We start from the raw sequence: 72,089 nt of genomic DNA, 5'->3' as shown, positions 1-72,089 counted from the left end.
TTCACTAGTTCCCCACCACTGGTACATCAAAGGCCGTGGTATGTACTGCCCTGTCTGTGACAAAATGCACATAAAAGATACCTTGCTGGTCTATAGGTTAGAGTAGCATATATGACGGGGCACTATATCGATCAAACGCGTGGAGGGCTTAGCTATCTCCATCCACATAATTTTAAAAAATAAACTCGAAACGGCAGCTTTAATGTCAAACTATGGCAACAAGATTTTGGACTGACGGTGCATTGAGAAGATCAAATCAGTAAGTTACATGACATTTTGCAAATAGACTGATGGTCTTATGTGTCTTCTGTAAACAGATTTATGAAATCTTCAGGGGTCGAAATACTGCCATGCCCACCGGGTTTTGCCGGTCAACATCACCTCGGGTCGGAAAATGTTCTTGTATTGTCCTGTCGGACCGGCAATTGTCTTACGCTTATATATACTCACACATTAGTCTAAATGAATGAATGGATGAATGAATGTTGAACGACATCCCAGAACAAAAATACACCACACTAGTCTTAAGTCAATCACGTTTCTTGCGGCAGGTTTGGGTTCGGGCCGGCAACATTTATAGCTTTCCGGACCAAATGTCCTGCTTAAAAGTCTGCCAGTTTCAACCCCTGACAAGACTCGGATATTCGTGACAAAGAGTAGTATCAGCAGAGCATTACTATAGGTAGTAATACACCAAGTAGCATCTCTCCGATTCATAGTTCGAAGTGCACCCAACTTTTAATAACACGGTTAGTACTAGCAGGCCTGCAATTGGTTATAAATGTAACACGGTTTGCTGTCATAAAATTGTATTTCATCTGGCCGGTAAGTTCCTGTAATTTAACGTGGCCTAGTATCTGTGTACCAACTACTGTTGTGCTTGAACAATGTACATAAGAAGTTTGTTTTGTTTAAAGGCATATTGTCACAGACCACTGACCTATTAAATGGCCTAACAAATAATTACCTGAACAAAAATATATTTGATTTCCCTTTAAATGTACTTCATTCAGACACTTATGTAACCACCATACTCTACATATTAATGATATTGTGTGAAAATAATTGAATTATGGCAATGGTCCATAATTCAAAAACTAAAATTGCCAAGAGGAATGACATGGATTTCACTCCATCATGGTTCGATTAAAATGATGCGATAGCTAGATTTTTTTATTTTTTTTTTAAATGTAATTTTCATTTATTATCCATTTTTAGAGAAATAAGGTCCTTAAATCTGTAACTGTATGCCTTTAATGACACCACTAAAGCACATTGATTAATTAATAATCGGCTATTGGATGTCAAATGTTTGGTAATTCTGACTCGTAGTCATTTTCCACATGCAGAAAGGGATCTTTTATATGCACTTTCCCACAGACAGAAAAGCAAATACCACAGCCTTTGACCAGTTGTGATGCACAGGTTGGAACGAGAAAAACCCCAACCAGGTGAATGGATTCACGGAGGTGGTTCGATCCTGCGACGCAAGCACTTCAGGCGAGCACTCAACCGACTGAGCTAAAACCCGCCTCGAACAATGTACATGGTCCTACAAAAAATAGGACAGAACTTTTTGTGCGGAACTAGGGTAGTTAATAACGGTTCTGTTTCTGGCTGAAACTAGCAGCTTATTCTCCATTTTATTTTACTCAATCCATTCCAGAACGACTTTAGTGGAATATACATAATAAACTCAATAAATATATGTAATTAAGAAAAAGAAAAGGAAAAGAAAAAAAGGTCGCTAGGTACGCCCTCCCTTTAAATAATAATAACGAGCTGTAATTGGTTAAACTCTATTTGTTACCTTTCTCCATTGCATAATTCCTAAACAGCACGTTGATTGGTAAATATTCTTTTGAGTCTCGATTGTCTCAACCCTTTAGCTGAGGGTAACGTTCGTTTAACGAGATTACAAGCAGGACGTGAATTCCGCAATTATACGGAAGCCATCATGTCGCTTTCCTCGAGTCCTAATCTCATATGGGAAACAAAATACTTTATTGTTCACCTTCATTACGGCGTGACGTAAAGTGGAACGATAGTCGTAATTCCGCGAATCCGTTTAAGAAGGAGAATGCAATTATTAACAATAATGAATCGACCGAAGTTATACGGGCCATTTCGAAGGTACTTCAGGCAGCTAACCGCGGTTAGTATTTTACAGTAAGGTATTAAATGTTCTGCACGATATGCAGGCACGCTTTTTTTAATATTCATTTATTTTCGTTTTTATTCACTGAAGTTTGAAGCACGGTGGGTGTCAAAGGTCAATGGTTAGTTGTCAGTAGAAAGGGTTCACAACCACACAATTTCTGTTACGGATACCGATAGCCGTTCATAATGGGCAGAATTTACAAAGCCTGTTTTTGTCTTACTTGTATGTAACTACATAGGTCTTACTACACAGTTGACTTCCGGGTGAGAGTTCATTCATCATGGTCCACTAAAGTTCCTAATTGTGACACATGTTATGGTTCACATATTTACTTCTAGGAAATGGTGAAGAATTAAAACAATATGTACGTTTAATGGTAAGCCTTCTGGCTGTATTTTGCCCATGTTATTTTGTAATATTGTGCATTGACCTTTTGGGACATGGGTATATAGCGCAAGTGACAGCCGGAGTGAATCAGTTAATGAACCACCTGTTCGGACCGGTACTACAGCCAGATGCGGTTATATAGCAAAAAACTGAGACGGAAATGTTCTCAATTTTGGAGTGAAAATAAATGCTTATATAATGCATGTTCGTCATGGTGTATGTTGTTAGTGGCAACGAGAACCCGTTATATTGGCAATCTTCATTTCAAGTTGGGCAATTTAACACGTGTTTCAATGGCAGACGACATCTGTATAGTGAGACCATACATTTACAATGCTTAAACACCTGCGTTTAAAAAAAAACAGGCTTCGTAAATTCGGCCCGATATGATTTGGTAACAGTACTAATCGTTTAGCAGATCGGAACGGTTTGTGACTTAAAGATGGCGCCTTCTCATATATATTTATTATTATTTGTTTAAGTTATATATTTGTGAAATTTATTACTAGTAGCAGGCCTTTTAATCCTAAGGTCTCATTACACAGTTCACGTCCGGCAAAACAAAATTGAGACGTAAATGTTATCAATTTTGGAGTTAATGCTTAACAAAATATATGTTCGCAATGTGCTGTTAGTACTAAATAGAACCCGTTGTATTAGCAATCGTTGGGCAATTTAACATAGATTTAAATGACAGGTGGCATCAGTGTAGTGAATCCTAAAGAAAGGTTGGCAAATTGCAGTGACGTCACCAACTATACGTAAAGTGGTGACCTATCACTATCCGTAACAATAACCATGAGGTTGCGAAATCTTTCTATTGACAGAGAAGTGACAGATCCTAGGTTTTATACACTACCAGGGGCGTAGCGTGATCTGGACCTGGGGAGTGGGGGTCGAATATGGACCAAGTGGACCCTTTTTCCATTTTGTTTTTACACCATCAGAAATTCCATATGTATAAACCTGTTTTCGTTCTGAAAGTGGACCATTTGCTTCAGCGGGGGGTGGGTGGGGGGGGGGGGGGCATATGAACCCCCCGACTCCCCTCAGCCTACTCCCCTGACTACGGTGTGTTTTTCACTATTAATACCGTTTTTGATAACTGAAATCAGGCATTACTTCAATTTTAGTGTTTAAAATGCCCATTTCCGTGTTTTTGGTCATCATGGTGTTTGTAATGTCAAAAAATGCATTTTACATAGTTCCAAAACTCCACGTACCCCCGAGAAGTAATGGCTATGGCTATGAGCTCTAGTCTATATTTAGAGAGTATTTTTCTCGTTTCAGCGTCACAAACTCTTGTTTCACTGTATTGTAACTTTTATCCAAATGTGTTACAGGTTTGTAAATTAATCAAATCAAGGTCTCACTACACAGATGTCATCTACCATTGAAAACCATATTAAATTGCCCAACTTCAAATGAAGATTGCCAATAGAACGGGTTCTCGCTGGCACTAGTAATATGCACCATTGCGAACATACACTATATAAGCATTTATTTTCACTCCTAAATTGAGAACATTTCGGTCTTAGTTTTTTTGCTATATAACCGCAGTTTGGCTGTAGTACCGGTCCGAACAGGTGGTTCAGGAACCCATTCACACAGGCCGGCTCTTCCGCTATACACCCATGTCCCAAAAAGTCAATGCACAATATTACAAAATAACATTGGCAAAATCCAGTCAGAAGACTTACTATTGAAAAATACAAATTGTTTTAAAGGGACATTCCTGAGTTTGCTGCAATTTTTAAGATGTTATTGATTAACAGAGATTTTTTGACGACTGTAATTACATATCAAATATATTTTTCTACATAAAATATTAGTAGCTGTATATTAAACGTGTTTCTGATCGTTCTAATATTTGTATTAGGTTAAATTTCATTTTATTTCCTAAAAATGATTTTTTTCGTAACGAAATTATTTCAAGACAAAATCCAGTTTGGGCTTCTTACAAATATTAAGACGATCAGAAACACATCGAATATACAGACACTGATATTCTAAACAAGAAAATATATTTAATATGTACGTTTAATCGTAGAACTATTTTATTTGTCGGAAACATCTTACAATGCTTGACTTGACTTGACTTGAAGATTTTTACATGCTCATATACCACGAAGGTTTCGAGCATGCCTATCCCGAGTCCTGTCTCTGGATGTCAGTGGCCTGACTCGGGGCAGAAAACTTAAGGGACAATTTTGATGTTTAATGCAGCAAACTCAAGAATGTCCCTTTAATTCTTCCCCAATTATTAGAAATGAATATGTGCACCACAACATCAGCTCTCACCCGGAAGTGAACTGTATAGTGAGACCTTAAAACTACGGTCTGCGACTTTAACAGGTTTGAAATGTTACTGGCATACGGACATTCCATATATGTATTTATTATACTTGGTGATTTCAGCTAACGTTTTGTAAAACAAAATGCGCCAATTCGCCGACTAGATTAGTGCCTCAGTACATCGTGTCTGCCTCTGTTCCATTAAACGTTATATGCAATAGTAATATATGGATGTTTTATTCCAAGAAGAACTTCAACCCTAACCCTTCCCTTTTCGTCACACTTTAGCCGTGTTTTTCGTGCATTCTCTGTAACACAAATTTAAAAATAACTGGGTCTCATACTTCGGAGCATAAAACGAAGACAACTATAAATGAATGAATGAATGAATGAATTAATTAATTAATTAATTCCATTCAGATCGGTGCTGCAGGTTTGAATACTCCTAACGTTTTTATATTTATATATAGGAAGCACTAACCTTAAACAATTTATTAAATTTCGTGAATTTTCGGATGTTTTCGCTAGCAAACGTGAAGGTGAGAAGAGCAAACAGTTCACGTTGTACAGATAACAGTAATATATACTAATGTAGCATATCGCCGGTTCAAGGTTCGAGAGGTACCTAACTTTTAATAGCACAGTTAATACTACCAGCACTTGGAAGGAAAGAAGGGAATGTTTTATTTAACACGCACTCAGCACATTTTATTTACGGTTATATGGCGTCGGACATATGGTTAAGGACCAACACAGATATTGAGAGAGGAAACCCGCTGTCGCCACTTCATGGGCTACTCTTTTCGATTAGCAGCAAGGGATCTTTTATATGCACCATCCCATAGACAGGATAGCACATACCACGACATTTGATGTACCAGTCGTGGTGCACTGGCTGAAGCGAGAAATAGCCCAATGGGCCCGCCGACGGGGATCGATCCCAGACCGACCGCACACCAAGCGAATTCTGTACAACTGGGCTACGTCCCACCCCTACCAGCACTGCGCCATTCGTTAAAACTACGACAGAACTTTTCATATATTGCTGTTTCATATGGCCACTACATTCTTGTAATTTAATTCCAACTGGTATCAGTGCACCAGCTACTATAGAAATCTCTCTCTCTCTCTCTCTCTCTCTCTCTCTCTCTCTCTCTCTCTCTCTCTCTCTCTCTCTCTCTCTCTCTCTCTCTCTCTCTCTCTCTCTCTCTCTATATATATATATATATATATACACAGTTGAAAATCCCGTTGGCTCGAACCCCGTCGGTGCTCGAGAAAGTGTTCGACCCATCGGGTAGTTCGACCGAACCATTCGGTCAACATCGGACATTTCCGTAACATCAGTTAGAAAGTTGAATTAGATACAAATTGTGTAATACATGTAAATGCACTGAAATCAAATAAATAAATGGCAAATTCTTAATCTGTACTTACATGAATTTATTACTAAACAATTTGAATATTTCAACAATAAAAAACGCAGCACTGTCCACTTTCCAGAAATGTAGTCGTTTTCAAATAACGCTTTATGCGTATGCCCGTTTGTGCACTAATCGTTTGATTGGTATCATGGTTCATCTAACAGTTGCAGTGACACTAGCTGTACTTGAAAGATCATTGCCGATAGTCGCTTAACAACCAACATGACAAGTGTGGTGACAAAAGGATTGCATGGCTAGTGTTGCGATTACCCGATTCATCTATGTCTGCGTCGTTAAATAAAACATTTCTTTCTTTCTTTCTATAGTTCGTTCCGCCTAAATAATTAATCCGAAGGTTATAATAACCTACTGCGCAAGCGCAGCAATTGTTAGTCCTGTTTAGTGGTTTACCAAATTGATATTTGATGGATCACCAGTTCGAGGGAAATATAGCTATTAACATAGATGGGACCGATAATTTAGTTCGAGCGAAGGCTTATAGTCGACCCTGGACGTGTTCGACCCTTCAGCAGTTAATATAAGGGTTTACCGAACAAAAAATTCAGGACTTCGTTTTTGGTTCGAGCGTTGCGGTGTTTTCGACCCTTCCGAGGTCGAGCCAACGAGATTCTACTAAAAATAAAATAGGATGACATGACACTTTTTTCGTGAAACTAGTGTAAATGAAAAACGCTTCTGATTATGTGTGAAACTAGAAGCTTAACCCCCTATTTTCTTATTTATTTTAAGGGTGAGGGGTTCTTGTATTTATGTTCATGGTGTATATGTTGAATAAAGCGTTGCATGTAGAAGGTTTAGCAAATATACTAGTATGTTGCTGATGTCGTCTATGGGATTTGAATTAGTGGTATACACCCCACAAGCTGACATTGCTAAACGAAATGCTTCGCTATCGGCAGTTTTGTATAGCCGGAAAGAAAAAGAAAAAAGAACACATTTAATCTAAAATGGACTGGGTTTTTGTTATTTGTTTTTCTTAAGAGGGGCGGGGCAATGCCGCTTTGTTCTTGTCACTCCTTTCTCCCTCATATATTAAAAACCATATAAAATGTTATTTTTCGCGAAGTAAATGCACATGCATTGATTTATACACGAGGGCGAAGCGAAAGGAAATAGAGGAGTGCATATGTGCCAGATTCAGTTTGACAATCATTGACATCATGACGTCTTGCTGTCATAACGCAACGTCATCCGTGAATGTTGTCCCACCTCCAGATGTGCGCTCCACACAAAATATTCACAGATAATCAGATGAAATAGTGTAAACTGGTTCTATATGCATGGCTTGGAATATCACATATGACTATGTTTATGGTTTCCGTGTTTTTGCAAAATATCTCCCTTAGTTTCGGCCAAGATTTATAAACTTTTTTTTTCTTTTTCTTTCTTTAAAAAATTCTTTGTCAGATTACTTCGTGGTTTTTGTGTGTTATTTTTGTTCGTTAAATAAAACATTTCCTTCCTTCGTTTTCTTTCTTTATTAGGATACAATTGCTGGCTATCTTTCTGAGATGACGTGGATTTTCGTCATATTTTGTCTGTAAAGCTCGGCGTACGCCTAACAGATTCGTCATAACAGAAGCAAAAACAAACTTGTAAAAAAATACAAAACAACAATAATTGACAGGGAACGCTTGGCCTGCCAAAATGATCTCATTTTGCGTTCAGCGACATGAAGAAACGCTAAGGTTCGGCAGCAATATGACTGGTTCTGGATGTGGTCATTCTGTTTAACGTGAATCTCAAACATCAGTCTAGCGAGCGTTTGAAATACTTTATTTTACTGAACTCACAGCTACAGGTTCAACCACGCTGTCCTGGGTACACACCTCAGCTATCTGTGCTGTCGGTGCACTGATAGGGCAGGATATGCTCATCTTTCGCGAACATCTGTTATCATTACAGTTATGACAGTGATTCATGAGTGCATGCCATCACGATTATATTTATCCTAAGTAGCTCTGTCTTGTATTGTGCTAGTTTTGATTTAGTAAACTAATCTGAGAGTGGCAGTCCTCTTTATGGCGGTGCAAGAGGGATGAACTCCCCAGTAAAGGATCTCCTTGGGAGTGGCTGTCCTCATATAGATGAGGCACTAAATAGAGATTCATGGAATCAAGCACTATTTTGCCAAATACTGTACCCATTCGACACTGCAGTTTGCACATATAAGGCCCTTATCATGTATTACGGTTTGTCAATGAGTCCATAAAAACGTCAACTCTGAGTGGCAGCCGTTAACAGGATGCGAACCCGGTATCCACCGATCTTTAAAAAACGTTTCACACCATTACCTGTGGATGCCCACTAGATCTGTTTTGAAAGAGCGCGCTCACACCAAACTTCTATTCCGTACAGCTTTCTTATGTTTTCGCCAGACCCTTTGTTCACCGTAACGAAATATTGGTACTTGATCTCAACCGTTGGCAATTAGAACCATATTCAAAGCAATAGAGAGAAAAAAGACGACAGATCATAACTTGCTATCGATTAATTGATTTGGCGGCGAATTACGACTAGTTCTCGTAGGTAAACACTTAATATAACCATAGCGTGGGTATGGCGCGCAGTGGCCAGTGAAAAGCCAGTCTAATAGAAATCAGTCTAACAAACGAAGTAGTTCCAGTCAATTCAGAAAATTATTGCCGCTAATTTCGTCTTTGTGTTTGCAAGTCTCAAGAGATGGAGATAAGCGAAAGAGCTGAGAGTGTCGCAAGCTGGTCTACGATAGTTCGCAAATAGTTACGATAGTTCGCAAATAGTTACGAATGTCGTGAAACAATAGGGAAAACCTGCAGTGGTCAAGTAGCGAGTTCAAAACAAACGTATAACTTTTATAAAATGTATAATAAAGTGGGTAAAGTGGGCCGAGTTCAGCCAGACAGAGCAGAAAAAACGTCCGCTAGACTGGTTTGTGCACTTTACGGTAAAGCAAATGGCCACGTCGGGAGCCAGTCAAATAGTTCGCGCACGTTAGCGAAACGTTCGCTGACTGAACTTGTGGGTGATTTTGAATCTGGCACGATCGTGAGTCTGGCAACTTTGAAGATGTATTTCAAGCGTTTTACACTATAACCGTAATTAAAGAATAAATAAATTACAAAGATTAGTTGTAAAACTTCTGTGAGTTGTTGCTAGCTTCAACATTACGTGATTGTCGTCTTTTCATTGAACACTAGACGAAAATAACAACAGTGGCAGTTTTGAATACAAGAAAAGGAAGGAAGGAAATCTTTTATTTAACGACGCACTCAACACATTTTTTATTTACGGTTATATGACGTCAGACATATGGTTAAGGACCACACATATATTGAGAGAGGAAACCCACCGTCGCCAGTTCGATTAGAAGCAAGGGATCTTTTATATGCACCATCCCACAGGCAGGATAGCATATACCAGTCTTGGAACGAGAAATAGCCCATGTGCCCACCGATGGGAATCGATGCTAGACCGACCGCGCATCAGGCGAGCGCTTAACCACTGGGCTACGTCCCGCCCCGAATACAAGACAATATAATTTCTTAACGTTTGTGTCTCTTTCTCCATTGATGATCAGTGTCCTGAAAATCTAAGTAGGTAAATAATAACAATAAATAATATTTTGGATGAAAATGGTGTTTTTTTTAAAAATATATATGTACACACATATAACTCCTTTGATTTTGTTTTGAAACTTGAACGACGTCTACGATTTTAAGTCGGACAGTTCAAATTTATCTTTGATTATAATGTAATAATGTCAGAGCTGTATTAATTCACAGGCCGACTAGATCCAGACCTGGTAATAAGCCGAAAACACGCCAGAATCACTATGAAGGGGGTTAATATTTTTAAATTGTCCTTATGGGGTTTTGGTGCTTCGCGCCTGCGGCGCTCGCGGTTTCGCACAACAAATTTTATACAACCATAAAAATGAGCCCCCCCCCCCCCCCCCCCCCACACACACACACTTTGAAAATCCGTCCTACGGGCCTGAATCATTGGCTATTGGATGTCAAACATTTAGTAATCTTTACATATAGTCTTAGAGAGGAAACCCGCTACATTTTTCCATTAGTAGCAAGGGATCTTTTATATGTACCATCCCACAGACATGATATCACATACCACGTCAAATTTTAGGTGGCCGTAAAATCTTTCAAATAATTTTTATTATTTTAAAATTATTTTATTGTAAGTAAAATGTAGCGAGTTTTCTCTGAAGACTATGTGTCAGAATCAGTGCACTTCAGTGGTGTCGTTAAACAAAACGAGTGTGAGTGCAAAGGGGTTAGGATTCTGGGGCTTGCCAGCCCCCTTCCTGCTCCCAGCGAATTTTAATTTTATTAAACATGTTTTCCAAGGGAGCATGACTCGAACCCCGTAGAAATGTCACTCGTCATACTCTAGAACACCCATCCCCACCCCCAGCACAACTTTTAGTTTTTATTAATTTAAAACCCGTATCTACTCGTTTAACATTAAGTTGTGGGGACGGGACGTTACCTAGTGTTAAAAGCGATCGCCTGGTGTGCAGTCGGTCCGGAATCGATCCCCGTCGGTGGACCTATTGGGCTATTTAAGGTTCCAACCAGTGCACGACGACTGGTATATATCAAAGGTCATGGTATGTGCCATCCTCTCTGTGGGATGGTGCATATAAAATATCCCTTGCTACTAATTAGCCATTCTTTATGACTCTCTATGTATGTTTGTCTGTCTGTCTGTCTGTCTGTCTGTGTGTCTATCAGCAGGTATTTTTACAGTTTCCATGTGCATGGGTGGATGGATTGGAGGCTGCATGTATGGACGATTCTGTGGATGAATGGATGAATGGATGGATGGATGGATGAATGAATGGATGAAAAGATAGATTAGTATATAGATTTATAGATGGATGGAAGGGTGGGATTATACATAGATGGACGGGCGGGTGGGTGGGTATATAAGTTGATGAAATAATGATTGAATGTGGATGAATACATGGGTGGATGAATGGGAACTGGTCAACACGTACTCAACCAAAATGTACCCAATGATGGTCAAAACGTATCCATGCCAAGATGTACCTACGTACTAAGCGAAACGTACCCGAATTTTTTTCAAAATATACTATATTTATATACGCTAAAACTCATAAAAATTACTTTACAATTCATCTTCAATGGATGGAAAGATATATATATATATATATATATATATATGAATGGATAAATAAATATGCGTGAATAAATGTATTGGAATATGAATGGATTGATGAATGGATGAACGAATGGATGGATGAATGGATGGATAGATGATTGGATGGATGCTGGTGTGTTTGTATGGATGTACGTAGCTCGCCTCTGTCTAGCTGTGTGTAACTGGATGTAACCATTTAGAACCAATCTCTTTTCAACAGATACTTGCCAATTACACCCAATTAACCACCCTACTAATTACAATATGACGCGCGTCAGTAACCAACAGACTAATAAATCATTTGTAAATAGAGATATACAATTTGCGCAATTGTCTTTCACCTCAGTTAAACATAAATATTTAATCTGTTAAGTACACACACACACCCCCTCCCTTCCCTCGCCACGACGAGTGTGTGTATATCACATTGTCAACCACCCAGTCGTTAGGTACGGGTTTGCTGTAGCGTGGCCGCCCAACCCGGGTGCAGATCAATCAGGGGTTTATTAGCTAAATTTGACATTTTCTCAGACTAAACAAGACATGTGAAGTATTGTATTTCTCACAGTGTAAAGAACATAGTGGCCGTTACTGTTGTTTCTCCACGGAAATACGTCACGATGTTGAAGTCGTCAAAGTCTTCTCCTTTGTTTTTTTTTTATTACAATGAGCCAATCCCACACATACGTTAAATATATACCAATCTTTGCGTTCAACGAATGAGAGCGATGCTAACACTTGACAATGATTTCACTGATTTTTAGCTAGGCAGTGCGACCCCAACAGTAAACAAACAAACAAACAAACAAAAAAAGAAAAGAAAAGAAAAAAGAAACATAAAACACCCACACCCCAAACCATGAAAAACCCCCACAAAAAACCCACAAAAAACAACAACAGACAAACAAACAACCCACAAAACGCGAAACACCCCACCTCACTCTCCCCCCCCCAACCCCCCACCTCCAAACAAACAAAATACACACACACACACACACACACACACACACACACACACACACATGCGCGCGCGCGCGCGCGCACACACAAAAAAAAAACCCACGTTAGCTAGACTGGTTGAAGCGTTTCACGTTTAAGCAAATGACTGGGAACCAATCAAATAGTTTCGGGACAAAATCCTTGTACGTAGCAACAGAATGCATACAAACTTTGTATTTTACAAATGGTAAACGAAAGATTACATCTGTGTGTGTACTGTTTTGTGATGTTTATCATAGCCATGTACTGTAACGAATTATTTGATTGGATACAACCATTTAGGTTGTATCCAATCAAATAATTCGTTACAGTCAAAATCACAAGTTTCTTGAATATTAATAACAACATTGTGGGTTTTTTAATCAGAGGTGATACTCAATTAATCGATTATTTTCGTTTCGCAATCTAATTAAAAGTAGCCCCACTCGTCAATTACTATTACATGTGGATCTAACAGCACCCCGTTGGAGTTCATGTCCAGTTGACCTTTCATTCTACCAATCAAAACCTTACTAGCAAAATCATGCCAGTGATTTGAAAAGAATTTGAAAACATTCAGGATTATGCCGAGGGTATACGAAATGATTCGGGTGAATTACGAAGTATGCCGGAAACTAATTTCAATATAAAATTTTATATTAAATTCGTTTTAAGACGAAAACAAAACCCGTGATGGTATAGTCATAAAATCTGTTTATACTAGTATACAATCCAGAGTTTATTACTGCACTTTTCCCCGTTTTTAATGTTGAATGAGACCAACACGTTCGCCTATAGCATAAATAGTCTCGCCCAATATTTTTAGAATTTGTATGCTCCCGAATAACGCTATAAAAAGCGAAGTGTAATTGATCGATATTTAAATTGTTATTTATAAATGAAATGTCACCTGGACATGGGAGTCTACGCAATGCTGTTAGATCTACTCGTAGACCAGTAGAGCTAATTTTATTCAGATTGTTTGTTTCGATTCCGATCATGGTTTATAAGTCTCAAACTACACGATTGATGATAAGTGCTTGGTCTAGTGGTTTGAGTGGCAGCATTGTAACAAGCAACTGTACATTATGTCAAATGATGCGGATTCGATTCTCAACCTAGACATTACCTCTTTGTTGTTTAAAAAATCCATTTGCAATGACGTAATGCAAACGTCCACTTCTGATTGGATCTAATGATTTATGGTTCAGGAATCTTTCGTTAACTAGAATGTTATTTCGTTGAACAAACTCCGACTTACTGTCGTCACATTTATCGATCTGAATAACGAAATCATAGGGTGATACATGACACACACTAATATCAGTTCATTCTTTGTTTGACAGCACGGTTTCGTGGACTCAATGATAAGACATGGCGAATTTATGGAAATCTCGTGAAAAGATAGGGAGGAAATACCATCTTGAGTAAAACTGTGACCCGTCTGTTGTTCTTGTCATACTAATTGAAATACTAACTGAGGTCAAGGTCAGGGTATGAAATGTTATTGGTCTGAGATACAAGAGAGGCGATCAATGAGTGGAACCGTGGCCGTGGGTCACTCTCATCGGAGGACCCATCAGTCGTCTTCCTGCCAACCACCCCTGCGCGTGCTGTAACCTCACCGTGGTGCAGGGGTGTAACATTCTCTTTGAGAATGGCCAATACAGCACAAATTGAAGTTTAGAGTAAAATTCGGTGTCCGTAAAATTCTGTGATATTTGTATTTGTATTTTTGCACAGTTCTTTACACTGTTTTTGTTTAAACCTTGAATTTTTATATTGATGTTGATCATCACTTTATTTATTTGCATTACCATAGTTTGACACCCAATAGCCGATGTATTTTTCGTGCTGGGGTGTCGTTAAACATTCATTCATTCATTCATTCATTCCTGCCAACCAGTGTAACGTAACTGGCCGTGGTATGTGTTGTCCTGTCTGTGGGAAAGCACACACACACACACACATACACACACCCACACGCGCGCAGGCACACACACACACACGTACGCACGCACACACACGCACACGCACGTACGCACACACACACACACACACAAACACACACTTCTCGTTGACTGTGTTCAACCTGTATACGACCTACTCCATTGCCCATCTCAACATTAGTCAAAACACGACGCATTTTCAACTGAAGTGTGCGTGAATATGTGGATGGCAATCATGCACACTTTTATACCCATGGTGAGAACGCATTGCACGGGCACAACATACAGAATTTTAGACATGGGTGCGTTGAAAGAACCCATTTGGTGGGGGCGATAGTAGGTACATGTGTTTGCATAACTTTTACCATTTTATTGTGGCCTCTAACCGGAAGTACCATTACTTAAATTGAAATCCAAATGCTACTTAGGAAACCTCACACTGGGCCTAATCCACGAAGGCCATACATTCCTTCTTTCATAATTAGTGTGTTGGACGGGCATCATTAGCATGTGCAGTACTAACAATATGAGTGACCCTTCAATAGTGACACTGAGTATATATAAAAATCCTTTCCTACTAATGGAAATGTGTACCGGGTTTCCTCTGAATTATCAAATGTTTGACACCCAACAACCGATGACTGATTAATCATTGTTCTAGTGGTGTCGTTAAACAAAGCAAACTTTAACTTTAACTTTGGTCTACAATATGAGTTTGTTTGTTTTGTTTAACGCCACCACTAGAGCACATTGATTTATATGCATTTTCCCACAGACAGAATAGCACATACCACGGCCTTTGATACACCGCTATGAGAGGCGAGATGTTGATCAGTGAGTCGCCTTGTATCGCACTCTCCTCGGGGGAGCCATTAGACGTTCCGATCCAACCACCGCCATGCAACTGGTATGTCAAAGGCTATGGTGTGTGTTGTCCTGTATGTGGGAAAATGGGTGAAATGTAGCGGGTTTCCACTCTAAGTCGCACTCTCCTCGGGGGAGCCATTAAACGTCGTTCCGACCCAACCAGTGCCATGCAACTGGTATGTGAAAGGCTATGGTATGTGTTGTCCTGTATGTGGGAAAATGGGTGAAATGTAGCGGGTTTCCACTCTAGGTCGCACTCTCCTCGGAGGAGCCATTAAACGTTCCGATCCAACCACCGCCATGCAACTGGTATGTCAAAGGCTATGGTATGTGTTGTCCTGTATGTGGGAAAATGGGTGAAATGTAGCGGGTTTCCACTCTAGGTCGCACTCTCCTCGGAGGAGCCATTAAACGTTCCGATCCAACCACCGCCATGCAACTGGTATGTCAAAGGCTGCAACTGGTATGTCAGGCTATGGTATGTGTTTGTCGCAATGGGTGAAATTGTAGCGGGTTTCCACTCTAGGTCGCAGGAGGAGCCATTAACGTTCCGATCCAACCACCGCCATGCAACTGGTATGTCAAAGGCTATGGTATGTGTTGTCCTGTATGTGGGAAAATGGGTGAAATGTAGCGGGTTTCCACTCTAGGTCGCACTCTCCTCGGAGGAGCCATTAAACGTTCCGATCCAACCACCGCTGCAACTGGTATGTCAAAGGCTATGGTATGTGTTGTCCTGTATGTGGGAAAATGGGTGAAATGTAGCGGGTTTCCACTCTAGGTCGCACTCTCCTCGGAAGCCATTAAACGTTCCGATCCAACCACCGCCATGCAACTGGTATGTCAAAGGCTATGGTATGTATGGGAAAATGGGTGAAATGTAGCGGGTTTCCACTCTAGTCGCACTCTCCTCGGAGGAGCCATTAAACGTTCCGATCCAACCACCGCCATGCAACTGGTATGTCAAAGGCTATGGTATGTGTTGTCCTGTATGTGGGAAAATGGGTGAAATGTAGCGGGTTTCCACTCTAGGTCGCACTCTCCTCGGAGGAGCCATTAAACGTTCCGATCCAACCACCGCCATGCAACTGGTATGTCAAAGGCTATGGTATGTGTTGTCCTGTATGTGGGAAAATGGGTGAAATGTAGCGGGTTTCCACTCTAAGTCGCACTCTCCTTGGGGGAGCCATTAAACGTCGTTCCGACCCAACCACTGTCATGCAACTTGTATGTCAAAGGCTATGGTATGTGTTGTCCTGTATGTGGGAAAATGGGTGAAATGTAGCGGGTTTCCACTCTAGGTCGCACTCTCCTCGGAGGAGCCATTAAACGTTCCGACCCAACCATTGCCATGCAACTGGTATGTCAAAGGCTATGGTATGTGTTGTCCTGTATGTGGGAAAATGGGGAAAATGTAGCGGGTTTCCACTCTAAGGATATATGTCAGAATCAACAAATCTTTGACATCCAATATCCGTTAATAAATAAATCAATGTACTGTAGTGGTGTCGTTAACCAAAAACATGTGTATACGTGTATTTACAAAACAAAACAAACTTTCCAATAGCCGATGATTAATGCATTGATGTGCTGTAGTTGAGTCGTTAAACAAAACAAAACAAACTTTAACTTAAACTTTAACTATCTTTCAGAATTATCACATATTTGAAATCCTGTATTAGAAATGGCCGGTGATAAATAAATCGATGTTCTCTAGTGGTGCCGTTAAACCAAACAAACTTCAACTTTCTACAGTTATTGTAGGGGAACCAATTTAAAAACACCACCGGGGGTACGAAAAAGAAGAAGTTTGTTTTGTTTAACGATGCCATTAAAGCACATTGATTTTTTTATAATCGGCTATTGAATGTCAAACATATGGTCATTTTTGACACAGTCATAGAGAGGAAACCTGCTACATTTTTTTTAATTAGTAGCAAGGGATCTTTTACAAGCACCATCCTACAGACAGGATAGTACATACCATGGCCTTTGATATACAAGTCGTGATGCACTGGCTGGAACGATAAATAGCCCAATGGGCTCACCGACGGGGATCGATCCAAAACTGACCGCGTATCAAGTGAGCGCTTTACCACTGGGCTACGTGTTCCTTTAAGAAGCAAATTGCAGTTTCCAGTGGCTTTCCATTGACGTGGAATTTTTTTTATATAGAGATACACATTTTAAAAGACTGTTCTAAGTTCACTATCGAAGCCAGGATTTTATATTAGGTGGGGTCGTGGGTAATTCGGGAGGGGGAAGTGTTATTGACCCCTATGCGGCCCCTTCGGCTACGCTAAATCACAGTTTTAACATCGTAAACTAACCGATTAACAGAGCTATTTTAAGAACTAAACTTCCACATTAATAGAGTTTGGTTTGTTTAACGACACCACTAGAGCACATTGTTTATTAATTATCGGTTATTGAATGTCAAACATTTGGTAATCTCGACATAATCTGAGGAAACCCGCTACATTTTTTTCTAATGCAGCAAAGGATCTTTTAAATGAATTTTCTCACAGACAGGTTAGCACACACCACGCCCTTTGATATACCAGTCGTGGTGCACTGGCTGGAACGATAAATAGCCCAGTGGTCCGCATTAAATACATTAAAGAAAAAACCATTAGTATAGGTATATCGAACGTGTTTTAGGTCATCTCTGTAATAATCCAAACTTGATTTTTACCTCCTCCCCAATTATTATTATTATTATTACGAAAAGATAGATTACTAGGACGACCAAAAGCACTTAGCATATACAGACGCTGATATTCTAAAAAAAAAGAAAATGTATTTAATATGTAACTGGGGGCGGAGTTTAACTCAGTCGATTAAGTACTCGCTTAAGCTGCTTGCGTCGCAGGATCGAGCCACCTCGGTGGATCCATTCAACTCATTAGGTTTTGTTTTCTCCTTACAACCAGTGATTACAACTGGACAAAGACCGTGGTATGTGATTTCTTGTCTATGGGAAAGTGCATAGCCTATAAAAGATCCCTTGCTACTAATGTAAAAATGTAGCGGGTTTCCTCTGATGACTACGTGTCAGAATTACCAAATGTTTGACATCCAATACCCGATGATTAATTAATCAATGTGCTCTAGTGGTGTCATTAAACACAACTAACTTTTAATATGTAATTGTAGTCGTTAAGAATGCTCTGTTAGTCAAAAATGTCTTAACATCGGAAGCAAACTCATGGACAGTGTCTTGTATGACAGCCTTACACGTTTTAAAATTTACTGATGATTCGGTCACTAAGTCTTCGATAGCGCATTTTATTGTGAATGAGATACTTCATACATGATGATTAAGACATATCCGTACCAACCGGTCAATAATATTCCATACTACTACATGCGTTTACACACGACGGCTTCCACGCCAAGCATTCCAGTCTCCACCCACACGTTGACGTAACGACGCTAGCTCCGCCCACAGGCTCACACGTAAATACCCGAGCCCCGCCCTGTTATTTCGCCGGTTGTCGAGGAAAACGTAAACGTATTTAAGCGAATATTTCACTACTCCGAAGCCTTTAACGGTAAACTCGGTGAAATTCCATAACGCAATACACAAACTGTCAGAAGAGGTTCCCAACAGCTGAGGGACGAAATTAGAAAAGAAGAAGAACAATAATGACACCGCACAGTCGGGTGCTAAAGACTTTAATATGCTTCACATTGTTTCTGTGTGGCATGTGCTCGTCGGAAAAGGAAATAACCAAAAAGGTGAGAAAATTCTAAAATTATTATTGTTATTATTATTATTATTATTATTATTAAAAAAAATTGAAATTCTAAACAGCATTAAAAATGTATGACACGCATTGTTTGGTGGTTGGGGTTTTAGACCCAATATTTCTTTCCGTATTTCAGTTTTTCAAAGACCATTTTTTCATCATTTAAATTCATATTAAAATATATATATATTTACTAGTATATTTCTCTGTGAACTACTGATATATTAAAAACTGAAGATTCAATATAAAATGTGATTTAAACACAGATATATTCTTATTAGAAGTAAAAAAGCAATATTATTAAAAAAAATAACCCCATCTCTTTATATCCAAGCATGCCCACGAAGTATAAAATGACAATGCGATAGTGAGAGATTGAAATATAATTTATGGCGTATATTATATTACAAAATAAGAACTGAAAAAGATATCCAACTTATCCATCTTGCAGTGAAAGATATAGCTGGCAAAACCCCCTTTCTATTATTTAAGGGTAATTTCTAACATGCAGATTCGCAAATTTTTGGAGAGGCTGTTGAGATTAAATTATCATCTGCCTCATAATCATAACCATCTGACTGAAAATTACATAGTTGAATAATGGTCTGTAGTAAGAAGAAAGTGTATACATGTATTTACAAACATTAAACAAAATAATGCTTTTTTGTGTAATATTGTTTTTGTTCATTTCGGTAGATGCATTTTAACATATCTAAACGTACGAGGAAAGGTCTAATGCACTGCATTTCTTGTCGAAATATTATGAAATTATCTCCTTTTTCACAATTATATCGTTGTTTTTCGATGAATTGATCATCGTTATTTTGTGGTAAGCTTGGGTCTCATTCGGGTACTTCTTATACTCGGAAGGGTGAAGATGCATTCAAATAAACACTGGACCTGCAACTGCCGAGAGATATAGTGAGAGAGAAAGAGAAGTGAGAGAGAGAGAGAGAGAGAGAGAGAGAGAGAGAGAGAGAGAGAGAGAGAGAGAGAGAGAGGAGAGAGAGAGGATAGAGAGAGAGAGAGAGAGAGAGAGAGAGAGAGAGAGAGAGAGAGAGAGAGAGAGAGAGAGAGAGAGAGAGAGAGAGAGAGACAGAGAGAGAGAGAGAGAGAGAGAGAGAGAGAGAGAGAGAGAGAGAGAGAGAGAGAGAGAGAGAGAGAGAGAGAGAGAGGAATTTATCAGACTACTATGAATGAAATTCCCAAAGTTGATGGAGTATTAAATTTAACCATCGTACTGGTATCTCCTACTTCCTCACATGCATTGTCCTCTACAACACAGTACGGTTTCGGATGAATACCGACAATTCCTTGCTTGTAAATGTCGTAGCATTTACTATAATACTTTCCTACAGACAGAACCTTTACTTGTGTCCAGTCTTGGATGAAGGAACTGGCCGTGGCCCGTGCCAGAACTTGTGCCCAAGACAGACAGAGCTAGTTTAAGCATCCGCGGGGCCTGTAACACGAATAACAGCGGGCCCCCTTCCCAGAATATATATTTTGCAACCCCCTCGGGGAGAGGGAAAAAATTACCTGGGGAAAATAAATGTACACATCACCGCGGGGCCCCTGAAGCGCGGGCTCGTAGAACGTGCTACGTGTACTACTAGGATAAACCGGCTCTGAAGACAGGCGTCCGCCACAACAGCTTGCTCTTAACGTGCTCGTTCAATTATGTCCAGTCCAATCCAAGAAAACCTTGTGATACTTTCTTTATTAGATCAGTCGGTAAAGCGCTAGACATCCATAACAAGGGTGCGTGGTTCTACTCCCGTCTGTGGAAGTTGAATTATTGTTCATTTCAGGCATTTCTGTACATGTTGTGTTCTTGCAAGTTGTTTGTCTAATGTTTAAAAAGCAATGTGTTAAAAGCGCAGACCCTAGTTTCAGCCCGTAAAAATAGACACTAAGTTTGGTTAATTTACAAAACTGTATCACAGTTGGATAACGTTACAACAGAGTGAAACAAAAGTCTGTGACGTTGACACGGTGGAATACCCTTAAAAACAGACTAGAACTCGACTCTATAACCGTTTCTTCTCATGCGCACGTGCGGTTTTTTTTTTAATTTGAAAAAAGAATTTTATGGTATTTAGAAACACCAGGGTGACCAGAAACACTTCCTATGTACGGGAATGGATTATCTAAATAATAAAATATAAGTAATGTTTGATTTCAGCGATCATAAACGGCTCTAATAGTGAAACATATGTCATAGTGCTTGAAAACTAGGGTGTGTACCTTTAAAAAACAGTGTGTTGATGTTATAGTTTGGCCTTGTTTATAGATATAATGATACTGTAAAAAAAGAAAAATTATATTTAATATGTAATTTCAGTAATGGCAAAAAACTCCGGACAGTCTCGGAAATCGGCTTTATCCTGCTTAGGTCAAATGGCGAATGCCGCTCGTTCAGTCTAAATGACATTCGCCATTCTAATATTTGCAGGATTTTTAAAGCCGCCATCTTAATACAGTAACCGGTTTACTGTTATTCTATATAGTAGCCTACGTGTCCTGAATCGCCGGTGAGTGTGGTCATTGAGAACCCTTCAACGGTCCGCGAACATAAATATTCACTCATTTTGTGTTGAGGAATGCCGGGTGTATTTATAGGTGATTATACTGGGTTGGGGGGGGGGGGGGGGGGGGGGGGGGGGGGGGGGGGGGACGTAGCTCGGTGGTAAAGCTTGATGCGCGGTCGGTCTGGGATTTATCCCCGCCTGTAGACCCATTGGGCTATTTCTCTTTCCAGCCAGTACTCCACAATTAGTGTAACATAGGCCGTGGTATGTACTATCCTGTCCAAGCAGTAATCCCTGGTTGTCGCTAATGTTTACATCGTTTGCCAGAGAATTCCAAGATGGCTGTTCTTCAGATATTACCAGATAAAATATTTAAAAAAAACTCTCGACCCCCCCCCCCCCCCCCCCCCCCCCCCCCCCCCCCCCCCGAAAACAAGAAAGTAAGCAAAAAGAAGAAGAACGTCATCATTGGCAAAAGTTATGTTTTGAAACGTAATCCACCACCTACTAGCTTAGACAAATCAGCCAAAAGCTTGAATCATGGGGAATACTTCACTTAGATCTTGAATTGCGTTAAATGTTTACAACTTATCAGCATTATAACAACGAAAAACATCAATATATACAATGGTGGTGGAGAGAGTGACTTGCGATGTCGCATTGCAATGCCAAAATACTGGTAAGGGCGATTAGATGTTTCTTAAGAAAGCTTAAAAGAGCTTTGCGAATACGTCTTCTGGTTAGTGTCAAGCGTCAACGACCAGTAGTGACAACAGGTAATACATCTACAATGACTAACCAAAAGTATAGTCCATGACGCCTAACCCAAACCCAGTGTATGCGTACGCTTTGTACGGTGCACGCAGATGACTTCAAACCACGAAAATACACATGATTACAGTAAGAGACACCTTTAAAAGTCAATAAGTGAAACATGACAAACTGGTCACACGTAGAGGGCAAATAAAAACATGATTTCCACTTTGTAATGTGAAATGTGTAATGAAATAGACGCTGTTGTGTTCATTTCCCGCGGTCAAAACAAGTCATGAGTATTTCGAATGTATCGGTTAGCTAAATACACGACGCTACCACGAAACGTTGTATTACTAACACTAACAGTGTAGCATACTGTTATTAACACTAACAGTGTACATACTATTATTAACACTAACAGTGTAGAATACTATTACTAACACTAACAGTGTAGCATACTGTTATTAACACTAACAGTGTACATACTATTATTAACACTAACAGTGTACATACTATTATTAACACTAACAGTGTAGAATACTATTACTAACACTAACAGTGTACATACTATTATTAACACTAACAGTGTACATACTATTATTAACACTAACAGTGTACATACTATTATTAACACTAACAGTGTAGAATACTATTATTAACACTAACAGTATACATACTATTATTAACACTAACAGTGTACATACTATTATTAACACTAACAGTGTACATACTATTATTGACACTAACAGTGTACATACTATTATTAACACTAACAGTGTAGATACTATTATTAGCACTAACAGTGTACATACTATTATTAACACTAACACTGTACATACTATTATTAACACTAACAGTATACATACTATTATTAACACTAACAGTGTAGAATACTATTATTAACACTAACAGTATACATACTATTATTAACACTAACAGTGTACATACTATTATTAACACTAACAGTATACATACTATCATTAACACTAACAGTATACATACTATTATTAACACTAACAGTGTACATACTATTATTAACACTAACAGTGTAGAATACTATTATTAACACTAACAGTATACATACTATTATTAACACTAACAGTGTACATACTATTATTAGCACTAACAGTGTACATACTATTATTAACACTAACAGTGTACATACTATTATTAACACTAACAGTGTAGAATACTATTATTAACACCAACAGTGTACATACTATTATTAACACTAACAGTGTACATACTATTATTAACACTAACAGTGTACATACTATTATTAACACTAACAGTGTAGAATACTATTATTAACACTAACAGTGTACATACTATTATTAACACTAACAGTGTACATACTATTATTAACACTAACAGTGTAGAATACTATTATTAACACTAACAGTGTACATACTATTATTAACACTAACAGTGCTGTATACTGTGGGTTTTTTTAATTAATAATAACAGTGCAGTATACTGATATTAACACTAAAAGTGCTGTGTACTGTAATAACACTAACAGTGCAGTGTACTGTTATTAACTCTGACAGTTAAGTATACTGGTATTAACACTAACAGTGCCGTGTACTGGTATTAACACTAACAGCGCAGTGTACTGATATTAACACTAACAGTGCAGTGTACTGTTATTAACACTAACAGTGCAGTGTACTGTTATTAACACTGACAGTTAAGTATACTGGTATTAACACTAACAGTGCCGTGTACTGTTATTAACACTAACAGTGCAATGTTCTGTTATTAACAATAACTGCAGTATACTGTTATTAACACTAACAGCGCAGTGTACTGATATTAACACTAACAGTGCAGTATACTGTTATTAACACTAACCGTGCCGTGTACTGTTATTAACACTAACAGTGCAATGTTCTGTTATTAATAATAACTGCAGTATACCGTCATTAACACTAACAGCGCACTGTACTGATATTAACACTAACAGTACAGTATACTGTCATTAACACAAACAGTGCCATGTACTGATATTAACACTAACAGTGCAGTATACTGTTATTAACACTAACGGTGCAATATTCTGTTATAATCAGTTAGCATTGCAATATACTGTTATTTACGCTAACAGTGCAGTATACTGTTATTAACACTAACAGTGCAGTATACTGTTATTAACACTAACAGTACCGTATACTGTTATTAACACTAACAATGCAGTATACTGTTATTAACACTAACAGTACAGTACACTGTTGTTAACACTAACAATACAATACCACATATTCAAGTCTGGAAATTCGTTTTGTTCAGTGGCAGGCAATCTTTGCTTCCCAACGTCTTAAGCTGGAAGCAAATGTTAAAAAGTGAGAAGCATTTCTTGAAATTAGTCTCAAAATTTTTACCTCTAATTAAACGTGTAGTTTAACTTTCCTAACAATAGTGCAAATGACTTGAGACAAGTGTGGGTACATTTTATGATTTATATTATGATAATTCTTGGAAATAATCGAAGAATTCTTTATATATTATTTAAATATCTATCGATCTATCTATCTATCTATCTATATATATCTATATATCAGGCAGATTCAATTCTCTCTCCGCTAACAGGCAGACCATATAGTATGTACTATCATGTCTGTAGGAAAGGGCATATATAATTGGTTTAGCCAGCTAAGCAAAAAACGTTAACTAACTTAAGGGCCCCGTTTTACTAAGCGATCTTAGCGCTAAGATCACCTTAAGCGCCCAACCACCTAATACACTTAACTAGCGATCCTAAGACCCTGATTTCAGCGAAATTGATAATTTGCTCAACGAAACTACTACAGCTTCGCCCCCTCTGTAAAATAGATGCGTCATCTACTACTATATGATGTATATTCTATTTCACGGTTCATTTTAAGAGCCCCAGACACGTGCTACCGGGTATAAAATGTAAGGAATGTAGCTAATTGTACGACCATAGCGCACGAGTTTGTTCGAGTTTAGTCTATTGTTGTCCACCGACCGGGAGCGTCTTCTGAAACACCCGACCTGTAATTAAAGTGACAGTATCCGAGTTCTTAATAATAGATGACTTAAAAACGTATATATGCTGACGACGTAGTTCAGGGGATAGGCATAACTATGTTGTATTTGTCCATTTGCGTAGGTTAATGCTGGGTTTTTCAGTCGCAAATTGAGTTTAAATGCATTTTCTTTTTAAAAATTGTTTAAATAATCCCCTGTCGGTGGGCCCATTGGGCTATTACTCGTTCCAGCCAGTGCTCCACAATTGGTGTAACAAAGGCCGTGATATATACTGTGCTGTCTGTAGGATGGTGCATATAAAAGATCCCTTGCTGCTAATCCAAAAGAGTATCCCATAAAGTGGCGACTGCGGGTTTCCTCTCTCAATATCTGTGTAGTCCTTAACCATATGTCCGACGCCATATAACCGTAAATAAAATGTGTTGAGTGCGTCGTTAAATAAAACATTTCCTTCCTTCCGCTTAAATAATAATTTTTCAAAATGAAGGCAGCAGTAACAAAAACCTGGCCACTACTATCGTGTCATCCGCCTTATAAAATAATTGTAGCGCAAACAGATTAAAAATACGTTTTTACAAATAATGCAGCTGTTGCTCCTAATATCGTTTTTGTATTTTATTGTTTTATTTACGACAATACCAACCATTATTACCGATTTCACTTATTCCGAATACTCATCATGACAATTGGTGCTCGATAACGAAGATTCATAATTCGGCATAGTTGCCTTTACATTCCTGTCAGCGTCACACACGTTTATAAACAACATTTACGTCATAAAATTTAGAGGAGCACTCATTTTGCTCCAGAAAAAGATTCAACGCTGGTATTTTGAAAGAAAGTACATCCAACTAAACAGCGAGAGGTAGCATATGAATATGTAAATAGGCTCTTAGGGAATCCCCCATATCTCCGACACGTTAATGCTCATATTACTGACGTAAATGGATTTGATTAGCCAATCAAATTTTGCGTTATAAATATGCAGAGTGAATTAGAATTCTGGTTTTTCTGCCAGAAATGGATTTGATTAGCCAATCAATTTTCGCGTTATATGCAGAGTGAATTAGAATCAATCTTTATGTATTCAGTGTTGTTATCGTACTTCCGTATGGCGCCACCTAGCGGTGGCACTAACGGTATTTCATCACTTTTCGAAAGACTAAAACGTATATAGCCTTAGTGCATTCAAATGATGTGACTTGTAGTCACGATCTGTAATAGGCAATATGATTGGTCCAGAGGCTTCTATTATGTGTCAAATAGTTAAAATTACTTGTTAAAATTCTACAATAAACAGAACGTCTAGAAATGACAAGGTATATGACTGAAATGCCCACTCTCTTTTCTCTCTCGCTCTTTGGTCCTTCCTCCGATCTCTCTCTCTCTCTCTCTCTCTCTCTCTCTCTCTCTCTCTCTCTCTCTCTCTCTCTCTCTCTCTCTCTCTCTCTCTCTCTCTCTCTCCCCCTCCCTCTCTCCCCTCTCTCTCCCCCTCCCTCTCTCTCTCCCCCTCTCTCTCCCTCCCTCCCTCTCTCTCTCCCGACTTTCTTACTCTGTCTCTTTCTGTCGCCTCTTCTACCTATACGTCTGTCTCTCGTTGTCTCTGTCTGTCTGTCTGTATTTATTTATGGCAGCGTTAATTATAACCCGCACGGGCGGTCCTGGTGATCAACGTCAGTGAAATACACCACGTAACAAAGCTTCTATTACTGAAAGGTTCTATAAAAGTCTTTTAGTACAGGGATCGAGTAATAAACAAGAAGGTAATAAACAAGGTGTGTTTGATGTCCGCGCAGAACCATCTGTTTCATATTGGACTTTAGCGCACTGACTATGAGAAGTAGTGTAAAAACACAACTGATTTATATTAGAAACCCATCCATCCATTCATCCATCGTTTTAATGTGTGTGTGTGTGTGTGTGTGTGTGTGTGTGTGTGTGTGTGTGTGTGTGTGTGTGTGTGTGAGAGAGGGAGAGGGAGAGAGAGAGAGAGAGAGAGAGAGAGAGAGAGAGAGAGAGAGAGAGAGAGAGGAGAGAGAGAGAGAGAGAGAGAGAGAGGAGAGGGAGGGAGGGAGAGGAGAGAGAGAGAGAGGAGAGAGAGAGAGAGAGAGAGAGAGAGAGAGAGAGAGAGAGAGAGAGAGAGACAGAGAGAGAGAGAGAGAGAGAGAGAGAGAGAGAGAGAGAGAGAGAGAGAGAGAGAGAGAGAGAGAGAGAGAGACACACAGACAGACAGACAGACAGAGGGGGGGGGAGAGATATATATATAAGAATATGGAGACAGAGAATGGTGAGAGAAAGAGATGGAGAGAGAAAGAGAGAGTGAAACAGTTAGTTTGTTTTGTTTAACGACACCACTAGAGCACAGTGACCGGCTATTGTTTGAAAGAGAGAGAGAGAGAGAGAGAGATTGGGTAACGGGAACAGATAGAGAAACACGTAGAAGACCAAAGTAACATTTCAATAATAAAAAAAATATGGTGGGTTTGGCAGACATAAAATTATGGATCCTATTTCACGACAGTGCCTTATTACTATAGGACCTAAGTACTATACGCTCTGGTATGTAACCGGAAGTCCTTGAACACCTACCCGGATTATTATTACCCGGTTCCTCATTCGCCAGCGTCGTGCACCAGTCAACATTCCAGCAATATCCGGTGTGGGATCGGGTAGCCGGGGCGGGCCGGAGTTTCGGAAATGTGTAGTGCGTCACCCCTAAACAGATTTGTCAACGTCAAAGAAACAAGTGGCAAACCGGCACTATTTGCGAGAGGTGTTTAATTATCGCATCGATCGCTATCGGCGGACTGATAAGGTGTCGGTAATGACTCCGTGAACACGTTTAGGCGGACGGGTCGGATAGCCGAGGTAGCAACACAGGGCCGAGTTCGCAATTCAGGTTCCATAAGACCAAATCAGTTGCCATTGCCGATAATGTTAATGGTTTTCTAATAAAGTTAATCTTTCATTTTCTAATAAACATGACAAAAGCAGTGTATCAAGACAGCCACACAGTATTAAATATATAAATATGTATAATAATAATAAGAAAAAGAAAAGAAAAAACAAGAAGAAGAGAGTGACACCTTGCATGTAATCTACCTCGAAACAGGTGTGTACCATAGCATTTAAGAGAGTTAATGACTATTTATATGTCCAACCCTCAATTTGGCAGAAAATGAAAGTTCCATTTTCAATGTACCATGTACTAATTATAATATATAGACTTTACAATCTGATTAAAATTAGCTCTACTGGTCTACCAGTAGATCTAACAGCATTGCATGGACTCCCATGTACAGGTGACATTTCATCTATAAATAACAATTTAAATATCGACCAATTACACTTCGCCTTTTATAACGTTATTCGGGAGCATACGAATTCTAAAACTATCTGGCGAGACTATTTGTGCAATAGGCGAACTTGTTGGTCTATTTCAACATTAAAAAAACAGCAGGAAAAGTGCAGTAATAAACTCTGGATTGTATACTAGTATAAACAGATTTTATGGCTATACCTTCACGCTTTTTTGTTTTCGTCTTGAAACGAATTTTATATAAAATTTTATATTGAAATTAGTTTCCGGCATACTTCTTAATTCACCCGAATCATTTCATATACCCTCGGCATAATCCTGAATGTTTCAAATTCTTTTCAAATCACTGGCATGATTTTGCAAGTAAAGTTTTGATTGATCGAATGAAAGGTCAACTGGACTAATTTTAATTAGATTGTAGACTTTACTGCATAACAACTGTATATTAATAAAAGTATATTAATTTATTGGGCATAGATAATATTATTTGTACAAATATATATATTTTTTAATAACCAGTATCACTTATTTCTACCAATCAGAGATGCAGCAGCTTTTATTCCGTAAATATTTCCTCCACGAACTTTGACACGGAAGTATCTGATTTGGTACAACGCAGCCCTAAGCTCCAGTAACAGACGGCGAGGTTTGATTATTAAATTTGTCGGCTATAATGATTACATACGAAACGAGGCCCACAAACATTCGGAAACTGTCGGACCGTGTGAAAAGTCTGATTTTACTACTTAGTGCCAGCGTTATAAAATCAACTGCGCAAAGATGTTAGCATAATGCCCCCCCCCCCCCCCACCCCCTCCAGAAAAAGGAACCAAAGCCCCCATAAAGGCCCCACCCCACCCCCAAGAAAAAACAAAACAAAAACTATTCCCCATCCACCCCACCCCCCAAAAAATAAAAGCAACTTTACAAAAAACCCAACCCCCAAACCCCAAAACCAAAACAAAAACAAACAGTGTTTTAACATACAGTTTTGTACATGAAATTAACAGGCCAACAATTTTACGATTAGCAAAAAAATCGTATCTTCAAAAATAATTACCAGCCCACATAAAAAGAAGTAAAAAACGCACAAAAACAAATATGCAATTAAAATAATGACGTCTATACGAAGTACTAATAATTAGAAATAACTTAGATAAAAGCGAAATTGTCAGAAAATAATTCTGTGATAATTTCGTTCGATCCAGAAAGAGACGTAAAGTGCTAAAACACGCTATGAACTTATTATGCGGGCTTTCAGTTAATATTTGATTGTACACGCAGCACGCGAACCTATAATAAGCTTTTTTTTTGTTTTCCTTTAATCGTTAATAACTGCTGTTCAATAAAATTTATTTTTATGATATAATTCTACCTATACAACCCCCTCCAAAAAAAACACAAAAAAAAAACACACACACAAAAAACACACCCAAACAACCCCCAACCCTCACCCCCTATGAAAAGAATAACAAACAAAAAACAACCAATCAACCCTCAAATACCCCCACCGCCCTCTAGGGGGCGGGACGTAGCCCAGTGGTAAAGAGCTCGCTTGATGCGCGGTCGGTTTGGGATCAATCCCCGTCAGTGCTCCACAATTGGTAAAACAAAGACCGTGGTATGTGCTATCCTGTCTGTGGGATGGTGCATATCAAAGATCCCTTGCAGCTAATCGAACAGAGCATTCCATGAAGTAGCGACAACAGGTTTCCCTTCTATATATCTGTGGTCCTTAACCATATGTCTGACGCCATATAACTGTAAATAAAATGTGTTGAATGCGTCGTTAAATAAAACATTTCCTTCAAATACCCCCGTCAACCAGCCCTCGCCCCCTCCCCCCAAAAAACAACCCACTTAACAAAAACTACACAGAAAAAAACCCCAGCCTCCCACCAAACAACCCCACCACCCACAACACACACACACGCACGCACACACACACACACACACACCACCCACACACACACCACACACACACACCACACACCACACACACCACACACACACACACACACACACACAGACACACACACACACACACACGTAAGCATACACACACACACACAAAAGAAGCAAACAATAAAAAAGAAAATAATAATAAGACACGGAAAACAAAAATGTTGTGGAGTAGTGACGTAGCAATCGAAGTCTTCAAGACGATCACGTGACAGCCATGTGTTAAGGATAATTGGATAGGATATTTGCAGTTAGGAGAACGTGTTATGAACTATAAACACATTGTTTTTAAGGACATTATTTCTCCTTTCTATAATTCACCATCTATTATTGAAGGCACTGTGCCATATATCCATAATGTAAGGTCCTTTGACACATGCCGTCGTCACATTCAGAAATTATTGTCGCCATTTTAATGTTTACTTTATATGAAATAGTTTCACATAAAAAGCGTTACATACAAAATAATGCAATAATTATTATGCCCCCTATTTCCATAATTTATCAGCTATTACAAAAGGGTACTGTGTAACCTTTCCTTAATAAAAAATATATATATGATTAATGCAACAAACAAACAAAAATGCAGACATCATTTGCGTCAGTTCTCGTCGCCTTTTCAGAAAAAAAGCCAGTCGTCGCCATTTTAAGATAAAATGTCTGAAAAGTATTATCATAAAAAGTTGCATAAAAATAACAAAAAGTCATTGTCGTTGGCTAGGTAAATCTTTGACCTTAACACAGCAGTTAATTACGCAAAGATTCTGCATGGAATTGAATAATCGTCTCCTTTTTTTCTACGTCTCCTTTTTTTTCTATCGTCTCCTTTTTTTCCTGTTTCCTTTATTCTTTCTTTTTTCAATAATATATATATCTGTTCATATATAAATTGCAAAAATATATTACTGTCGTAATATGTATGTATTTTGGAGAAGGCCTAGTAAGTTGTGTAACTTGTACCTAATCCATTTGTTCTTTAAAAAAAACAATAAAATATATTTCAATCAATAATCTGAAGTCATTTATGGCAAACAAATGTAAACACAATAGCGGAAAATGTCACTGTTAGCTATGATAAACCATCTTTAATTCCATGTGACTTAACTGCATACCTATGTGTCCACTCATCTATGTTTCAATCCTTCCTTAATCCCCCTTCCTTCTTAATCCCCCTCCCCCTCTCAGCATCTCGTGAACCTCTTGGCACCAAGCAAGACAAAACCAAACGATCCTAGCTCTACATGCGTTCGTTTCGTGGATAAACTAGAGCTTAGTTACGCTTCTGCTCCATAGTACTATCGGGTATTTTTTTCAAAAATCTCGTTCGTTAAACGACTCAGTCGAAACTTCATTTTTTGTTCTAGTGTTATTATCAACTCGCCTGCGACTAACTACTTCATATTATCTTTTCTCACCAGTGTTTGTAAATTTGTTATTGTTACGCTAAGAAATCGATGTCATGACCCGCGGTTCGTTAGGCGTTATTTTGTTTCCAACTCATGTGTGATGGTATTAGTACTTATCTATATGCTACTTCCTGGCGGGATCATTTCTGAGATTCTTCACAAATTTATCCGACAACTTGAGTGTTCGCTCGAATGGAGTCGAAGAAAAACAAAATGATGTATTTCCGTTGCCAGCCGACGATGAAATGTATTTTAAATGTTTTTTTCTTTCTTTCTCTGATTTCTTTTTACAATAAATCGGTTACATACTTACTGTTGTTTGTTTTACATAATATTCTGTGCACATCCGTTAGCGCACGCACAAGTGTCATTGTTTACGGACGCTGTAGAATGAATGAATGGATGCAGAATGAATTGTTAACGACACCCTTGCACACAAAATAATACACATCGGCTATTGGGTGTTGAACAAAGGTAAGCTTTATATAGGATTAAATTAAAAATAAAAACTTATATAATTATGTAAAAAAACAAAAAACCCCACCCCAAAACCAGTGTAAAAGCACAATACACTATGAATATGAAGGTAAGTTCATTTTAAAACTATAAAAATAAAAATGGATAGAATTTAAAAGGAAGGAAATAGTTTATTTAACGACTCACTCGGCACATTTTATTTACGGTTATATGGCGTCAGATATATGGTTAAGGACCACATAGATATTGAGAGAGGAAACCCGCTGTCACCACTTCATGGGCTACTCTTTCCGATTAACAGCAAGGGATCTTTTATATGCCACAGATAGGATAGTACATAGTTGTGGAGCACTGGCTGGAACGAGAAATAGCCCAATGGGACCACCGACGGGGATCGATCCTAGACCGATCGCGCATCAAGCGAACGCTTTACCATTGGGCTACGTCCCGCCCCGAATTTAAAAGATTCCAATCGTTTCTCGTCGGCTTCAAACGATTACACTCCACCAAAATGTGGCGTACAATCTGTGTACACTAGCAATATTCACACTGAGGAGGAGACGTAACAAAAAGGTTTCTACAGCCAGTAATGGTGCGGTATAAAAGTGGTAGTCATCCTACAGTTGGAGTGGGAACCATATACAGACACATCACTTGACTGAGTCATGGTTGCATATCTTCACGACTGTTATAACGAACTCAAAGACCCATGTGTTTAAACATCACGACGTGTTTTTCACTATTTAACCTGTTTTCCATAACTGAAATTAGATAGTACTTGTACTATATTGTTTCGAATATACATTCCCATACGTCCTGATATTTGTAAAACGCGAAAATGCTTTCTTTTTTTCTTCTAAAAAAAATCATGTACCTCTGAGAAGTAACGGTTATGAAGACGTGCACCAAGTAGTATCTCAGTGAGTCAGAGTTCGAAGCGCGCCCAACTTTTCATTCCACAGTTAGGGCGAGACTTAGCCCAGTGGTAAAGCGATCGCTTGATGCGCGGTCGGGTTGGGATCGATCCCGGTCGGTGGGCCCATTGGGCTATTTCTCGTTCCAGCCAGTGCACCACGACTGATACATCAAAGGCCGTGGTATGTGCTATCCTGTCTATGGGATGGTGCATATAAAAGATCCTTTGCTGCCAATCGAAAAGAGTAGCCCATGAAGTGGCGACAGCGGGTTTCCTCCTTCAATATCTGTGTGGTCCTTAATCATATGTCCGATGCCATATAATCGTAAATTAAATGTGTTGAGTGCGTCGTTAAATAAAACATTTCCTTTCTTCCTTCATTCCACAGTTAATACCACCAGTCCTACTATTGGTGATAAATGTGACAGTGTTTGTTAGTCATAAGATGTTTTTCCATCTGGCAACTAAATTCCTGTAGGAAGGAAAGAAATGTTTTATTTAACGACGCACTCAACACATTTTATTTAAGGTTATATGGCGTCCCAATTTCCTGTAATTTAATTTGAACTAGTGTCAATGTACCAACTACCATTGTGCTTGAAACATGTGCGAGCTCCTATTAAAAATAGCATGACAATTTTTGTATGGAACTAGGGTAGTCATGTACACGCTTTTCTACACCCCTTCCTCCTGGGTACACCATTATGTCTGAAACTAGCAGATTAACCGCAGGCCTCTGAAAATTGCGAGAAGGAAAGTTTCGTTCGCTCGTTGCTCATGCAAATCTAATTTTGGTTAACCTATTTTTGTTCACGCAAAAAATTTGGAGCACTTTTTACTTGGATGTAAAGGGTTACGCAAAAAGGAAGTGGGTTACCTGGATCTATTTCTGCGTAACCGATAAATTGGTCACGCAGATTTTTAATTCTCAGAGGCCTGTAATCCCCATTTTTTATTTTCTGATTTACTTTAAGGGTTATAGTATTATATCCGTATAATGTATATTATATCGATTGATACGCTGTAGGTAGGAGTTTTAGACACATGTTACCATTGCTGTCTATGGTAATTGATTTGGTGGTATACACCCTAAAGAGTATTTTCCCGTTTCAGCGTAAGAATCGTAACTGTATTCAGATGATACAGGTTTCTATGTTAAAACTGGGGTCTGCGACTTTAAAGTTAAGCTAAAGTTTATTTTATTTAACGACACCACTAAAGCACACTGATTATTAATCATCGGCTATTGGATATTAAAATTTGGTAATTTTGACATATAGTCTTAGAGAGGCAACATGTTTCCATTAGAAGCAAGGGATCATTTATATGCACTATCCCATAGACAGGATAGCACATACCATGGCCTTTGATATACCTGTCGTGGTGCACTGGCTGGAATCGATCCCAGACCGACCGCGCATCAAGCGAGCGCTTTACCACTGGGCTACGTCCCGTCCCCACACTCTATAAAGTGTATTTTCCGTTTTAGCGCAAGACTCGTAACTTTATTGAGATGTGTTGCAGGTTTGTATATAAACTTGGGGTCCAGTGTCACGGGTTTAAACTAGGGTCTGCCGGTTTGTATATAAACTTGGGGTCCAGTGTCACGGGTTTAAACTAGGGTCTGCCGGTTTGTATATAAACTTGGGGTGCAGTGTCACGGGTTTAAACTAGGGTCTGCCGGTTTGTATATAAACTTGGGGTCCAGTGTCACGGGTTTAAACTAGGGTCTGCAGGTTTGTATATAAACTTGGGGTCCAGTGTCACGGGTTTAAACTAGGGTCTGCCGGTTTGTATATAAACTTGGGGTCCAGTGTCACGGGTTTAAACTAGGGTCTGCCGGTTTGTATATAAACTTGGGGTGCAGTGTCACGGGTTTAAACTAGGGTCTGCCGGTTTGTATATAAACTTGGGGTCCAGTGTCACGGGTTTAAACTAGGGTCTGCAGGTTTGTATATAAACTTGGGGTCCAGTGTCACGGGTTTAAACTAGGGTCTGCCGGTTTGTATATAAACTTGGGGTCCAGTGTCACGGGTTTAAACTAGGGTCTGCCGGTTTGTATATAAACTTGGGGTGCAGTGTCACGGGTTTAAACTAGGGTCTGCCGGTTTGTATATAAACTTGGGGTCCAGTGTCACGGGTTTAAACTAGGGTCTGCAGGTTTGTATATAAACTTGGGGTCCAGTGTCACGGGTTTAAACTAGGGTCTGCCGGTTTGTATATAAACTTGGGGTCCAGTGTCACGGGTTTAAACTAGGGTCTGCCGGTTTGTATATAAACTTGGGGTCCAGTGTCACGGGTTTAAACTAGAGTCTGCAGGTTTTATATAAACTTGGGGTCCAGTGTCACGGGTTTAAACTAGGGTCTGCAGGTTTGTATATAAACTTGGGGTCCAGTGTCACGGGTTTAAACTAGGGTCTGCCGGTTTGTATATAAACTTGGGGTGCAGTGTCACGGCTTAAAACTAGGGTCTGCAGGTTTGTATATAAACTTGGGGTGCAGTGTCACGGGTTTAAACTAGGGTCTGCCGGTTTGTATATAAACTTGGGGTGCAGTGTCACGGGTTTAAACTAGGGTCTGCCGGTTTGTATATAAACTTGGGGTCCAGTGTCACGGGTTTAAACTAGAGTCTGCAGGTTTGTATATAAACTTGGGGTCCAGTGTCACGGGTTTAAACTAGGGTCTGCAGGTTTGTATATAAACTTGGGGTCCAGTGTCACGGGTTTAAACTAGGGTCTGCCGGTTTGTATATAAACTTGGGGTCCAGTGTCACGGGTTTAAACTAGGGTCTGCAGGTTTGTATATAAACTTGGGGTCCAGTGTCACGGGTTTAAACTAGGGTCTGCCGGTTTGTATATAAACTTGGGGTGCAGTGTCACGGGTTTAAACTAGGGTCTGCAGGTTTGTATATAAACTTGGGGTCCAGTGTCACGGGTTTAAACTAGGGTCTGCAGGTTTGTATATAAACTTGGGGTCCAGTGTCACGGGTTTAAACTAGGGTCTGCCGGTTTGTATATAAACTTGGGGTCCAGTGTCACGGGTTTAAACTAGGGTCTGCCGGTTTGTATATAAACTTGGGGTGCAGTGTCACGGGTTTAAACTAGGGTCTGCCGGTTTGTATATAAACTTGGAGTGCAGTGTCACGGCTTAAAACTAGGGTCTGCAGGTTTGTATATAAACTTGGGGTCCAGTGTCACGGGTTTAAACTAGGGTCTGCAGGTTTGTATATAAACTTGGGGTCCAGTGTCACGGGTTTAAACTAGGGTCTGCCGGTTTGTATATAAACTTGGGGTCCAGTGTCACGGCTTAAAACTAGGGTCTGCAGGTTTGTATATAAACTTGGGGTCCAGTGTCACGGCTTGAAACTAGGGTCTGCAGGTTTGTATATAAACTTGGGGTCCAGTGTCACGGGTTTAAACTAGGGTCTGCAGGTTTGTATATAAACTTGGGGTCCAGTGTCACGGGTTTAAACTAGGGTCTGCCGGTTTGTATATAAACTTGGGGTCCAGTGTCACGGGTTTAAACTAGGGTCTGCAGGTTTGTATATAAACTTGGGGTCCAGTGTCACGGGTTTAAACTAGGGTCTGCCGGTTTGTATATAAACTTGGGGTCCAGTGTCACGGGTTTAAACTAGGGTCTGCCGGTTTGTATATAAACTTGGGGTCCAGTGTCACGGGTTTAAACTAGGGTCTGCCGGTTTGTATATAAACTTGGGGTCCAGTGTCACGGATTTAAACTAGGGTCTGCCGGTTTGTATATAAACTTGGGGTCCAGTGTCACGGGTTTAAACTAGGGTCTGCCGGTTTGTATATAAACTTGGGGTCCAGTGTCACGGGTTTAAACTAGGGTCTGCAGGTTTGTATATAAACTTGGGGTCCAGTGTCACGGATTTAAACTAGGGTCTGCCGGTTTGTATATAAACTTGGGGTCCAGTGTCACGGGTTTAAACTAGGGTCTGCCGGTTTGTATATAAACTTGGGGTCCAGTGTCACGGGTTTAAACTAGGGTCTGCCGGTTTGTATATAAACTTGGGGTCCAGTGTCACGGGTTTAAACTAGGGTCTGCAGGTTTGTATATAAACTTGGGGTCCAGTGTCACGGGTTTAAACTAAGGTCTGCCGGTTTGTATATAAACTTGGGGTGCAGTGTCACGGGTTTAAACTAGGGTCTGCCGGTTTGTATATAAACTTGGGGTCCAGTGTCACGGGTTTAAACTAGGGTCTGCCGGTTTGTATATAAACTTGGAGTGCAGTGTCACGGGTTTAAACTAGGGTCTGCAGGTTTGTATATAAACTTGGGGTCCAGTGTCACGGATTTAAACTAGGGTCTGCCGGTTTGTATATAAACTTGGGGTGCAGTGTCACGGGTTTAAACTAGGGTCTGCAGGTTTGTATATAAACTTGGGGTCCAGTGTCACGGGTTTAAACTAGGGTCTGCCGGTTTGTATATAAACTTGGGGTCCAGTGTCACGGGTTTAAACTAGGGTCTGCGACTTTAACAGTTTTATATTTAAGTGTATTACTGATGAGTAAATTAACACATCATTAATCTTCTTTTAAAGAGACAGTTGTCAAATCATAAATGAGGACAGCAGGGGTGACACAGTGTATAAAATAGTGGTACGGCTCGAGGTTGCTAGACTCTCCTTTCAAATTCACCTGTGAAGGACATTTTCACATACAACAAATAGAACTCACAAGAAGACCGTGCCGGCCATACCGTTTGCGCCACCCCTAGAGAAAGTCCATTAAAAGCAGCAATCCTACCTCACCATACATATTGTACAGGCCCATAGGAACGGGGGGTGGGGGCGGTGATCTGGAGGGGGCCTGTGCCGACGACCAAAACGTACGGTGTTTTTTTTTGTCACCCTATATATATATGTGTGGCGAGCAAAGTCTACAAAGGGTTGAGTCATGTTTTCCTTGAAACAGTTTTTTGTGCTTGAACAACGGTTGGGGGATCTACCGACGAAACCCTCCCACAGCAAAAAAAAACCCCACATTAAGAGAGACACTGATGTTCTAATCAAGAAATTATCTTTAATATATAATTTTAGTCATCAAACTCAGGAAAGTCCCTTTAAAATGAGCAATAATACATTTTGGGCTTCAACAGTCACATAAAACGAGTTTAGCCAAAGGATATAAAATAACGGCTCACAATGATAAGACAGTTGATTGTCTATTCTCAATAGTTAAATTATAAAAAAACAAAATATAGCAGAGATTGCAACTTTTAATTTTACAATGACTGAAATCGACAGTAGGGTATTCACGAAAATAACATACATGAGGTTAACTATTGATAAGGAAGTGGTGGCTAATTTTCATTGGTAAAACCTGACTGCCTGTATTGATTGTGTCAGACTACAAGTAACCAAGGAGAAACATGTCTCCTACGCTGATCAAAATAATTATATTCTTAGAAATATGATGAAGAGAACACATATGGTCAGCGCTACAGACACAGGAGCATGCTTGGCGAAAATGGTGTTTTCTTCGCCTAACAAAACGTAAAGAAACACCGACTCAAACAGACTTCCTAAATTTTATATTTAGTATAAATGTGAATATTTGTTTATTGTATATATCGTCTCCCATAATTCCCAATGGAATGGCTTATGTACTTTTATATGTTTATTTTAAATGTAATTATGTTGTACATGAGGTGAGACGTAAATAAAGATGTCTGTCTGTCTGTCCTAATTCTCACATTGAACTGCAGTTCGTATATACTGTGTTTGGCGATTGTGCGGAAGACGAATTAAATCACGCGTGTTTGCCTTGTAAACTAGTACTGTATTGTGCGCGCGAATACAATGACACTTAATATGAAATAGTTGGCGGGTCAAGGGATCATCGGAGGGTTAGAAAGTAAGTCTAAAAATCTTAGATTAATGAAATTTCAAGTCCCCTGAAGATAAAATGACCCTTCTAGGATGGCGCGGGGGATGGGGGATGGGAGACATCCAGAAGACCAAACAATGAGAAATGGACGTTCAACATTTTGTGTTGTAAGATGTTTTGTTCTTTTGTGCTGTCAGACATACGAAAATAATCTGAACTGCACTGTATTGTATTGAACACATTTGACGTGATGTAATGATATTGGTTTTGACAGAAAAATAAGAAATTCTTTAGAAAGCAAATATGGAAACATTCGAAAACAGCAGGGGCATTATATGCCGCATAGCGTGGTCTGAACCTTGCGAGTGGAGGGGGTGGGGAGTGAGAGAGTCAAACTTAGCGAACTGTAAAAATAGTTTTAGCCTGAGATAATTATTCCATCGAACTCTCGACCCCCAGCCCAGCCTACATACCTGAACATTCATTCATTTCAAATTATGTTTGTGCTTATATCCAATTAAGGTTCAAGTACGCTGTCCTGGCTGCGGGCGGATCCAGCTTTTCTGATGGGGGGGGGGGGGGGGCAAGACAAAAAGGGCACCATAACATTATGAAAAGGCATATTGAAAAATTACACACGGTTCACATGGACCATAATATAATAGTGCTACAACAGGGACGCTGGCAGACGTATTCTACAGTGTTCAATACATTGACAGAAAATGCCAATATTTTATAATATTAAATTACCGTTGTATTTGAACAAATCAAAACGGTTATGATCGTTCAAATATCACGTGAGTTATACTGCGCTTGCGCAAATCTAGTAGTTTTGTGCAGGCAGCGGGAGCCCTCTAATCGTTTGAAAATAATAATTTTAAAAAACTAAATAAATTTGTAAAAAACCAAAAAATCCTAAATAAAAGGGGCAATTCTCAAATTTGAGAGGGTGGGGGGGGGGGGTCCGGACACCTTGGACCCCCCTCTAGCTCCGCCACACACACACACACCTCAGCTATCTGGGCTGTCTGTCGTGGACAGAAGGTTAGTTGTTAGTGGTTACTGAGAGAGAAGAGGGTGTAGTGGTTCATACACCTACCCATTACGTCGTTAAAACTCACTATGGGTGGGAGCCTGTACCGGGATCCGAACCCAGTACCTACCAGCCTTATGTCTGATGGCTTAACCACGACAGCACCGAGACCGGTCATTCCTGAACATGATAAGAGTTCCGTCAACACGCAATCTGTTTCTCTTTTGATAATCAACTATACTGGACTCCATTGAAAACGCGCCACTGAGACGTGTAGTTGTAAACTAGATATAAGAAGAAATAATAATTATACATTTAACTGATTTTGTATAACAATAAACAACCCAGGTATTGTATACGAAGGTTGGGGTTGTTGTGCGTTTCATAGCAACCTCGCATGTGATAGCAATAATAAATGAAAATTAACATCGTTACACTTTTTATTTTCTTGTGGTTAGTTTGGTTCATTAAAATAAATAGATTCAATTGATAATATATCTTACTCTGTGGTTAGTTCCACTATAATGCTTCTTTTATTACTTATTATAGGCATATTTTAAAATGTAATGTTTTATACACATATACACACATTATTTCGAGAAAAAAAAATCAGTTTTATTATCAAGATTTCCTATAGTTTCCATGTAACTTGTGATATATAATGATCCATTATAGTCATATTAATAAAGAATTAACGTTAACTTTAAATAACATATTATTTAAAAGCCCTAGGTTCAACGATACAACTAAAAATTGAATTACAAATAAAATAAAATAAATATTTCCCCTTAATTTGAACTTAAATGACCCCCAAATACTCAATTTCGCGTGGGTACTTACCTCCACCGTAAAACTTACCGTATAGACACCGCATTAAGCATGGGTACCAATTTGTAACAAAACAAGCTTCATAAAATATTTTTTTATGGGCCGACTAATGTTATTTTGTTGGTGTGAAAACTGATTTGACTGTTGACCTTTAGCGGGGAAAATGAGGAATTATAGGTTCCATTATTACGGATTACCTCCCTTGTTTTAAATTATCTTCTTCCCCGCGACCCCCGGGAATATTTTAATATAACCCACGACTGTTAATTGATGTGTATGGCCTACTCATACTAAACCAAGTTCAGGCGCGGATCCAGGACTTTTTAATAGAGGGGGCCCAAAAAGATGTGAAGAATAGAATTTAACGGTCCTAGACATATGGAAGGGATGAGTGCATTGCATGTGTATTCTGTAATATATTATATTACTTGACAAAAATAGGGGAGGGTACCCGTGCCATTTGGGCCCCCACCTGAATCCGCGCCTGGAGTTAAAAACAGAGGTTTGATACTGTGCTAGATTGCTATGCTCTTTCTTTAGTATACAACAAAAGAACAATTCTGTGTATGACGTTATCACATCCCCACACCTCAACGGTAACATTTTAAAATTCAAGACAAATGTATTAAGATATTCAGTCTTTATGCTCTTTCTTTAGTATACAACAAAAGGACAATTCTGTGTATGACGTTATCACATCCCCACACCTCAACGGTAACATTTTAAAATTCAAGATAAATGTATTAAGATATTCAGTCTTTATGCTCTTTCTTTAGTATACAACAAAAGGACAATTCTGTGTATGACGTTATCACATCCCCACACCTCAACGGTAACATTTTAAAATTCAAGACAAATGTATTAAGATATTCAGTCTTTATGCTCTTTCTTTTGTATACAACAAAAGGACAATTCTGTGTATGACGTTATCACATCCCCACACCTCAACGGTAACATTTTAAAATTCAAGACAAATGTATTAAGATATTCAGTCTTTATGCTCTTTCTTTAGTATACAACAAAGGACAATTCTGTGTATGACGTTATCACATCCCCACACCTCAACGGTAACATTTTAAAATTCAAGACAAATGTATTAAGATATTCAGTCTTTATGCTCTTTCTTTTGTATACAACAAAAGGACAATTCTGTGTATGACGTTATCACATCCCCACACCTCAACGGTAACATTTTAAAATTCAAGACAAATGTATTAAGATATTCAGTCTTTATGCTCTTTCTTTTGTATACAACAAAAGGACAATTCTGTGTATGACGTTATAACATTCCCACACCTCAACGGTAACATTTTAAAATTCAAGACAAATGTATTAAGATATTCAGTCTTTATGTTAAATGCAAAATAAGACAATGTTTTAACGAAAGTGCTGATATTTATAAGCGTATAAGTTTACTACTATTACCTTTTACCTCCCCTTTCTTCAAACTGGACCCGTGATTTTTGAAAATTACCGACGACGGTTATTTGATGCATATGACCTACTAGTACTAAAACAACTTTAAAAACAAAGGTTAATTATTTTGCTAGATTGGAATGCTCTTTCTTCATCTATTAAGGATACACATGAGACAAAACCCGATACACACCTGTTAAAATTATAACATTTCAGTTACCGTGTTTAACAAACCAAATGACGCACGAATAGTGCACATTTTCAATTTTGTATCCAAGTAATGGAAACACTCGACAGATTTTTAAAACTTAATTATACTCTACTGTGGTAGAGAGAGCTTTTTCTGTCTAGACAGGTAAAAGATTTTCTCTATGGTGTCATTAGTGTGAAGCAGCCTGGTTTCTTATTTAATTAATTTTACAAACTAATGTTCGTATGCCAGGTAATGAAAAAATCAATAGTGGTGCGAGACCTTAATATAGATGGTATAATTCTAGATGATTAAATAAATTTTAAAAAATATACTAGTACTTGAGATTTCACCTTCAATATTTATAAAAACAAAGCATTTTTTCTATTTTTTCTCTAATTGAAAAAAAGAAGAAGAAAAAGTTATTATGTACAGTAGACCCTAATATTTAAATGTTTTGTTAATAATAGTTGGTGTATAATTTTCTCGTAACAGGTAGAGATTTGTAGGTTAAGTAATTGTGGTTTTTACACCCTACTTACACGGCATGTTCATCGATTCTCATCACACATTATTTTAGTTACGACCATACTCCAATTTACCCCTCAAATATGGTTTAGTAATTTTGGCCATTAATCGCAAATTGGAAATAATGCCTGTGATAGGACGCGACACGCCTAACATGGTAAGTTGTGTCCCTTTAAGGATGGTCGGTAAATGATAATAAAAGAATGTTTTCCACACTTTACAACACGAAAAAAGGAGCTGGAATTTAGCTCAGTCGGTAAAGCGCTTGCCTGAGCTGCTTGGGCCGTAGGATCGAACCTCGGAGACGGAGACACTGGTCCTCCGCCGTCCCCTCGACGTGTATCAAAGGCCGTAGGATATGCTGTCCTGTCTGTGGGATGGTGCGTATAAAAAATCCCTTGCTACTAATGGAAAAATGTACCAGTTTTTCCCGGAAGGCTACGTGTTAGAATGACCAATATTAAATTAATCAATGTGCTCTAGTTGTGTCGTTAAGAAAAACAAACTTTAATCTTTAACTTTTAACAAAAGGTGAGTAAGTTGTTTATTTTATTTCGTGTTAAATGATTTAATTTGTTAAATGCAACATTTAAATATTTTATCTTAGTCGATTGTTTAGATAGCATTCTAACTCCATTTAGAGTGCCTCGGTTCAATTGTAGATGTTTTGGTATTTAGTGATGTATGTTTTATAACTGAGATGAGACTTTAACAAACAATTTGTCGATATGTCTGCATGCCTGCCTGCCTACATACCTGCATGCCTGAGATCACCCGCCCGCCCGCCCGACTGGCTGGCTGCCTGCCTGCCTGCTTGTCTGTCTCCTGATGACGTCACTGGTTTCTGTCTTGATGGATACGTGGAACTGATTTGCTTCTGTTCACTTTTAATTTTTACACAGGATTCTTTGTAAACTTAAAGTTTGTTGTGTTTAACGACACCTCTAGAGCACATTGATTTATTAATCATGGGCTACTGGATGTCAAACTTTTGGTAATTTTGACATATAGTCTTAAAGAGGAAACCCTCTGCATTTTTCCATTATTAGCAAGGGATCTTGTTTATAAATGCACTATCCCACAGACAAGATAGCACATACCGCGGCCTTTGATATACCAGTTATCGTGCATTGGCTGGAACGAGAGCCAAAGTCTTCGTGTAAGCTGAGTGATAGTGCATCTCAATCTCTAATAAATACTCAACAAAATTAATTAAGGTGCTGTAGACGTTTTGACCAGTCTTTGCTAATTATATATTATGTTAACAAGTTTTAATCACAGATCTTATTTTTAAACGTTGTTTAACTACATTTTAATCAGTGTCGCAAAATTGTGTATGCTTTGTAACCCCCCCACCCCCCAACAACAAAAACAAACAAACAAACAACAAAAATAAATATATTCTGTACCATATACAAAGAAAAGTGCTGAAAATATTTACGCACCAGATCTCGCCGTTAAAAAAAAAATGAAGTCGAATGTTTAATTGCTCCCCTAACTTAAATTATGGAGATAAATGTAAGATATTGATACACGTGCTAAGGGGAGCTAAAAATTATGCTCCTTTCAAAAGTAGTCTTAGGGGAGTGTTGGCGAGCGAGGGTGATAGCTTCCCTTTTGGTCCTTAGATTTGTTGGGTACAAATGTACACCGTAGCGAAATATGAAATATGATACTTGAAATTATAACAATACACCTTTAACTATTTATTAACTGATTTTTGATATCGATACTGTTACAAGGCTACTTGCTTCATTACTAATTATTTGATATCTGCACAGCCGGAAACGCGAGTGTTGACCAAAACAATTACCCAACGTTCAGCTGGAGAGAAGGGCAAATATTGGAAGAAATAATGATTCTGTTTTCACCTGGGAATAAATTTAATTGGTGCCAAGGAGTCGGCTAATAGGGAATAACAAAGTGTGGGATATCGACAAGCTGTTCACTGCGATAAACACAAACAAAGGTATAAAGAGGAAACCCGTAACAGGCCAGATGTAACATGACATATTTAGATACCCGCCATAATGTGTGTGATAAGGTAATTTAGCTCTTTTTTTAATTTTTGTAATAAGTTAAATCAGATTGGTTGAGATAGTGAAAGTGAGTGTGACAGTGAATGAGAGAACGTGAAATGCCGATAATATATAATATTATATATATTATATGAGAGAGAGAGAGAGAGAGAGAGAGAGAGAGAGAGAGAGAGAGAGAGAGAGAGAGAGAGAGAGAGAGAGAGAGAGAGAGAGAGAGAGAGAGAGAGATTAAAATGAGAGAAGGCAGAGAAAACAAGGGAGAGAGCGAAAAGAGAAATGACAAGGAAGAGAGAAAAATATAGAGAAGTGAGATTGAAATGAGACAAGGGAGAAAAAGCAAGAATGAGGAGAGAAAAATCAGAGGAGAGAGAGAGAGAGAGAGAGAGAGAGAGAGAGAGAGAGAGAGAGAGAGAGAGAGAGAGAGAGAGAGAGAGAGATTCCAATTGCCGAACATACTTTACGCGTGGACAATGCAATGCATTGCTAAAACAAGATATAAAAATACGGACAAATATAGAGACAACGGCTTAAAAAACTGCAGTTTGTTTCTGTACCAGGAAGATTCGGTGTCGGGTTTACTCTAGCGTTTTGCCCTGACTAAACGAACGCGTTCCTTTAATGAGCCATAATTTGTTGAGCGAATTCGGGCGATTACCGAGAAGTGTCGATTGCATTATTTGCCATTTAGCTTCCCGCGGTCACAGCCAAACAAAGCATAACATGGTAAAACCGCCCCAACTTCACGTTTATCGATCAGTCGAGCCTTTGTTCCGTTAATTGCCGACCCAATGTCACGTGATCTATTAGCACCACCGGTGTTTTTATCAAAGCCAAATATTAAATACATTTGTCATTTTCGAATAACTATTTACAATCCATTCGGCGAAAACGTGCAATTTGTTAAATACTAATTGTCAACTTTGTTTGCAGTCCCGTTTTGATGGTTCTAGAGGGTAGAATGTATATTTGTGATGCAAAAACATTTCTTTTTATGATTCTTCGTAAACCACAAAACCGCAAATATAGTTTTAATGTTTTGATTAACGCAATAAAGAGCTTAAATTCGATCTATATTTGTTGTAAATAACTAGCATTAATGAATGAATGAATGAATGTACGTTTAACGAAATTTCGAAAATGACTAGCAAGGCAATTATCAGTTTCACTGTTTGTGTTTGTATTTTACCGGGATGTACAAAAATTGGTACCCTTATTACTAAAGACAGGGCCATTACTAAGATTTTCTGTTGGGGGAGGGGGCAACTGAGTAGTTAATAGTCTAAAACTCCTTAAATTTTGTATATAACATATTTTCTGACGAATGACATTATTTTTGTGTATGTATCAGTGTTCAAAGCACGCTATCATGGGCAGTGTAATTAACCGTTTTCCCTTTGTATGAACATTTTTCAAGGTTGTGTAAACAATATATACTTATTTCTAGCAAATACCATTATTATTATATTTTTTACATATTGAAGAACGCTCTTCCTATTCTAACAAATAGCATCATTTTTGTTTTTACATTTATCTAACAAATGTTGAAGAACGCTGTTCCTGGGCACTAACCCCGTGCTTACAAAACCTTTTGAGTCTAGACTCTGAAAAACCATCAAAACAGTTACCCGTTTATCCATTAGCACTTTACATCGTTGAACAAAAAATTATGCACTAATAGCTGTTTGGTACAGTGTACATTCGTGTGTGACTTCCCAGCTGAATTTGAAGGCTTGTGTTGTTTTAAGAAAATCGGTTAATCGAATATCGTTTGTGTAGAACTTCTAAGTGTTATTACACTTCGTCCCTATATGTTTCATTACGAAGAGAAAACCCCAATCTATAACAATCAAAACCCCCGAACCAGTCGCCAACTCTAATGACACAGTCATTGAACCCCCCCCCCCCCCCCCCCGAGTATACGACTTATAGGTGGTGGGTTCGAATCCCACTAGCGGATTCGAACTCAGTTCTGTGAGATAATGTCAACTCAAAGGCCAAAAATGAATGAATGAATGTTTAACTATTGTAATGCAAACAAATAAAGTGATGATCAACATCAATATAAAAATTCAAGATTTAAATAAAAACAGTGTAAAGAAATGTGCAAAATATAAAAATATCACAGATAGATACTGACTTTTACTCAAAATTTCAATTGTATCTCGAGGAAAACGAGGGGATTTGTGCTGTATTGGCCATTCTCAAAGAGAATGTTATACCCCTGCACCACGGTGAGGTTACAGCACGCGCAGGAGAAGCGAGACGAATACGTTAGTCATTAACAACAATTTACTCACCATTCTCCGTGGTTTTAGTGGTTAGTCCATTGGCCTGAAGGTTGACAGGTACTGGGTTCGCATCACGGCACCGGTTCCCACACAGAGCGAGTTTTATCAGCTAAGGTCTCACTACATAGTTCACTTCCAGGTTTGTATCCCTCGCTAGAGACTGTACCCCCCCCCCCCCCCCCCCCACACACACACGCTTCAAATATCTTTCCTACAGGCCTGTACAAATGTAGATAATATGTAGACGCTGAGGTTAGGAACCAATTCCTTTTATCTTTAGGATTTTGTAATGATGATTTCAAACCAACTGTTTCAGGTAGTTTGCTGCACATACTGACAGAAAACACATTTGTTATTATATACTGGAATAAAACAAAAATAATTACAATATATCCAGTGTTATTTTCTTTAATCATTCATGGAGGAAGAAGGAAGTCCTGATGAAAATATATTACAGGTAAAACAAAACAAAATAAAATAATATATGATGCTTATTCCAAGTGTTAACTATTGTAAATTTTGCTTTAAAGTGCTAAATGCCGAAAGTTATTAATTATATTATTTTATGGTAACAGTCGAAAATTAGACGACCAATTGTTTCAACTTCTGTCAAAGGTAGCAGGTTTTCTGTCAGAAAATAATTTGAGGGTACGTAATAAAAACTAAATATATTCAAAGACGTATATTGGGTGGTTATGGGTTTGAAATGGGTTTTTTTATAGGACATTTTATTTCTTGCACTTTTACAAATTTTAAACAGCAATTATCTTACTATAATCTATCTTAAAATTAGAACAAAATATATCCATTAATTTTTGGGTACATACATGTAATTGTACCCTCCGTACCCTATGGCAGAAACCCAGGGTAGGTAAACAAAAAAGAAACACAACAACCCCCCACCTCTCACACAACAACAACCCCAAAACAAACAGCAACAAACCTCCACAAACACCCACACAATTTCTACTAATTCTATTCCACAATGGATATGTACGTGGAATTCATTTCACTCTGAAGAATTAAAAGTCTTTGCGTGGTGCACGTGAGGTAACGACGGTGACAACTAGTGTTTATTTACCGAAAATATTAGAGGTTATAGAATGGCAAACACCACTGCCTCCGTTGCTCAAAATGAGCACGGGAAATCCGATATTGTAAAGACCGTACCCACTGTCAGCATGTACTACAATTTCCACCATTATTCAACAACCACAACATCAAAACCAAAACAAAGCAAACAAAATCAGTAGGTGTTTAATGTCACGGAAATAAAATACAGTTTGTTCTGTTTAATGAGCATCGGATAGTTGATGCCATTCAACGCATATAATATTATTTTAGAGGAAGGAAGGAAACGTTTTATTTAACGACACACTCAACACATTTCATTTACGGTTATATAGCGTCAGACATATGGTTAAGCACCACACAGATATTGAGAGAGGAAACCCGCTGTCGCCACTTCATGGGCTACTCTTTTCAGTTAGCAGCAAAGGATCTCTTATATGCACCATCCCACAGACAGGATAATACATATGTTACTGCCGAGTTACTGCTGTCGTGGGTGTGGGAGAAAACAAAAGAAATGAAAAGTTCCACACTTACATCGGTTTATTTCGAGAACGTAATCTCTCACACATATAACTATATCATACCCATACAATGTGACTATTAAACGGACATACCCTAGTTTTTAAACACTTAGACATATTATTTTTACTATTAGAGCCGTTTTTGATAACTGAAATCATACAATACTTAGATTTTATTGTTTAGATTATCCATATCCGTACATTCGAAGTGTTTTTGGTCATCCTGGTGTTTTCAATATCACAAAATGCATTTATCATATTTTTAAAAACGCACGTGCGTTTGAGAAGTAACAGTTATGGAGTCGAGTTTTAGTCTATTTTTAGAGGGTATTTTACCATTTCGATGTCACAGACTCATGTTTCACTCAATTGTAACTTTATCCAAATGTGTTACAGGTTTGTAGATTAACTAAACTTAGTGTTAATTTTCACGGGTTGAAACTAGGGTCTGTCCCTTTAACTAAACTTAGTGTTAATTTTCACGGGTTGAAACTAGGGTCTGTCCCTTTAACTAAACTTAGTGTTAATTTTCACGGGTTGAAACTAGTCTGTCCCTTTAATCAAGAAACCTGTACACAAATAACTTTTGCTAATTATCTAGGGGATATATAACTTTTGTTTTACAGCATACCTTTACTACAGTACTTTATGTAGAAAATCATAAAATATAAACTCGTCACTTCTAAACATATTCATTACAATCACCAGCCTCGGTGGCGGTGTGGTTAGGCCATCGGTCTACAGGCTGGTAGGTACTGGGTTCGGATCCCAGTCGAAGCATGGGATTTTTAATCCAGATACCGACTCCAAACCCTGAGTGAGTTCTCCGCAAGGCTCAATGGGTAGGTGTAAACCACTTGCACCAACCAGTGATCCATAACTGGTTCAACAAAGGCCATGGTTTGTGCTATCATGCCCGTGGGAAGCACAAATAAAAGATCCCTTGCTGCTAATCGGAAAGAGTAGCCCATGTAGTGGTGACAGCGGGTTTCCTCTCAAAATCTGTGTGATACTTAACCATATGTCTGACGCCATATAACCGTAAATAAAATGTGTTGTGTGCGTCGTTAAATAAAACATTTCTTTCTTTTTTTCATTACAATCAATACTAAATACATTTGTCAAACGTGTTTAATTAATATGGGCGCAGCCATGTTGGAAATGGGATTATGGGTAATCACCAATATTGAACCGTATCAGTTCTAGGATTTTCATCCAAACTTGATAAACACTATTGAAAACTAACACTATACTACTTAAATGATTATAATATTATCTTAAACATACAGAGACTAAAATAACACAAAACTATTGGAACTTGCGAGTACTCGGGCACTTTGCAGTCACATGGCGAAGAATTACAAACCCTGCACGATACTCTACCTTACGACATACTACCATTTCATATATAAAACTACTCGCCTGACAATAAAACAATTAAACATGAGTCTACATATTGTTAGGATAATATGTACTATTAATTACCATAAAATAATAGGCATATTAATCACCTGTGGGAGAAAACAAAAGAAATGAAAATTCCACATTTACATCGGTTTATTTCGAGAACATAATGTGGTTCCCAGCTAATTTGCATAATTACAGGGAGGGATTAAATAATTATAACTCAATTAAATTATCTTTGAATGGTCTTTCTATATGTAATTGATTATAACTTGGCCTAAAAATAATAATAAAATAATTATTTTAATACTTTTTTACCTGCCAGCCTTATGACTTAACCACGACACTACGGAGGCCTAGCCTGAGCAGTTTGCGCCTCAATGTTTATGACTACTCTCCTACGACTCAGTGTCTTTAGACTTTTTCTTCAAACAAACTAAAACAAAAAAAGTATGGAAGCACAAAATGTTTTAACGGCATGAGTGAGTGCTAAATACCCGAGCCCCGTTTAAACCTTGGTTTTTTTGTAAAAATTATTATTATTACTATTTTTTTTTTTTTTTCACATTTACAAAATAGTGTACATAGTTACATATATTTTAGGCTACAATGTATGTAAAATCAAAACAAAATTGATTTTAAAATAACAGAAACAATATTTCACTATTCCGTTATTTCCAAGAGGGGTTCGGGAACTGCAATTCTTTACTTTATTATTACGTGTTAAAATGGATCGGTCTGGGATCAATCCCCGCCGGTGGGCCCAATGAACGGGTGTACTAAGACTGCTATATCAAAGTCCGTGTTCTAACAGAAAATAATGTAGCAGGTTTTCTCTCGAAGACTATATGTCAAAAATTACGAAATGTTTGACATCCAATAGCCGATGATTAATAAATCAATGTGCTCTAGTGGTGTCGTTGAACAAAACAAACTTTAATATTATCACGGGCGTAGGAAGGTGCCAAAACGTGGGGGAAGGGCGCACACACACACACGCGCGCGCACACACACACACACACACACACACACACATATATATATATATATATATATATATATATACACACACACACACGCATACATATATATACACACACACACACACACACATATATATATATATATATATATATATATATATATATATATATATATATACATGTATATATACATGTATATATACATGTATATATATGTATATATATATATATATATATATATATATATATATATATATATATATATATATATATATATATATGTATGTGTGTGTGTGTGTGTAACCAAACAAAACTATTCTTAACATAACGTTTAGTATTTACTAGAGTTGTTAATCAACCGTAATTGTGTCAATTTTCAGCGCGATTTTACTTTTCAGGGGAAACAAATTCTATTTACGGGCTGAGTTATGCGAATCTAGAACAAATATATTATAAAGACTGAGGCACCCAAAACATTTTTTTTTTCGATCTCATAGAAACTGGTTACATCCAAAAGGATTTTGTTTGGTTTGTTAGTATCTGTTGGTGTGTGTATGTGTGTTTGTTTGTTTGATTGTGTGTGTGTTTGCGCGCGCGTATGAACATATATACATATATATCTATGTTTTTATATGTGTTTGTGAATATGTGCTTCTGTGTACAAATTCATGTGTGTGTGTGTGTCTGTCTGTGTGTCTGTGTGTGTCTATGTGTGTGTGTGTGTGTAGTCGTGTGTGTGTGTGTGTGTGTGTGTACATGAATGTATCTTATTTCCGTGTATTATACATGTGTATGCATGTGTGTAAAACAAGCGTTTCGTCCCCATACATCAACATACCAACGCACGTACCAACTAAACCAAGGCCCATAGGAACAGTGGGTTGGTGGTGGTTGGTGGCACAGTCTCTAGTGAAGGGGGTATGTGTGTGTGTGGGGAGGGGGGGGGGATGACACAATCCAGATTTGTATTCTTTATTTATGTGGAGTAGGACCAAAAAACGTACATTTTCATCCTCACGTTTGGCCTGTGCGTCCCCTCCCCCGGTTCCCACGGGCTTGTATCTGACCTAGCCACGCACCCAATCATCCATCATCCATGCATCCATCCATCCATGCATGCATCCATCCATCTATCCATCCACCCTTCTATCCATCCATCCTTTATTGGATATAAACATGAAAATATATCAAAACGAATCTTTACGACTTTAATTCAGTAACACGATACCCAGCGCAACGTGCTTGAACCATAATTAGCTCTGACAAGAGAAAAATATCAATGGCACGTGACTTGTTCTGCCTCTTTCTTCTTCTTCTTTCTTTTCTTTTTTTCTTTACAGGAAGTTTCAATGGACGTTAATTAACTTTGATCACTAGCTTAAAGTGTGTTTTTTTTATCTCCCTTCATTAGAGGCAAATGGATTGTATCAGCGTAAAACTAGGCTTTGTTAATTAACTTGGCTTTTACACGCACAAATTCTTTCTGTCATGTTCAGCGAATAATTTTCTCCTGTGAATGACGTAACAATTAAAGTGTTTATGTTTTTATATGCAGAATTCGGTAAACAGTCACATCCAACAAGGCTTTCAGCCGAATAAAATATTAAAACGCAAAAACACAACCTTTTAGGTTCCACTAGACCAAATCATTTGCCATTGTCGATAATGTTAATAATATAAAATAAAACTGATTTCTTACACACCCATTGGTGAGAACATCATTCGTTATTTTTGATAACACATATTTGTTTACACATGTACGTGTGTTAACAATTTCAAGACATACAACTGGCAGCTCTGAGAGGTCATGACCCAGTAACCAAAGCGATCGAAAGTGGAGTGACGTCACTTTACATTCTGACTCCGGTGGAAATGAAATGGGGTGACGTCACTTTACACTCCATACGCCATGACCCAGTTAGGCTACGTTCTGTAACAACATAATTTAGTTCATTATATTGTTTACATTTTCATTTTTTCGAGGTATGTAAGAAATAGAATACTACATTCGTGTCCGTTTGATACCATTTATCTTACAACTTGTTGTTTAAAAACATATCCAACTCGCTTTCGCTCGTTGGATACGTTTTTAAACAACGAGTTGTAAGATAAATGGTATCAAACGGAAACTCATGTATTATTCTCTATATACAATGTAGCAGTATGAGCAATGTGTGAATGAATTCACCTATTAGTAACCATCGTACTTTGTTACACAAAAGTTTAAAAATTGAGTTTTGTTCAACGGCACCACTAGAGCACATTGGTTTATTAATCATCGGCTATTGAATGTCAAACATTTCTTAATTTTGACATATTGTCTTAGAGAGGAAACCCGCTACATTTGTTTTCCTTAATAGCAAGGGAACTTTTATACACACCATCCCACAGACATGATAGCACATACCACAACCTTTGATATACCAGTCGATGTGAATTGGTTGGAACAAGAAATAGCCCAATGGGCACAAAAGCAGTGTTGCATTTGTTTTCTACACTCTGCTGTTTCAACCTCTCCACAACAAAATGTTAATGTACTCTAGATAGAAGAACCTTAAATAAAGAGATATGCTGTTAATAGGATATACCACTTACCTGATGTCGAATTGTTTGTGAAATTATTATCAGAAGAATATTTGTTTTTGTGTTTTTACTAGGTGTATTGCAGACTGTCAATTCTATTTAGATTATAGTGTGTGGGCGTTAGACAAGGCGAAAATTTGTCTCCACTTTTCTTTTCTTTATATTTAAATGACTTGGAGGACTTTTTGAAAGCAGCTAAGTGTGAAGGTGTGTCAATTACTGCGTATGACATAGATATATACTCTGATCTTGGTCTTAACATACTAACTATGATGTATGCTGATGATACCGCCCTACTAGCAACAGGATCTGAAGATCTTCAACAACTATTAAACGCATACAAGGACTATTGCAAAACTTGGAAACTTGAAATCAACATAACAAAAACTAAAGTGGTGATATTCGGTGGAAAGAAAAAAAGGACAATAGAAGTAAATGGTTTATAGACGACGTTCAGCTTGAAAATGTTGACGAATATAAATATCTTGGCATTTGGCTTCATAAAACAAATCAGTTGAACTTATGTCAGAAGACCTTATTTGAACAGGCTCAGAAAACTATGTTTTATATATATATTATGAAAATGTAATGAATATTGTTTGTCTATAGAATACCGAATCCAATTGTTCGACTCAGTTGTTGTACTTATTTTGTTGTATAGGTGCGAGATATGGGGTTTTGCCAATCTCGATAATATGGAAAAATTTCATATTCAATTTTTAAAATATCTAGCTCCAGTTCGAAAGAATTCTCCTATAAATATGTTATATGGTGAATTTGGAAGAAAACCCCTTTACCTGATTGTATTTTGCAGAATGGTTTGTTTTTGGGCTAAACTTTTAACATGTAGAAGTACAAAATTATCCTTGTGTGTTTACAAACTAATGTTTTATGACTTTATTCAATATGGTACAGAATATAAATGGATTGTACATATGCAAGATATATTTTACAGACTCGGTTATAATACTGTATGGGACGCACAGCATTTTATATCTATTCCATGTCTAAAACGAACCATTAAGCTACGACTAGAAGACCAATATACTCAGAACTGGCACAACAGTATTACTGAATCAGGGAAATGTTCTACATACCTGCTTTTTAAAGAGAAAATAGAATTTGAAAGTTACTTTAATATACTTAACAGGAAAAATTATACCACTTTTCTCCGATTTCGTATATCTAATCATGTCTTACCAATTGAAAAGGGCAGGTGGTCCAATGTTCCAAAAGAAGATAGAACATGTACATTATGTAATATAGGTGATATCGGAGATGAGTTTCATTATATTTTTATTTGTGATAAATTTAACAAAGGACGAAAAAGATTACTAAAGCCATACTATGTTATTAAACCAAATGTAATTAAATTTAGAGAACTGTATAATTGTAAACGTGTCAGCATCCTATCTATCTATCTATCTATCTATCTATCTATCTATCTATCTATCTATCTATCTATCCATCTATCTATCTAACTATCCATCTATTAATTTATTCAGAATAAATAACAGTATCTGCAGAAATAAACAAAGTAGTAATTAGCGTTAACTATGTAAGAATTTCACAGTCATTTCAACTTTGACATGAACATTTCACATTTAGTACAGTACTTACTTTTAGACATTTCAGTGTCATCTAGTATACATTGTTTTGCCTTATTACATAAGGTTAATACGACAACTAAACATTACTCCAACCCCCGAAAACAAATAAACGAAAATAAAACAGTAACAACAAAGAGCTAGAGAAATTTTGTTAATAAAAATTATCTGGTGGGGTTTTTTTTCCCGAACTGTTTACGTTCGCTTTTAATTTATCATGTGTAATATTCAGTACCGTATCAAAACTTCAAAACACTATGGTTTTTAACTGAATAAGGCGTTCCAAAAATACCTTCTAAATAATAAGATTTTAGTACACGAACTTTGGAATTATTCCATTTGAAAACAAAAAGTGTGTTACATCATAGATCTCTGTTTATGGTACAACAAAGAATAAAATGGCAGAATAAATAGCGAATGAAAGCTAAAAACAACACTGGCAGATTCAGAAAGGTCTCTGCGCGATTGCCCTAAACGCACGTCTCTGGAGATCTTTATTTTCAAAATTACCAGAACCCTCTACAGATCTTGCTTCCTATGAGAATTCGACTTATTTGTCTTCATTCAGCTCGAGAGGGCGGGGCGTAGCCCAGTGGTAAAGTGCTCACTTGACGTACGGTCGGTCTGGGATCGATCCCCGTCGTTGGACCCATCCATTGGGCTATCTCTCGTTTCAGCCAGTGCACCACGACTGGTATATCAAAGGCTGTGATATGTACTGTCCTGTCTTTGGGATGGTGCATATATAAAAGATCACTTGCTACTAATGAAAAAAAATGTAGCGGGTTTGCTCTCTAAGACTACAGGTCAAAATTACCAAATGTTTGACATCCAATAGCCGATGATTAATAAATCAATGTGTTCTAGTGGTGTTGTTAAAGAAACCAGACTTCTTCGTTGAACTCTAATCGCGCCTTTATGGTTTTACTTAAATATGTAGTCAAATACTAGTATATAGATTCAGCACCATTAAGTAGTAATAAACCAAATAATATCCGCCTGGGTCAAAGGTCGAGGTGCATCTAATTTTTTTGTATAGTTAATAGCACAAGTCCTGCCATTGGTGATAAATGTGACATTATTTGTTGTGCAAAAAATATTTGTAATTTAATTTGAACTAGTGTCAGTGTACCAACTACCGTTGTACTTGAAACATGTGCGTGATCCTACTAAAAATAACATGACATGTTTTGTGCGGAATTAGGGTAGTCATAGACGCTACCCGTTATGTCTGAAATCAGCAGCTTCACCCCCAATTTTTTTTTCTGATCCACTTTAAGGGGTGAGGGGTGGTAGTATTAATATACATGGTGTATATGTCGATTGATACGCCACATATGCTATTATTGTTGTCTAGGGTATTTGATTTGGTGGCATACACCCTTTAACTCCACATTCGTTTCTTCTTGTTCTTTTTCTAGAACGATCGTCTTCGCAAGCGCTACATCTCTGACGACGACATCGCTCTGCTGTTATCCCAAATCAACAACGAGCTCAAACGTAGCGACGGCTTCTTCCTGGACCATCCGTTTGGCTCGCCGATCAGCGAACCGGACTCCAACTCCGGGAGCGGGGAGATCATCGACCAACTGTCGCAGCTGGGCCAGTCGTTTCTGGAGGCAGACGAGAAGTTCAAGCGGTACGGCTACAACAAGAACGCGGGTTTCGGAACCCGGCATCTGGACACGCTAGGAGGGTACGAGGTCCACAGGTACAAGAAGAGGTCCGCGGATGAATCTCACTCCAGACGTAAGCGAGATGCCGGAGATAGTGATGAAGATGAGCAAGACCACGAAGATGTCAAGAGAGCTCTAGACACCCTCGGTGGGTTCAACGTTCACAGCTTTAAGAGAGCTTTTGACAGCCTTGGGGGAATGAATGTTCATGGTGGTTTCAAAAGGCCATTTGACAGTCTTGGAGGAATGAATGTCCATGGTGGTTTCAAAAGGCCATTTGACAGTCTTGGGGGAATGAATGTCCATGGTGGTTTCAAAAGGCCATTTGACAGTCTTGGGGGAATGAATGTCCATGGTGGTTTCAAAAGGCCATTTGACAGTCTTGGGGGAATGAATGTCCATGGTGGTTTCAAAAGGCCATTTGACAGTCTTGGGGGAATGAACGTGCATGGTGGATTTAAGCGACCATTCGACAGCCTTGGGGGAATGAACGTGCATGGTGGATTTAAGCGACCATTCGACAGTCTTGGCGGGATGAATGTCCATGGTGGATTTAAGCGACCATTCGACAGTCTTGGCGGGATGAATGTTCATGGTGGATTTAAGAGACCATTCGACAGCCTAGGGGGAATGAACGTACATGGTGGATTTAAGCGACCATTCGACAGTCTTGGCGGGATGAATGTCCATGGTGGATTTAAGCGACCATTCGACAGCCTAGGGGGAATGAACGTCCATGGTGGATTTAAGCGACCATTCGACAGCCTAGGGGGAATGAACGTACATGGTGGATTTAAGCGACCATTCGACAGCCTTGGGGGAATGAACGTACATGGTGGATTTAAGCGACCATTCGACAGCCTTGGCGGAATGAATGTTCATGGTGGTTTTAAGCGACCATTCGACAGCCTTGGCGGAATGAACGTTCATGGTGGCTTCAAGCGATCGGAACTCGACACCCTCGGTGGATTTAATGTTCACACATTTAAGAGAAGTGCAGAAAAAACCGAGATAAAAGACGAGAAAACTGACAAGACCGAAGAATAAGATGGGAATTGGTCCGGCATCCTCTAATGTATTTGAACGACAAAACCATAACACATGCTCAAACATACTCCGACCTGTTTTAACATGCTCCAATATGTTCCAACCTACTCCGGCGTACTCTGGCATGTTCCAACTTACTCTAATGCGTTCCAGCATACTCCGATGTGTTCCAGCGTACTCCGGTGTACGTTCCAACATACTTTAACATGTTCCAACCTACTCTCGTGCGTTCAGTCATACTCCAAGACACTCAGACGTACGTTCCACCGTGTGTTCCAAGACACTCTGGCGTGCGTTCCAACATACTCTGACATGTTCCAATTTACGATCATACGTTCATCTTACTCCGGTATGTTCCAAGATACTCTGACGTACGTTCCACCGTGTGTTCCAAGATACTCTGACGTACGTTCCACCGTGTGTTCCAAGATACTCTGACGTACGTTCCAACATACTCTCTCATGATCCAACTTACTGTTATTAAATTCCAGCATACTTCGATGTGTCCCAGCGTATTGTAGTCTCTGTTCTAACATACTCTGATTGATTTCATTGTCTCAATTTACTCCGATGTGTGCTCCAACCCACGTCGTTTCATGTTTAAAATACCTTCGTGTGTGTTACACCATATACCAAGAAAACAAAGAACCTTGAAAATCTAAACACCAGATGTTCAATTCAAAAACAGACTTTTACAATATTTTGCACATATGGCTGTGGATGTAAATACTAAAGCCAAATTTATGAGTGTGTTGTCATCCCTTTAAAACCTTATTCTGCAGAAAAAAAGGTGATTTCATTTTACACTGTATGGTAGTTTCCCAGCTGATGTCAAACGGGACGAAGCGTGTATTCAAATAAATAAGTTTGTACTTGCTTAGGTAAATAAACTCGTACTGAAACACGTGAGTGGGTACTTGCTTGGGCAAGTAAACTGTTACTGAAATAGATAAGTTTGTAGTTGCTTAGGTAAGTAAACTCGTACTGAAACACGTAAGTGGGTACTTGCTTGGGCAAGTAAACTGTTACTGAAATAGATAAGTTTGTAGTTGCTTAGGTAAGTAAACTCGTACTGAAACACGTAAGTGGGTACTTGCTTGGGCAAGTAAACTGTTGCTAAAATAGATAAGTTTGTAGTTGCTCAGGCAAGTAAACTCGTACTGAAAAACGTAAGTGGGTACTTGCTTAAGCAAATAAACTATTACTAAAATAGATAAGTTTATAGCTGCTTGGGCAAGTAAACTCTTACTGAAATAGATAAGTTTGTAGTTGCTTGGGCAAGTAAGACAATATTCATATATGTTACATCAAAGTTATATTAAAATCAATAGTTAACCGGTCAGTGATAAACTACAGTGTTGCAGTTTAATTATTAAATAAATTATTTTATTCAAAACAAAATAATTATGTAGACATAGTGAGTACCCATTCCTATGATAATGGAACAAATCTGTAAATGATGAAACACTTATATTCGTGGAAATGCACGGTGTTTTTTTTTGTTGTGTTTTTTTTTTTTTTTACATAGGAAATACGTTTGACTGTACTGTCATTTCTCGTAGGCGTTTACTAGAAATCACTGTACATGATAGTATTTTCGTGTCTACGGGAATTCAGTCTAGTAAAACGTAGCACCAGTGTTACAGACATGCGAATTACCACACATTTGAGTATTGGATTATTTTCAGATTAGTTTCTGTTGTACCGGAATGGTTGCTGTATATATGTATACAGTATCGTAGCAATTATTTTACAAATTAAACCGCAAAAGCTGTATTTAATTGTTGTTTTTTTACTTTATGGTCATTTGTAAAACAGAACGAAAATAACGTTTATAATATAACTGAAAATAACACATACTAATTTCATGGTTTAGATATGTTCAGCAAGTACAAACTTACCTCTGTAGATACGTAAAAATCACCGTACACTATATCGAAAAATTACCAAACAATGTATCCGGGAAATCACCGTACAGTTTAATCTGGAAATCACGGTACATTGTATCTGAACATCTCCGTACATTGTATTTGGAAATCATTGTACATTGTATTCGGAAATCTCCGTACATTGTATCTGAAAATCACTGTATATTATATCGGGAAATCACCGTACACTATATCTGGAAATTACAGGGTTTTTTTCTGCAGGACAGCGTTGTACAGGGGTGGTTATGTGCCAGGAGGCTACTGATCTCAACGTGTTTTTGTTATTGCGTCTATGCATAGCTGTACTAAATGACTATAACACAATAAACGACACGATGTTCGTCCGACGATCTTTGTGTGATGCTGTTCATATGAAGTTTCCAACAGGAAAAACTCAAATACACACGCGCTGACGTACATACGTCTGCACGCACACCCAAATCCACAGAAACAGGGGCGGGACGTAGTCCAGTGGTAAGGCGTTCGCTTGATGCGCGGTCGGTTTGTGGCGGGACGTAGCCAAGTAGTACAGCGCTCGCTCGATGCGCGGTCGGTGTGAGATCGATCCCCGTCAGTGGGCCCATTGGGCTATTTCTCGCTCCATCCAGTGCACCACGACTGGCATATCAAAGGCCGTGGTATGTACTATCCTGTCTATGGGATGGTGCATATAAAATATCCCTTGCTGCTAATCGAAAAGAGTAGCCCATGAAGTGGCAACAGCGGGTTTTCTGTGTGGTCCTTAACGATATGTCTGACGCCATATAACCGTAAATAAAATGTGTTGAGTGCGTCGTTAAATAAACAATTTCCTTCCTTTTCCGCACGCACACACAGAAAATCGTACACATGATATCGACGACAGTGATGCATTCACATGAATTGCGATATAAAATAACCGGCCTCGATGACACAGTGGTTAAGCCATCGGACTACAGGTTGGTAGATACTGGGTTCGCAGCCCGGTATCGGCTCCCACCCAGAGCGATTTTTTAAGAGCTCTTCTCACTCACTAACCACTAAAGCCCCGGTCACACTGTCAATGATCGTGTGGCCGGATCCACGACGGATGAAAACCTCACGGATGACCCCGGATAGTGGTCTAACCGCGGTCCCCTACGGATGCACCACGGTTTAACTACGGTTTTCGACGGATAAACCAAGGATTATTAAGGATATGGGTCAGTTGACAACGGGGGTCGCTATGGATCGCTAAGGATTGGTACAGTTTAGTACGGACCACAACGGATTGCCACGAATGATGCCCGGTCGTATCCGTGGCTAACCCGGCGTCCTGATCCTTGACAGTGTCACCTGAGCCCCGTTCCAGGAAAGAATTGTAGCTAAGGTTAATTGTAGTGACTTACGGTGAATTTTACAACTGGCACCGTAAACTTTACAGCCGTTCCACAAAGCAACCTTACGGTAGTCGTAAGTGTCCCTTTAATTGTTAAAATATTCTTTGCGAAGAGGTGTGAATTAGTTAAATAATGAATTGTTTACCGACTTTTCGGAACATCTTAGATGTATTCATTAGTATCGGACATCCATGAAGTAACTTGTCAGTTTATTTGCTAAGCGATAATTGCCGAATGCATAAGACATAAGAGTTATCTCCCGTATGTTCGTGTGAAAGTCGTATGGCCTAGAATGTTTTTTCATCAAACGCCGAGTTTTATCAAAGGTATTTGGTATATATTAGATCCATTTTTATACAAAAAGTTAGTATCCTTCTTAGAAAATGACCAAATCGTCATTTAACTGCCATTTGACAGCTACGTTAGTGGCTTACAACTAACTCGTACCTATTGTAAATTTTCACAGTAATTTACGACGATAGTAAGCTACGCTGCGTCGTGGAACGGGCTGGCGATCGTAGAACAAAGTTAAGGAGGCGATAGTAGGTATTTACGGCGATAGTAGTGCTAAGATCGCTTCGTGGAACAGGACCCAGGGTTTAACCAAATTACAGCTAACCCACTGTCCAGGACAGCGTGCTTAATTGGATATAAGTACATACATAAGTTGAATTGATATAAAATATGAAAGATAGAGATATATACCAATCATGAGCGGATCCAAAATTGTTTTTAGGGGTGGGTGGGGGATGGAGTGCGGTGGGACTAAGGGGAAAAACGGCATATGGGCCAACTCGTGGAAAGGGGAACTCAATAAAAATTGTTTTTAAAAGCCAGAAAAAGAGGCACATGAATCCGGAGGTGAGGGGTGGGGGTGGGGGTCCTTCTCTACCAATTTTTGTTGTATTTTCACACTAGGTCTGGAATGAGAGAAAAAACCCTCTGCCGCCAGACATGCGACTCTCATGGAAAAGCAGCAAGAAATCTTTTATGTCATTGTCTGTCTTACTTTCTGTCTGTCTATCTGTATACCTACCTACAACCTACCAATCTACCTACTACCTACATACCTACCTACCCACACACCTACCTATCCACCCAACTATTCATCCATTCATCCATCCACCCATCAAACTATTTTATCTATTCATCCCTCTAATCCTCCCCCACTCTCTCTCTCTCTTTTTCTCTTTTACTATCAGAGACTGTCTTTTGGTCAAACGCTGACGTAACTATAGATGTTTAAAAAAACCCCCATAAAATGAACGATGCAATGGAAAGATGCCCTAAGAACAAGTGAAGAAATAACATCGATCGTTTACCTATTTTTGAAGACCGTCAGCAGTAACTTAATATATTTAACGTCACTCCTAAAAATTAACACCATTTGTTATCAATATATATATATTGGAAATGTATGTCCGTGAGACGCAGAGACAAACGCAGATATACGATCCCGTTATATCGGAACATCCTAGCAATGTGTCGATGGCGGAACGTGCTTAACACTGGATTACATGTAAGATTAAATAGTTTTGTCAGAAAGGACGACTGTTGAAATGGATTTGCGTTTCATTGTTTTACTCTTTGAATATTGATGCCATTTAAAAGAACAGATAAAAGTATGTAACGGCCTGTAACGGATCTCCTGGGAGTGGCAGTCCTCCTTTAAAACTGACATCTGATGGTAGTTCATTAATGTTTTGCATATACCATAGTTTGACACCCAATAGCCGATGTGTATTTTTCGTGCTGGGGTGTCGTTAAACATCCCCTTTCCTGTCCTGGACGGAAGAACCGGTTGAGGCCGGTACTTGTGCCCAGGACAGCCGTGCGCTACAACAAGTTGATCTGAATGTGCACGTTAAACAATTTTCCATTCCATTCCAGTTAAATATCTGATCTAATCTGATGGTGGAAGAATTTCGTGCAAGAATTACAACTGTTACAAAATTCACTTCACACTGCCTTGTACAGAAATATGGTTTTGGTTATTAAAAGTTCTTGTAGATTTACCTTGAAGCTTTTAGACGTGTCTTAAGTCATTCGTTTCAACTTATTTCCGTACTTATATGCAATTACAGTTCCAACACACTGTCCTGGGCACACGCATCAGTTATTTGGACTGTCTGTCCAGGACAGTGGTTTAGATGTTAATTGGTTAGTGGTTAGTGAGAGAGAAGAGGGTGTAGTGGCCTTACACCTACCCATTGAACCCTTAAGAACTCGCTCTGGGCCGGAGCCGGTACCGGGCTGCGAACCATGTACTATCAGCCTGTAGTCCGATGGAGACATTTCTTAAAACCCTTCCTGATAGCAGCATGGGGTCGTTTATTAAAACAACACTTTTGACCAACCAATTGCAATTTCAGTTGGGTTTTTTCCAGCCTTCAGCGCGTGGCTCATCGACACACAAAACCACAATAAAATACACATTTTAAGTCGAATCGAATACACGCAATCGTTGACGAATTCGATTCACTAATCATTTCGAATTCTGTCCCTTCCAGAGACTTTTTTTTAATTTCACCAACACCCACTGACTTTTTCTCTCTGTTTGCACAGGACTTTACTTTTTGTTGCTCATAATTAATTTTTCCGCACGTCTTCTGTTCAAGATGCACTCGACTACGTTGTCTGTACGTCACTTTAATAACCGCCCCATCACCCCAGACACGGAATTTGTTTGATCGGAGATTTGGCATGACGAGATTCAGTTAATGGTGTTAGCGTGTCAGGAATCAAGTCTCGAATACAAATTTCAAGATTGGAATCAAGGCTCTTGGTTGTAAGCCAGTCTTCTTCGCTCTTTTTTTCCAATTCCGTGTACACTGTCGCGCCTTCGTATAGGGATGCGTGTAGTGTGATAAGTTTATTATAATTAAATCACCGTTATATTCATCGCAGTTTAAAGTCGCAGACCCAAGTTTAATCCGGTAAAAACAGACACTACGTATGTTCGTCTACAAACCTGTAATACTTCTACTTGTTATAGAGTGAAACTAAAGTCTGTGATGTTTAAGAGAGGAAATGCCGGCTAAAATAGACTAGCACTTGGCTCAATAACCATTACTTCTTAGAGGTACGTGCTATTTTATAATTATTAAAAAAGAAACGCCGTAGTGTTTAAAAAAACATTCCTGACTTTGCTGCAATTTTTAAGATGCTATCGACAGAGACGTTTTAACGATTGTAATTACATAACAAACATATTTCTCTACCTAAAATATTGGTGGCTGTATATTAAACGTGTTTCTCGTCGTTCTTACATATATATATATATATATATATATATATATATATATATATATATATATATATATATATATATATATACTAGGTTAAATTTCATTTCATTTCCTAAAATATAGTTTTTTCGTACGTACAAAATTATTTGAAGACAAAATCCAGTTTGGGTATCTTACAAAGACTAAACAAATATTAAGACTACCAGAAACACATTGAATATATAGCCACTGATATTCTAAACAAGAAAATATATTTAATACGTAAGTTTAATCGTTGACATATTTTATTAGTCGGAAACATCTTACAATGCAGCAAACTCAGGAATGTCCCTTTAAAATCGGAACGACAAAACCGTAATACATGATCAGGGCCGTATATTTACAAAATGCAGAGTCCAATGGGTATTTGGCAAAATAGTGGTTGATTCGATGAATCTCTATTTAGTGCCTAGCCTCTAGGGGGACAGCCACTCCCAAGGAGATCCTTTTCTGGAGATTTCATCCCTTTTATACATCTGTGACACCCAATAGCCGATGTGTATTTTTGTGCTGGGGTGTCGTTAAACATTCATTCATTCACTGCCACAAAGAGGAATGCCATTTAAGAATATCTGTCACTTTTAAAAAATTTGGTTTCGTTTTCCTAAAGTAAACCTTAAGTGGGATAATTAGTCCCGATATTTTTAAAACGTACATTTAATTCGTATAAATCCAAACGACAAGAGCATCCGCGATCAAGACATTATCATTGCACAATGCAGAGTCGAATGGACATTTGGCAAAATAGTGTTTGATTCCATCAATAACTATCTAGTGCCTTGTCTACTAGTATGCTATGTTAATTTCACCATTAATTCTTAAATCACTCTCCACCTGTATTTGTATATTTGTATATATACCGTAATTATATATGTATGTATTTATGCTGATAAGTTTGTTTAACTTAAGGCAAATAAAGAACTTGAACTAGGAGGACTGCCACTCCCGAGATCCTTTCTTGGCCAATACATCCTTCCTGCACCGCAGACTGCCACTCCCAGACCAGATTACTAAATCAAACTAGCACCGGACATAGCTCACAATACATCCTTCCTGCACCGCAGACTGCCACTCCCAGACCAGATTACTAAATCAAACTAGCACCGGACATAGCTCATAATACATACAGCTGTGATGACATGTACTCAAGAAACACTGCTTAAACAGTGATGATATCATGTATGTATGTATGTATGTATGTATGTCTCTCCTCTATCTCTTTCTGTGTGTGTGTACGTGTGTGTACGTGTGTGTGTGTGTGTGTGTGTGTGTGTGTGTGTGTATATATATATACATTCTATATGTATTACATTTATGACAGATATCTCTTGAATGTAACTTTCCGTTAAACGTTTCTAAAACCATAATTACAAACACCTTCTCTGCACCAAATATTGACGGCCGTGTTTGCTCAGACTGACGTGCAAGTGCAATAAAACTCTTTTCCTAAATTAAGTTATAACCCACTGAATGGCAAATTAGATTGTCGGACACAAAAATTACTAGGCCTTAATACCGTACGACGGCTCCGAGCAATTAGCGCTCGGAGCGAACCCGGGGCTCATGTGCCGAACAAAACCTTCTGCACGTCCATTGACGTCTGAAAAAGGTAACCATTAGCACTGGACGCCGTCGGACAAAAGACGAGAAGCACTCGATGCATAAAAGCAATCAGGGTCCATGGTGGACAATGAGCGCGCAATCCTGTCCCTTTCACAGAAGTTAAGCAAGCCTGATTCTCGAGAATCAATCAAAGAACATGGCCGGTAATGCTAAAACAATTTGATCCCCTCCACGGCGTTTCTACTCCATTCTTCGCAATCAGCGATTCTTTCTCTCCCTCCCTCTCACTCTCCGACTCTCATCAGCAGCCATGCTTGCCCTGTAATAATGAGTATCGCTGCTGTTTTGACTTCTCCGCTGGTTTAATTTAAGTCTGGGATGGGTCAGTCTCGTCAGAATTGATGAGAATTTCATGTAAATGAAAATTTCTGGAAGCTTCGAAAGATTAGCTTTTCGGCCCGAGCAGCAAGAGTTCTTTTATATCCGCTGACTGGTAGGACCAGTAATTAACCCCCGTCTTCGGCAGACGTCGGAGGAAAACGGGCAGACAGAGCAGGAGAGCATGCTAGGATATTAATTGGATAGCGATAGGAATATATTATATCGCCAGTTTCGTCTACGTTGTCGTCAGCAACGTCATCATCATCATCGTCGTCGTCTTCGTCATTCTCATCCTCATCACCAAATCATCATCATAATCCTCATCGTCGTCACCATCGTCGTCGTCGTCATCATCATCATAAACATCATCGTCGTCATCATCATCATCGTCATCATTGTTATCATCATCATCATCATCGTCACCAACAACGTCATCATCATCATCGTCGTCATCATCGTCATCATCATCACCAACATCATCATCTCTACGGTCGTTATTATCATCACCATTATTATCATCATCGTCGTCGTCGTCATCACCACCATCATCATCACCATAACTGTCATTACTCTCATCGTCATCGTTATTATTGTTGGCAGTAAAAGATCTTTTATATGCACTTTCACACAGCTATAGCAGCACATACCACGGACTTATACACCAGTCGTAGGGACATGTGCTAGTAATTATCTGGAGAGCACTCACCATTCTTTTCATTGATGTTGATAACATTTCCATCTTTTGTCGTCACGGTTTAACACAAAAAAATCCATCCCGTCTTCAAATTAATCGTTTTCAAAGAACACCGGCTGACAAACGACGGAAGTGGAAGAAGACAGTTACCCTTTACAAAATACCCCCCCAAATGTGTCGTTTTAAGCCAAAAATATCCGTTTTGTCTGTTTGAAGAAAACTCTCAATGATTCCGTCCTGGTTCCTTTGTCACTGCTCTCTCCAGCCCTGTTATTTTAAGCTGTACGACCCTAATAACGACCCTAAACATTATGAAGTAAAAGTTAGTTAGAGTTTCTTAAAGTTTTCGTTAACGGCACCACAAGAACCTATTTATTAATTAAGCATCAGCTGTTGGGTGTCAAACAATTGGCAAATCTGACACGTTGTCTTTAGAAGAAACTTGTTACAAGGAATCGTTTACACGCTCTTCCCCAAAACAGGACAGTACATACCACGACCTTTGATACACCAGGCGTCTGACGTTGACTGAGATTAAAACTAACCCCAAAAACTTCAATGGATCCCATAGGCGCACGGGCTCCCATTTTTGTAGGGTTCCAGGCTGGGTTTTACCCGAATTAAACGAAAATGCCCGAATCTGGATAACAACATTTATTCATAATAATATTACTATCAAACAACTATATAGGGTTGAAAACGAATCACTACGCAGTTTTACATAGATTATATTTCTCGCTCCAGCCAGTGCACCACGACTGGTACATCAAAGGCTGTGGTATGTGCTGTCCTATCTATGGGATGGTGCATATAAAAGATCCCTTGCTGCTAATCAAAAAGAGTTGCCCATGAAGTGGCGACAGCGGATTTTCTCCCTCAATATATGTGTGGTCCTTAACCATATGTCCGACGCATATAACCGTAAATAAAATGAGTTGTGTACGTCGTTAAATAAACCATTTCCTTCTTTGACTAATTTTAAGAGTAGAATGATGAAAATACATGGTAAAAAGGTCTCAGGTTTGCACATTTTACCCGAATTTCTTTATCATTTTCCCCGATAATGAGGTTTTGCTCCAGCACTGGGGGTGGGGTCGGGAGTGTGGAGCAGTTGCAATTTCCATGCCCTCTGTCTCGTACGTTTTTTGATGGATCCAATGACGAGCTGCTATTCTACGATTCAAGTACCTCAGGGAGATGGGGAGAGATAGAGCTCCACAACCTCCCCCCCCCCCCCCCCCCCCACACACACACACCTACCACACTTTCGTCTCAAAATCAGTGCGTAATAACGCAATTATCATCCGTTTCAGTGACCGGTAACTCGTGGTTATTGATAAATGGATTTCCATTCGTATACAGCACAGACGTTCAGTTGTCTTCAAAGGCAATATGTAAAAGAGAAAAAACAACAAATAAAAACCCAATTACTGATGGACCCGCGGATGCGCGCCTGATGAAAAATAACATTATTAAATAGCGAATGGAGTATTACTAAGACGTGATCATGGCTAGAAATTGCTGTTTTTCTCTAACGAGATATATCAACGGTTATTAACACGCGGCAAAACCGCGCCGAGGGAGCAGACGATATTTTGTCCGTCCTTCCGGTCTCTGAAAGGAGGAAAAAAAGAGAAAAGAAGAGAAGAGTTCCGATATTGGGGGTAATCAAATGTAGGATACGCCAGTGGCGGGTCAAGCACTGTCTTAAGGTGGGTCATCACTATTTGGGGGATTTCACATAGCCGATCCTGAAACAATTAGCCAATGTTGTAATGAAACCAGATCCCCCCACACACAAAAAACAAACAACAAACAAACAAACAAACAAACAAACAAAAACGAAAACAACAACAAAATGTCCAACCAACCAACCAACCATAAAAAGAAGAACAACAAAAAACTAACAAACAAATAAACAAAAATACAAAAACAACAAAAGAAATAGAGTAAATAAAAACAAAAAACCCACTAACACAACAAACAAACAATACCACCATCCCAATTTCTAAAATGTTTTCGTCCTCTTTCATTCATTTCAGATAGCTGAGGTGTGTGCCCAGGACAGCGTGATTGAACCTTAATTGGATATAAACACGGAAATAAGTTGAAATGAATGAACGCAAGAGTAAGAGAACGAATTAGAAATAGCATCTGAAAGCTCTTCACGTTCTCTCTATAAGATGGCGGGACGTAGCCCAGTGGTACAGCGCTCGCTTGATGCGCGGTCGGTGTGGGATCGATTCCCGTCGGTGGGCCCATTGGGCTATTTCTCGCTCCAGCCAGTGCATCACGACTGGTATATCAAAGGCCGTGGTATGAGCTATCCTGTCTATGGAATGGTGCATATAAAAGATCCTTTGCTGCCAATCGAAAAGAGTAGCTCATGAAGTGGCGACAGCGGGTTTTCTCCTTCAATATCTGTGTGGTCCTTAAAGGAAACATGACACGAGACCATATTATAGCTCATTTAAAAAGCATAATGATATAAAAATAATATACAAATAACTTTATAACAATAAAATACGTGTAGTTAACTTAAAATGAAGAAATTACGCTAATCAGTATCAAAGTACGATTTATGCATATTTATTCGTGAGCGTTCGGAAAAAAAGGGAAGTGAGGTCAGAGCCGATGTACTCTTCCATTGTTGTTAACTGTTTATATATATGGAGTAAGGGGATTACGATCTTTTCAGTCCAACAGTGCCGTACTGCGCGGCCTTTGGGTGTAAAAATAAACAGTTTAAACGATCGGGATTGTCTTTTTATGGTTTTCCAAAGGATTGTATCCGAAGAAAGACGCGTGTATTTTATCGCAAAAGAAAAGATTGGACACCAACACCGCATAGTACTTTGGTGTCAGCCTATTTACAGCCCGGAGCCCGAACGTTACCCGGAGACAAAACCAGTACTCGGTTGCGAATGCCGAGGTGTACATTGTACATATTTGGCACAAAGATACACCTCAGCATGATGTATTTATATATGTTAAAACAAAAATGTAGAAATTTTTATTTATTTATTTTTTCGGAAAAAAATAGATTTTCATGTTAGGGTTGTAGGCCTACATAACAAAATCTGTATTCACCGTCCGAAGGAGGAAACGTCAATAAGTAATTAAATATGGCATATACAAGCATGGGATTTGGCATGAGGATACATCTCAGTACGATGTATTTAAATATGTTTTTAGAAAAACGTGTAGAAAACAATAATAATTTTAAATAATGTTTTTAATCTTCGGGCGGAATACGTCACAAAAACGTTCCTCATCGCCCGAAGCCCCAAAGTAACACAAAGTTCAATACAAAATAAACCACTACTGTCGGTGTCGAAATAACTATTATGTTTCATCCACGGGCTGACTTGAGAATCGGAGTGTTGTTTTAGTTAATTGGTCCTTTCTTTCCGTGGCCGGCACATGTGATTTCTGATTGGCAGGTGTATGTTGCAGGGTATCGACCAGGTAAGTGATTACCACTGTCTAGACATACGTACAAAATACTTGCCAGTTTTTTAAGATCACAGGGTATTGTGGCGTAACCTGTCGCGACTATAGTACAATGTTAAAGAACATTATCAGCCTCCCTGCTTCATTACTGTAAATAATGCTGTAAAACCCTTGATTAAGTAGACTTTCCCATCTAAAATTACAAAACTGACCAATAGACCTCTTTCTCATTCCACTGCGCATGTGCCCGTTGCGGAGTTACTCGAGGACGCAAACCGCGAGATTTCGCCAAAATAGACCTATCTGCAAATTGGGGGGCAAAAGCAATGGGAGGCCACGACCATTGTTCAATTATTAACTGTTCCAATCGCATATGTCCGGGAAATTCGTTATCCTTCCATCGATATCCAGCCAATGGATATCGGAAACGTTTGTGGGTAATCGTTTCACGTAGAAAACGATTTTAATGTTACTCTAAGTACGAGGGTTTGTTCGGTACATTTTGTAGGAGGAAAGCCAGTGAACGCATAAGGGACCAAAACCTTACCGGTTCTGTACAGGACGTTCCTACACAGGGCGGTCTAGTATACTTAGATATGGTGGAAAACACATTAACAGTAAAGAAAATAAATATATATTTTGTATATAAAGAAAATATATGTATATTTCGAATTATACTCAATAAAATATATAACGTGGCGTGTGTAAATATATAAAAAATATATGTAGTCAGGACAGCTATGTACAGAACGTTCCTATACAGGGCGGTCTAGTATTCTCTACTTAGATATGGTAGTAAACAGTAAATAAAATAAATATATATTTTGTATATACAGAAAATATATGTATATTTCGGACAATACTCAACAGAATATATATATATATATATATATATATATATATATATATATATATATATATATATATATATATATATATATATATGAACTTTTAATGTTATTATTACTCAGTGTGTTTCAAATT

At 38.6% G+C, this 72,089-nt stretch overlaps 1 protein-coding gene across 1 annotated transcript; it reads left to right on the top strand.

The window, feature by feature from the left end:
- Positions 1-18,790: 18,790 nt before the first annotated feature.
- On the top strand, positions 18,791-60,711 carry LOC121390285 (feeding circuit activating peptides-like). The gene is made up of 2 exons (XM_041522071.1): positions 18,791-18,986; positions 57,140-60,711. Exons 1-2 carry the CDS (start codon positions 18,894-18,896, stop codon positions 58,439-58,441), a joined length of 1,395 nt encoding a protein of 464 aa, XP_041378005.1. The 5' UTR covers positions 18,791-18,893; the 3' UTR covers positions 58,442-60,711.
- Positions 60,712-72,089: the final 11,378 nt, after the last annotated feature.

Source organism: Gigantopelta aegis, chromosome 15 (genome assembly GCF_016097555.1).
Source record: "Gigantopelta aegis isolate Gae_Host chromosome 15, Gae_host_genome, whole genome shotgun sequence".
Taxonomy (NCBI): domain Eukaryota; kingdom Metazoa; phylum Mollusca; class Gastropoda; order Neomphalida; family Peltospiridae; genus Gigantopelta; species Gigantopelta aegis.
The sequence above is the reverse complement of the archived record's forward strand: the minus strand, read 5'-3'. Positions and strand labels throughout refer to the sequence as shown.

Coding starts and splice junctions, on each gene's coding strand:
- LOC121390285 (XM_041522071.1), top strand. CDS start 18,894: ATGACACCGCACAGTCGGGTGCTAAAGACTTTAATATGCTTCACATTG. Junction 18,987..57,139: donor AAAAGGAAATAACCAAAAAG/GTGAGAAAATTC, acceptor TTCTTTTTCTAG/AACGATCGTCTTCGCAAGCG.